The sequence below is a fragment of the Eucyclogobius newberryi genome, unplaced genomic scaffold, assembly GCF_026437365.1.
Source record: "Eucyclogobius newberryi isolate DKJ021-1_F unplaced genomic scaffold, fEucNew1.0.hap1 SCAF_2, whole genome shotgun sequence".
In the NCBI taxonomy this organism is placed as follows: Eukaryota; Metazoa; Chordata; class Actinopteri; order Gobiiformes; family Gobiidae; genus Eucyclogobius; species Eucyclogobius newberryi.
In genome coordinates this window covers 33,358,813-33,422,760 of record NW_027315834.1, presented here as the reverse complement: position 1 = coordinate 33,422,760, position 63,948 = coordinate 33,358,813, and the positions used below count along the sequence as shown (strand labels likewise).

General features: G+C 39.5%; 1 protein-coding gene across 1 annotated transcript; it reads right to left on the bottom strand.

Moving 5' to 3' along the window:
• Positions 1-10,380: 10,380 nt before the first annotated feature.
• On the bottom strand, positions 10,381-46,631 carry sema3aa (sema domain, immunoglobulin domain (Ig), short basic domain, secreted, (semaphorin) 3Aa). The gene is made up of 17 exons (XM_072455079.1): positions 46,072-46,631; positions 28,669-28,829; positions 27,764-27,826; positions 24,937-25,056; positions 23,345-23,435; positions 23,145-23,264; positions 19,023-19,165; positions 18,590-18,704; positions 18,443-18,512; positions 15,974-16,118; positions 15,659-15,878; positions 15,481-15,572; positions 15,339-15,380; positions 14,969-15,126; positions 13,577-13,644; positions 13,337-13,485; positions 10,381-12,756 (listed from the first exon to the last, which is right to left on the bottom strand). Exons 1-17 carry the CDS (start codon positions 46,175-46,177, stop codon positions 12,067-12,069), a joined length of 2,553 nt encoding a protein of 850 aa, XP_072311180.1. The 5' UTR covers positions 46,178-46,631; the 3' UTR covers positions 10,381-12,066.
• Between the last annotated feature and the right edge of the window lie 17,317 nt (positions 46,632-63,948).

The window sequence follows — 63,948 nt, the reverse complement described above, 5'->3', positions numbered from 1 at the left end:
TCAAACTGATGTGCAGCAAAGTGACTGTGAGTTCAGGGGCACATGTGTGCTCATCATCTTTTTAATCTGAGCACAAAAAGATCAACACTAATGTAGCATAATCTATCAAATCAACAGATATTCAACAAACATAATTGTTCAAGGGAAACAACTAATAAACAAATGACCACTATAGGCTAATACAGTATTTGGTCAAATAATCCACATTTAACTGCAATGTTTGATGAATAAAACATTCTAAAATAAGCATGGGAATAATATGATTCAATGTTATGCTACATACATAGCCTAGCATGTCTGCCTTTGCCTTTGTATGAACGTAATGTAAATATATAGGAACTATATTTGTCAGTAAATACCGTTCTAGGGACGGACATTGCAAATTAGCCTTGACTATAAAGGTTGTAGTATGTTACATGTCTAATGTACATACGTGTCCCTATCAATAATAATAATGATAATAATTAAACAAATAAATACAATTATTTATGATAGCTGTCAGTACTTTATTCTGCGCACAGACTTTACCGTACATGATCGATGCTTAACCTGTGTCATGTTCCTGGGATTTCTTGCAATTTATATTTCTTGCATTCTTTTCTCCTCACATCTCTCTTCAGTCTATTTAGTTCCCACTGGTCGATGGAGCGTGGTCTGATTGTCTATGCCATCAGGCAGAAACTATTGTCTCACTCACTGTCAGTCAAACAAACACAGGTGTAAAGTCAAATATGAGTCCGGAGTCGGACCTTTGGTCACTGCCAGTCAAAGTCATTAGTGTAATGGGACAACAGTCACTCATTCTCACCTCGCACCTGCAGTTCTATCACAAGAGGATGGCAGAGGGCTGATACTACTGCAGCATGCTAGTGTGGACTCACTATGGCTTGAACATGTAGCAAAGAATGATCAAAGTAATTCCCTTTCAAGTCTAACTTTGTCACAAGACTCGATATCAAGTCAAAGATGTGAACCAAACCAGGTTCACATGTGTGTTTTGCATCTTAGGCTCTGTAACCTGAGGAAGGTAACCAGAGAAGACACTGAGCGCTGTTCATTAAATTTGGATTGTCAGTAGCCGTGTAGGACAGTTACAAAGGCAAATGCTAAAAGAAATATGACAATTGAGTTCAACATGAAAATTCTAAGTTTAGAAGATAGATTGTCAGGCAGAATATGACAACTTTGAAAAGAGACAGCAAGATGACGTTACAAAAAATTGTACTCAAGGTTATTAGTATTCTTTTTTTCCCTTTGAAAGCTTCCCAGAAACATAAACATACAAAACATAAAACAAAGCAAACAAAACATACCTTTTTTATGAAGTTTGCGTCCGAGTGGAGACTGCTGGTTTCCCTGAGTGCTGAGGTGACTCAAGTCAACAGTGTACTTTGAGAGGCATTTAATTTCTGCTACATTCGGATTGAGCCGCCCTCATCCTGATTAGCAACCTGGCACGCTCCCCATTCCACCATCAACGACAATTTTCTCCTGACCAACGAGACACAGTGAATTAAAACTACCTTTCAAGTCACAGCGAGTCCCTTCACTGCTGCTCTACTCGATCTTACTCTGTGGCATCTATACACTCTGGCTTGCGCACCTAGTAACAAAGACAGCCTCTTGCATGGACATAATACGAGCAAGTAATCCTCTTTTCCTTTGAGGGATAGGCCAATCACGTACTTCTCTACTGTAAGCCCTTTCTCCGTGTACACCGCTGACATTCCCATTGCAAGTTAACTCACTGGCTATCATCATATCAAATGGACACACAGGCAGATCAATTATTAATTCAAACCCTACACCTTGACAAAAGCACACTAAAGACCTTAAAGTTAAACATTATCTACTGGCGACTTTTGTTGTAAACACAGATGGGGCGTGGATTGCTCTGGAGTATAGAAAATAGTTTTTTAAAAGTTGTTAACTCAGCTTGAATATTTTTTTATACCATAATTGTGTTGTACTGTATATAGTTTGCTCTGTTTTATTGGGAAGTCACCAAATATCATGAGATATTAGAACTTTCCAAATATTACATTCTGAATTCAAAGTCTTAAAAAATACTGTCTACACTTCTTTTGATATAGATAGGTGAAAGGGCATAGGAAGGACACTTTAACTGGGAACACAAGCGCTAATAGGATTGACCAGTCTGGAGGCCACTCTGCAAAGCCTCTGCACTGGACAACAACATCATTTGCAGCACCAATGATTGTATTTGCGTTTAAATCTAAATTAATTGCACACATCTCAGTTTGAAAGCGTATTGGGGCTGATGTCCTGTTCACATTGGAAATTCCTGTTTGCATTGCAGCCAAGTCAAATTAACTGTGCTCCAACTTCCAGCTTTATTTGTGAAAAAAAAATTAAATAAAAAAGAAAATAGATCAATGTTGCATAACCAATATCAATCTCAATATTTCATGTCAATATAATAACAGATGCTAATGTATTACGGTAATACCACATACAAACTCAGTATTAGGCAGCAGTAATTGCATCTCATGTTGAAAAATTGTCCATCACCCTTAAGAAAGTCTAAAGATATTATGCCTAGATGAAAAAAGTGCTCTCTACTCCATCTAGTGGTGATCTACAGTTCCTCTTAAGCTCTTTCCCTGCGCCTTACTATCTGCCTTAAAGTGCCAATGAAAGGTTGGACAACTCATTGAACGTAAATGCAGTTCAGATAAATACATTTTGAAAATTGCAAAAAAACAAAATTATCACAGAATTATTTAGGTTTAATAATAATAATAATAATAACTTTTATTTATATAGCGCTTTTCAGTGACCCAAAGACGCTGAACATATATAAAAAAGGGGGGGTATTTACAGACAGGGGGGACAACACGTACAATACACATTAATATACAGATAAAATGAACAAGACAGAAGAAGTAGAGAGAAAAAGATGGGGATGTAACAGGGTGTAGAAGAGTAGGCAATGGGGTAGAGGAGGCTAAGGTTTAAGAAATTGAGAGCAGCATCTTCGACTAATGCGCTTTAGTCCCTCATGGCCTGATTCATTGTTGGTGGGCGGCGTAGAGGGTGGAGTTTTTTCATTGAGCATAAGTGAGAGAAAGATGAAAAATGTTTCTTTTGTGCAATTCAAACGTCACCCACCCACTGTTCATCATTACACCTGTTACCTAGGCAGTGCGTCAGACCCGGCGACGTCACCCCTTTGTTCTTTTGGGGAAGGTCTCTGGTGGGCGAGCACAGATGAGTCACACGCGCTCAAGTTGTGATACCTAATGAGAGTTTCTTTATATATACTTTTAAAAATGAACTGCAAATTCTAAGTCCTTGGCCTTGGGCATCTGACCAAATGCTTCCGCTAATAAAATCCACTTCTTGGCTCATCCCAATGTTGCAGAGGCCCAAGAGTAAAAAGCCTTTGATATATTTAGTCTTTGACTGTTAGTCTGCAGAGAAACTGTAAGTCTCCACAAAGACAGACAAGAAAATAAAATAATAATATTGTACTATTCATTGTTTTATGATAGTTGCATTTTAACGTCGAGACAAGTTCCTATGTTTGTGAACTAATCAATCCCCTGCAATCAGACAGAATGGCCACAAGATGAGGTCAAAGCCATGTCTACTTGTGTGTGTGTGTGTGTGTTTGTGTGTCTGTGTGTGTGTGTGTGTTTATGACTCTCTCTCCTCTCACACGTGCAGCTGTGTAGATCGCCCAGGTTTATGACTCTCAGTTTTGTAGCGCTGTGTTGAGGAGGTGGGCCCACGGCTATAAATCATCCCTTCTTCACAACACATTGGGAAGTTTATGTCCCAGATGGCGTTATACAAAGCAGGCCCAGACAAACCATGTGATTAGAGAGTGAGAAGGAAAGGTAAACAAATCAAGATTCGTTTCTTTGGTGGCAAATATTGGTGCGTGTGATGTGAAAGACGATGTCAACATGGATAGACCAAAATAGACATAACGTAGAAAAGTTGAAATTTGATATCCAATATAGAATTAAAATGAAATTAAAGTAAAAACTGTGTTAAGTTTTCTGGTTAAGGGTCAAAACCAATTCTCCATCAAGACATTGTTGTTTTGCCTGAAATGCTCAACAAAATGGTATAAGCAAGTGAAAATAAATGTATGTGTTGGTAATATAAATGAAAGCGGTTTAGACATTAAAGTGAAACATCCCAGACCCACCATACAACGTACATAATGCACCTTACATTTGAATTAGAAACCAGCATTGTATGAAGAGTAGAAAGAACGTCTCATGACAGTATATATCATATATTATTGGCCATTTTTATTTAATTATTCTAGCCGAGACTCTCTGCAGTTCATAAGAGCCTTTAATCTAGATGCAGACCAATAATCAACAGCAAATGTCGTCTGTGATCAGGGGAGCTGTGTCACAATAGATCCCTCCTCGGTTTCCATGGTTTCAGCAGCAGATGCCACTCACCTTCAGACTCCAACAGCGGCTTCACTGTTGCACTGCGCACAGTACACACAATGTACAATGTCAAACACTTTAAGTATAAACGGTTTATTATATATCAAAATCAGTTAAACTTATCAAAAACACCAGAAAGCAAAGAAGGTCAAAACGAAAATTAAAGGTGCACTATGTAACTTTTTGGAGGGTCCACTTCCTGCTTGTCTCCATGGAGATGTTATTCCTTTGCCAAGAAATTTCCAGTTTAGCTCTACGCCAAGTTACAGATCAGATCTATGGAGAGGCGAGCCCACCCACAGTAAGAATGTATGCTTTCTGCATTTTTAAGAATGCTGTGCTCCATTCAGTACATTTTGTCCTGCCATTGATCTCCTGTTTTCTCTCTTTGCCCACACTTGTTGCCATCACTTGGTATTGCCACGTCAACCACAAAAAGGAATAAACCGCCTACGTCCATCTCTCGCTCAACAATACAGCTATTCTGTCCATAAACTCCATAAACTTCAGTTGCTCAAGAATACCACCACCTACCCATCACATCTCTCATATCCTCGAACAGCTCCTCTGGTTACCACTCCATCTTCATATTAAATATAAACTTTTACTCCGCTCCTCCTCCTCTTCCTTTTCCACAGTCCCATCTGCCAGAATGGGGGCTGCTCTGCCTCGGGAAGCTTTCCCCACAGGACATTCGCTCTACAATCTCAATCATGACATTCAAATCTTGTTTAAAAACCCATCTCTTTCGCCAAGCCTATCCCACATGACGAGTGCTCCACATTTCATTCATATTCTAAAATGTTGTATTGCTTTCATCATTTTTGTGCAGAAGGCAATTGTTGAAGATGTGTCTGATCATGTAGAGTTGTTCTGAGTGCACAGGGAAAAAAGTCTACGTTGTTTTACTATTCATTTAAGTTCATTTAGATCTGTGGCTCTCATCTAAGTTCTTGTTCTTAGTCCTTGTTCCACCTGGTTAATTTAGTCATCTCAGATACATAGTTTTGTTTAGGATTTGGTTTATTTACAGCTATTACAGCAAAGACTTTGACAACAGAACCAAATGTTTGTACTGGACCAGGTATAGACTGTGTGAAAATGTGTGTGGTACAATCATTATATGAAGAAAAAATTTTCAACGCACAAAATCCCAACAACAGTTGCCTCGAAGAGCGACAGTCCCATAGAGAAGCAGAATAAACCATGTTCACAGAAAATTACAAACTGATAAATGTCCCAGAATCCCAGAAAAAAAAAAAACTAAACCTCGGGGAGAACCAAAGTGAACAAGAGATCTGACTCCCTCGGTCGCACAAACTGATGCACTTCAATTTGCAGATAAACTGTGGAGCCAGAACCACTCAGGAGGAGGGACAGTTCATCTAGGCAAATGAAGAGCCATAAAAAAGTACTCCCTTTATTCAATGTTTTAAGATTTTAGTTGTCTCTTGAGACACTTCAAGACAGGGAAGGGATAAAGAAGTCACAGAATACCTTTGCTAGCTTGTCTGCAGTCCCTGAGTACTCTCCCTGGAATGCCATCCTGGGGTTCACTCCTCACGTCATCTGCAGTCAGGATGAGAGGCAGATGTTCTTTGGGAGATGGTGGTGCATGCCCGGTCTTGTTTCAGAGTCTCTCGTTCTTGTGTTTTTAGAAATACAATGTAGGAGTAGTGTACAAATGAACACCAGTATTTGTACTTTGATGTAACTGTGCTTCTGTCTCTCTGGAGATTGTACTTTGACTTTGTAATTAATCATATCATATGCAGATTAGGGTTTGTCCACAAACTTGTCGGCCGGTAAGAATCTCCCTATTTCTCTTGTTAATGTTGTATTTTAGTATATTTCATTTACATAATAACAAGTGTACTTTAAGGCTGGAGTCAGAACAGATCCTTCATGTCCCGGTGAGTAGTTTACAACACATTTTGAATTAATGAAAGGCTCTTTTCTACCTTGAGTCATGAATCATTTCCACAGAGAGGTTTGTCTGTTACGAGGAGCTGTCCACGGGATCAGCCACGCACTGCACTGAAGCACCACCAGAGGGCGCCCTGATCCTAACGTCAGCAGGAATGGACACAGTTATTCTCTCTCTGGTTTGGAACAATTTTTGTACCATTCCAGTTGAGTCTAGTTTAATCCCTCTCCGGCCATGTCCTGAACTCAAACATATGTTTTATATTTTTACTTTTCTTTACATTTTATTTCAGAAAACCAAGTCCAGTTTCCAGATCACTTCCTGCCAGCTTCTGCAAAGTATTGTTCTGCAAAGTTAAAGTACTGTTTCCATTGTTCTCCCTTTTTTAATTACAGTGTAGCGTGCCGTGGGGCATGATACTGCGGAAGGACAGCAAATTCTAGAGGGCCCGCCCACCTGGAGTGCATGTGTGCCATCCACTACACCACCGAGCGGCACAAGATAAGTGATGTTTTTGCTCAAAATGTACGTACACATTTAGAATATCAAAGTCTCTTTTAATGAACGTGTGAACAATATTTCCTGCTCCTGTCTGCTGCAGTCAGAAGGACACAGATCCACTGGGACCAGTGGGTGGAAGGTGCCGTGTTCTGTGACTGGGACCTGTGGATGCTCTGGTCCACATCTGTTTCAATGTTTCACTCAGTGGTTATGTTAGTGGGAGAGACAGACTGAATGTTCCTTGAACTGTGCACTGCCTTTTTTTGCCTTTTGTTCACATTTGAGTATTATTTTTCATTTAAAAACAAATGTATGAATGTTTATGTCCTCTTTTGTGTTAATATTTATTTAGAGTTACCTTTAGTGTCAGTTAGACCATGTTTATCCATACTTTAGTCCTAGTACTTAGGTTGGATTTCTCCTTCACTTTACAACTCCTCCAGGTTTGGTAGTTTTTCTTAGGGACATGGGAGCTTGGGACATTTGTCTAAGGACATGGGAGCTTGGGACAGTTTGTCTAAGGACATGGGAGCTTGGGGAGCTTGGGACATTTGTCTAAGGACATGGGCGCTTGGGACATTCGTCTAAGGACCTGGGACATTTGTCTTAGGACATGGGAGCTTGGGACATTTTTTTAAGGACATGGGAGCTTGGGACATTGCCAAGTCCCTATGAATATTGTTTAATCTGCTTTTTCACTGTTGCCCCTCAAGGCAGCTGCTGTTGTGATTTTGGGCGTTACAAGAATTGAATTGAATTGAATTGAGTTGGTGGGAAAAGTTCTCCTCACTGTCAAAGCTGCCGCCTGATCCTGGGGGTCCTGGGGGTCCGCTCTGACAAGACGTCTTTGTTCTGTTCTCTTCTGTTCCATCTCCTTAAACTGGGATGTGATCATCAAAGTGCACTATGTTTCTTGCTTGTTATTGAGCTGTTGGTATTACAGTCAGATACTAAATTCATCCTGAAAGAAAACCAAATATGTCATGTGTATGCGCTTCGTTGTATTTGAAAATAAATCAATCCAGATGTGAAATAATCAATGCACCAGTGTTTGTGTTTGTTGTTTTTCTCATACATTTAGTCTGATCAAAACAAGAACGACCCATCACAGCAGAAACACACCTTTAACACAACCATGGCACAACACACTCAGCTCACCTCCAAGCACTGCTTTATTATGCTAGAAGTCACTCAAATGTAGCTTTGTTTCGACTGGGGAGAACACTCTGAAGTCTCTGGCTTCCTCCCACTGTCCAGACACGTGCATGCAATAATATATGAATGTTATTGAATGCGTTCCAATTGACCTAACATGCATGTGTTAGGTCCTATTGGCAACTAGATGAGCCCGGTCCAAGGTGCTCTATTTAAAGGCCTAAAGTCACTGGGTTGGGTCGAGGCACCAATGACCCCGAGCGGGACCAAGCAGTAGAAATGTCACATTATTTATCCTCTCTTTCTCACTTTAAATACGTCTTTATTTTACAAAAAATAACACAATAATCATGGAGAAATTATCATATGTGTCAAAATAAATTAGATGGCAATGTGGAAGCACAGTAAATTGTATTGAAAATATTTTAGTTCAATTTAGTTCATTTCATTCAGAGTGTAAACAAAATTATGTATATTTACACTGCTCAAACGTTCATCAAATGTGACCAAAAATACTTAATTGAGTGTGTTATACAAATGTTATTTATAAAATTATACAATGTGAAGCTTAAACCAGGCAACTATATTTGTTTGTTCTGAGTGAACCGTCTCTGCACAAAAATACACTTGTGTGTTAACTTGAAATGTTGCACTTTAAATTGCAATGTTAAACTAAATGTTCTAGTAATATTATATTTGCGTGCATCTTTCATGAAGTCATATTTTAATTTAGCTTTGATTTCTTTAATAATTCAATACTTGTTGCATTACTGCCATGGTTTTATATTTATAAGAAAATCGGCTTTGAAAATTGGCCATCGGCTGACACAACTGTGAAAAAATCATCATCGGCCAAAGGAAAAACCCATATCCCGACCTCTAAAACAGATGAAAAGATTAAATAGAAAACAAAAGGGTTCGAGCTGAAAACATGCACCGAACCCAAAACCTACTACAAAACCTATTGCTATTATCCAGCAGAGGGCAGCCAGACACTACTTTTACTCTTACCACAGCTTATGTCAAAACAAAAGAACACGAGTCATACATTGTTATAAATCTATGGTCCTATATTGGTTATTGTGATATCGGAGCGATTCCAGATATCAGTATTGGTTCGATATTCTAATACAATCAAAATGATGTGTACGGCTCTTTCACAAACAAACACAATCTCCAAAATGCTGCACATGAAATAAAATCAACTTGTTAACACAGTAATTTTATCATAAAATTAAATAAAACAGAGTAAAATTCATACAAAAAACAATCAAATAGACTAATAGCCATGAATATATATTGTTTCTAATATTTGTCACCGATATTTTTTTTCTGCACTGACCAGTCTGTCAGTGCTGGTCAGTGCGTCATTCCCAGTTTGTGCATCAGAGTTTTGCATCATAATCGTGCCACAGTTGATTTTTTATTTCAGATACACATTTTATTATTATTTTCTGAATTGATTTGAGATCTTTACAATACCTATACACACACACACACACACACACACACATAGTCACCATGGCAACCGCAGAAGCAAATGTATTAAGCCTGTGAAACTTGAAGACATTTTAGTACTTGCATCACGTTTGCTGCACACACATAGCCACAGGAACATGATTGTAAATGGAAAGGACAATCAGAAATCATTTGAACGTTAGAACTAAAGGATGTGTGGTGACTTGTGACCATGGTGATTGTTCCAGTGTGGTTAAGTGAGGCCTTGAAGAAGACTTATGATGCTCAATAGTGACATCTTGTGGTTCTGGGTGTAAACTAAAACTACAGGACAAAGACGAAGCCGAGTTATTTATTATTGTGGTGACATCTAGTGGTCAATGTCTGTATTGCAAGTCAAAACAATAGTAGAACATGTAAAATCTGTAATTGTCAGAAGGAATATGATGGGAATATGTTCTAAAAGTCTTAAAACCTCTGAAATCAGTTTATCGTTCAGGTTCATTACAGGAGATGGATACAGAACCCACTGTGAATTATACTCCAAAGTACGCTGACCATCATTGGATGTGAGAATTTTAATTCAATCTTTACATTTGGATGTATTTTGAACTCAAGTACTCTACGTTTATGTCACAATGACTAGTTTTTCCACTCGAAAAGTTTGATTTCGTGAAGCTGGTCACAAACGTGACGAATAATTAGACAAAGAGAATTATAGAAAATTAAATCTGTCACTGTTGCTTGGTCATCGTGAATAACAATATTTTTTCTCACAATAATCATCGTAACACAAAAATCGTTGCATCCCTTGTCCACAGTGAGATAAAATGTAATGTTTTCTTTTATTCCAAATTCTAAATATAATGTGTAGACCGTGTGTGTAGAAATGAGAACAACGTGTTTGTAACAGAGATGTTTATTTAGACAATTGAATGCATGCCAGAAAGTAGTGTTACAGCAGTGGTAACTTTTAGCTCTCCCATTTGTCCAACAGGAGAGGAGGGAAACAGATTGGGAACACTGTCTGCACTCATTTATTGCACTGTTGATTTGTAGTGTGCTAGAAAAGAGGAAGACCAGCAGAGAGCGCTGCTGAATCATGGAGGACCGGTCAACTTTGGCAAAAGAGTTGGAATTATATTATCACTGTTTTGGCAAAAGGACAAAAGTAATTCACACCTTGGTTTAAGGGAACTTCACCTTTCACACAAAACACTAAGAGACACTAAAAAGATGCATTTACTGTTGGTAGCATTCACATGCAGAATAACATGTCTTCTCCTCAGACTAGATTTTACATTTTCTCCACTATTACAGAGATTCACAGCTAATCTTTTTATCAGGTTGGGATTTATTTTACACTCAATGGCAACTTGACGAATGAAAAATGTAGGGAAAGGAAATAAAACAAACTTGTGCTTATTGTTATGGGAGCTAGAAAATGTGTGGCTCTTGTTTCAAGCCGCTTGTGCATTTCTCATACATTATACAGTATCTACAAAAAGGATTCCAGTTTCAGTTTGTTGGTCCATCACACAGTTCATGGCTGTTGATGCCATTGCCTTTTCATTATACTGATGAGCCAAAAATATCAAAAATAAATGTAACCCTTTCACAAAACTATGGGCAATAAATAATAGTAATCAAGTGGCGTTCTTGTGCTGTATGGGTACTGTATATACACAACGATACGTCTGCATTATGTCTGCACACAAATAACAGGGAGTTTGCATTTAGCCATGGACCATATGGAATCTATTTTATACAAATCCCAGAGCAAAACAATGACACAATAAGTTACATGGAATTTGTATAAGAGCACAATCAGAATATGATGTCTTGCCTGACATACAAAGCACTGGTTTTGAAGGAAAAGTAAATATAAAAGAATTTAAGTTATAATTGGCAGGGCGTAAAAAAACCTCTAATGTCAATAAAATACCTAGCTTATTAAACATTGATTGACAATGACATGCACAATGCGTTTCTTTCCTCGTGTCGAGTATAATAAAGCATTGTCCCAACACCGTGGCGGACTTGTGTGATTGATGCTTCATTATGACGGCCACTCATAGCGACCCCTTGTCCACTGGTAAGGGCGCAATTGTTCCTCTGTCGCTTTAAATGTTTCAAGAAAAGGCTCTTTCCCCTTCAGACGAACTCCAAAATAATCCATTCCCTGTATTCATCAGTTCACATGCTCAGGTAAAAGGGCACAATGTACAGGTGCACAAGTGTCTACCGCCTCTTCACAGGACATCCACTGCAGGAACCCGACGCTTTTTGTCTGAAACAGTTCATTTTGTAGCTTATTTACAGTTGCCTCCAGCGGCTGCCTGACCACACCTTAGGCCGCCGTGTCCCCTCCACATTTACAGTCAATCCTAGTTTAATTGTCCTTACTTTACTCTTGTCCACTTCACAGATTATTTAAGTGTGTTCAGCAGCGTTGTAATGTAATGGACCTAAAACTGCTCTAATGGAGAGGTCACTGGATCATACATTGAATACGACAATAGAGAGTCTAGATGCTTAAGATGCATGGGGGCTTGTGCTTATGTCTTTCGCTGTTGTGCTCTGTCCTCCTCAAACACTCCTCGGAGGTCTCTGGAGCTCGTGGGTCCTCCTGTTGCGTCCCTTCTTGTTCTCCTGCATTCGTCTCCACTTCGCCGCGTGCGGATTGGTCACCCTGGCCCCTCCGTCGGCAGCTTGGGAGCCAACGTTTTGACCGCCTTGCGTTTTCTGGTTGTTCCTGGATGCTTGGCTGCTGAGGTTCTGTTGTGGCGGGTTGAGGCTCCGCTGTGTCCCTTCGGCTGTTGACGATGCAGTCTGAAGCCACGCTCTGCTCTGCGGCGGAGCTCCTTGCTGTTTTTGGGCTTTAGGAGTAAGAGATTTTGGCCTTATTAAGGGGTTGGCACCGGCACGGTCGGGTTTGCCATTGGGCGTCTTCCCCTTTTTCTGCCTGCGCTCTTTCTTCCATACTCGGTCGCAAAACTCCTCCACGCTGTTGAGGTCCGGGTGGTCCAGGAGAGACAGGAAATCCCGATACCACATTCTGTGTTTGGCCGACGGACCCACACCGCTGCCGGCGACGGGGAAGCCTGGTAAGATGTCGCCCAGCTTCTGTGTGGGGATGACCTGAAGATTGAGGCGTAGGAGGGGCTGGATGAAGCCGTGCTCGACAGCCTGGCAGTGGTAGGTCCCCACGTCGGACTGGGACAGAGTGCGGATCAGCAGGCCCTGGTCCGTGCGCAGGATTCTGTCATCAAATCTGATCTGAAAGTGTCAAAAGATTTTCCTGAATTAAGTGGTGTCATTTAGTGCAAACTTAGCAAGTGTCTTTACGAGTAATTATGTTTTCATTATATTATCGTTATTAGTAGAAACAGATTGTTGTTGTTGAGATTAAATGAATGAGAATGATTAAATGAACTGTACAGTACTATGGGGCACAGTGGGTTAAGCATTTACACCAAAACCAGAGGGTCATTACAGTAGAACAGCTGCGGTGAACCAAAAATAAAATTCAAACCTTAGTAAAACATGATATAGTGTAGTAGTGCATCCCTACAATTATAATGATTTCAAAATAAGTTATGGTTTATTACGAAATGTTGCCACTCACTCACTTCAATGGAGACAAAAGCGTAAATAAAAGATGCTTACATCATAAGGTCAAATGTCAATCTAAATATCTCCACCCAAAGGTTATGAACCAACAAGCAAATGATATGATAACACAGGTGAATAAAGGTGTAGCCTGTGGCAGAGTAGTTGTACAATTACAGCTAAAGTGACAATAATCCCAGTGGGCACATTAAATAGAAAATAAGAGTTTGTTAATAGAAATACTTGCCTCTAGTTTGCGGTCCTCATTGAGTCTCTGCAGTTGCCAGTAAATCAGAGCCCTTTGAGATTTAGGACTGCACTCCAGAAACATGCTGCTGTTCTCCACTCCAAACACAGTCCTGTCTTCAATAGTGCCTGTCATCCCATCCATGTCATCTGTCCAAAACATAGACACAAATGAGCTAAATACTTTTACTATTCCATTGTTACAGTGTGGTGATTTATGCATGCAATTTAAAGTGGCTACCATGATGTTGAAGGTCCGAACACTGGGACAGAGGGTCACCATTTCTGATGTCTTGTCGTCTGGTACGCCTGAAAAACAATCATGAAAGTTATTTATTTTAGATGTGTGCTGACAAAAAGAAAACACGATTGTTTGATTCTTAAAGTGCCAATACGTGTAAACCACAAGGGGGCAATGTTACACTATGCTCATGTTTCTTTCCATCTTCAAACGTTGCTTTTCAGCGTTTAACATTGGTAGGAATAAAATAAATCAAACTTGGACAGATTTCAAAGCTATAAAATTGCATATGGAAGCACTGTACTGTAAGTGCATTTTCTGACCAGGTATTGCTGTCTTATTGCTCATTGTTTGTGGACTTGGCTATTGTGTTTCAATGATGGGAAGACATTTTGATGTCCTGGCCAGTATTTCTCCCATGGACCTAATTGTCACTGTGAAATAAAAGTGTTTGACAAGTGCAGTAAAAATCAAAGACTGGTGGAGGGTATGTAAGCCAAAGGTGAGGTATGGAAAGGGACGAGCGGTGGGGATAAAACAGAAAGACTAAGGAGAAACAGATGCATTTACTGTGCCATTCATATATCCCCCATACATTCATTTCCTGGTCAGCCATCTAGTTGTTTTAGCTGCCTGAGCGTGTGCAGTGCTGAGTTTCTGGTTTTCATTCAGGGTAAAATATATTATATGTGGTAGATAAAAGAGTGGAGTTGGTCTTGGCCAAAACTACACTCTCTCGCTGTCAGAGTCAAGTACACCAGGGGCCCGGTGTGTGTTGTGGAAAGTAAGTGTGTAAGGGCTGTAGTGGTCAGCACGTCCCCCCGGATATAGCAGAGGGTAATTTGAGGGTGAGCTTGTTCGTACCTCGTCCGTTGCTGTGGGCTGAAGTGGTCAGACAGCTCCTGTTGGCTTTAATTTACTGTGTATCTCAGTGTGCGTCTTTTGTGTGTGGTGTGCTGGCAGCGGAGAGGCTTTCAGATGAGCAGCTTTTTGGCAGGAGCTCGAAAGCAGGTTTCTGAAAGTTGACGTGCATTCTCTGTGTACAGTTCATCTTTGAGCACTGTTAATTACTGTATTTTATGCTGGTGTAACACTGAAGCTTTGCAGCGTGTGTCTGGCATCTGTGTACTTCTTTGGATTCACAGGCTGTTTGAAACTGAGGTCAGAGAATCAAGGTTGTGCACAGTGATGCCCTTGAGCAAAACATTTATAACAGCGCATTAAAGCCAAGAGGAGCTGAATCCAGGTGCACTGATAACTCCCAGGTGTGAGCATATGTGACGTTATAAATACATGGGAGCATGTTGTTGAAAAGAACCATACAACCTTGGCAATCCCCCCCTAGGATAAATAAAGGTTAGAGAAGTGCTTTTGTTTGGTAAGTCCTCGTACCTTTTGGCAGTGGGGAAGTATCTGGAGCACTCGGTACCGTCCCAGGCACAGTACGGGTCTCTGGCCAAGCAACACTCTGCGCAGGCTTTCCCATACACCTCACACCGGTGCAGAGACATCTGTGATACACCCAGCGCTGAGCCAAGGTACAGCTGTTGCTGTGAGAGCCACAGAGAAATAACAAAGACATAAATACTCACTGAATACCGAATAAATGTTTTTCGAGGGAATGTGGTTTTGAGTTGGATTCTCAAAGGGAACCTTGGTACATTTAAATAATTTGAAGTTTGTTGAAGAGCTCATATAATTTTCTCATTATGTTGACATCTGTCCACAGCTATTGGAATTACTGTGTAAAACATGCCCTTACCTGCTTTGTTGACAGCTCCATTGCAGTTATAGTAGTGGGTTCCTGTTAAAAACAAAAACAGATGAGGACTGCGAGAACTTTATGAGTAGATTTTTTACATAGTTGTCAAGGGAAGTCATTTTGAATGAGTCACCAAACCTACCCTAAAAACAGTCATCTCCTCCAGGACAACCTCTTCTAGGTCATGCCACCTTTCCCTGGGGATGGTCACCACCTTCAGCACAGTGCCCCTGTCTATAAGAAATAACATAACTTGTATATAAATAATGCACCTTTAGGATGAGTAAGTGTGGCCACAAGGCGACTGTAGGCTTACACACCTGTGCCAATGAACATGACATCATACTGCCCATCCTCAGCCTCAACCCTGTCCACCACCAGCTGAGAAAACTGGTAGTCCACATCAGTTCGCACCATGATGGGACGTCCCCCTATGGGCTGCACAGGGTTATACATGGCTGGATGACCACGGGCGAAGGTGATGACATCATCTGGCAGATCTTTGGTGGAGTCAAAACCCCCAAAGGTCTTACTGGGACACTAAAATGAAAACAGTGTTACTTATATTGTGCATACATTTGTGACACACCATATGTAAGATGTGTTGTCTAACTTGCAGAGAAGTGCATGCTTACAGTGCCAGGTCGAGGGTAGGGTACTCTTCCTTGGAATGGTACCCACTGGTAGTTTGGGCCATCCCGGTGGGCATAGGGACCCAGAAACACCCTTCTGATGTCAGCCATGTTGTACATACACACTGCTGAGCCTTTAAAGATGTTACTGTGGAGAAAAAAGAATGTTTTACTTTTCATTCCAACCTCAGACTATATTTGGTTTTCTAAGAACAGAACAGAATGAATAAAATGAACCATAACTCTTTTTAAAATGACTCTTGAGAACCCAGTGTTCAAAATTTGAGAAGCACTGTGCAAAATGTAGAAGCTTTCAACAACAAAAGGGGTTGGAGACCATTTGGAGTGCTGAAATCTAGACCGATGACTCCGATAAACAAAGGGGATTTGTGAATAATCGGTCACACAAGACAGGGATTAGGAACTTGTGAAATCTTGAAGAAAGACAACAAAATGACCCTTCGGCAAACAAAGACGCGAGGAGGAAAAGGCTGTGATTACCTAAGTATGGACTGACAGATGGGAACTTCTCTGTGATTGCTCCCAGCCTCCTGAGAACAGACAGGAATGTGGGCACGCCACCAACCAAACAGGACCTGCTCTTGACTGTATTCAAAACACTCTCCAATATTTAACTAGCACTTTGTTTGAGCCAGATGGGTGGATTTAATTTTTAATAGTAGATGAAAGATAGAATGAGTCAAGAAGATCAATCCATTGTGAATAAAACAATATATCTTTCCAATGTGTCTCTTATTTTATGCTCCCCCGAGGTCATCCAGGACAGAAGACAGGAACCAGGAGTTTGGGAATTCTACTGGTACAATATGCATGATAATAATAATACACTGTATATTTACTTAAGAACATATTTGCCTATTAAATTTGCAATGCCTTTATTTTTTGGAGTTGTAGTAAAATGCATTGGCTCCTCTCGTGTCTATACAATCTACAACAAAAGCTGTTATCAGATTCATGCAAAATCAGCATCAATTATTCCCTTACTAAGCATTTTCTTTTAAATTCATGCTGAATAACCACGCTGCTAAAAGTCTGATGTTTATCTAGACTTCACCAATTAATTTTGTTAGTGCAATTCACACACACGCACACACACGGTGGTTGGATTAATTTGCACACTGCTCTCCGGAAGCCACGGGTCCGGTGCAATCTGCGAAGCGCTTTGTCTTGCTAACTGCGATGGGAAGTGGTATTTGACTAATTAGGGATGTGGCTGGCATATATACAATAAAAGGGGCTCACTAAAGCGTGGAAGATGAATGGATTAGCATTTGAAAATGTTAATTACTTACAAAATTCAATTAACTATGGGACCGCTGATATGTGTGGTTGAGGAAAAGGGTGGGCATTTGTTTGTGTGAACATAGTCAGTTGGAAAAATAAATAGACTTAATGCACATACAATGCCACAATCAAACATTGATCGGTGAGTTGAAGCATCCCTGGGCCTCATTAAGCATGGATATTAAAAGCTAGTCTCTCTAATCTCTTTCCCTATTCATCTCTGAAAACCGGCCACTTAGAAAACCAATTAAACCACTCTTTACTTCAATGCCCCATAATTGAATTTACAGCCAGCATGTGTGAGAGACAAGAACTGCTCCAGACGCTTAGTAAATTTTGTCTAGAATCATAAGTCATTATCATCTCATATTACGATGCTACATTGTTGCTTTTCATACTATGATTGTGTATTATTAGCAAGAATCCAGTGAACTCTTGATGGTAAAGCATTGACTAAAAACATTGGCTTGATTGCTATATGAATTAAATAACCTAATTTAATAAAATAAAATAGCCATCATGCTAATGGTTGGGGATCCACACACGTTATAATTGCTTCTTCGGCCCACTGATGATCTTTCCTGAACTATTCAACAACAGATAACAGCAGCATTTTCAGACACCTCTCTGAAACTTTAGTCCAGAGGTGCTTTCCCCTATGTGTTCCCCTCTGTGCATGCTTTTACAAAACCACCACACCCAGCCTGCAGCAAAGCCAGCTCAGCCCTGGGGCAGTGGCCTAAGGAAAGACATTCCTGTTGAGTGAATATCGTGTTTCTCAAGCCCTAATCTGATTTCCCTACAAGACTGTGCTGCCAAGCTTTTCAACGGGGAATGGGACAGGTAGCGAGGAGCAGGGAATCCGCTAAAAGCAATCTCTTATACATGAAAAAGTGGGAACGCTGAGCATTGCGGAGAAATAGAAGCGGCTATGGGACACCTGTAAGTGGATTAGTGAGGGGGGATTGTTGTCTGGAAATACGCTTGGTGGCTCGCATCCTGCCGTGTCATTTCAAAATGGTTTAGATGTTTCAGATGTCTGGGATGAAGGGGGTGTGTTTTTTTAGATAGAGAGGAAATAACTTTGTAGGATGCATTTACTGATCTCTGGGAAACAAATCTACAAAACAGGAGGTTGTCATCCAAAAGATTAGTTTTGGGTTGTACCTGGAAGTGGTGAACACGGCGTAGATAAGTGGGTTCTTTGGGTCCTTGGCACTCATAAGAAACACGTCCTCTGAAATGACAAATAGGGATAGAAGTGAGGGGATTGTCCTAAACATAAAAGCGCAGGACATAAGAACGCAGACTCACGTAGCTCGTCAAAATGCGTGTCGATGCCGTTGACCCCTGGTACAGAGCACATCAGGCGAGCTTTGAGGAATGTGGTCCATTTGTTGACTAGACTTCTGTGGCCGCCCATGTCATTCTGCGACAAGAAATAATGTCATACAGTGGAAAGATTTGGAATACTTTTATGTTTCTTATGCTACGTCTTCTCAAGAAACCATAACATATTTGAATTATTGACATAAACTGTGAACGCTAATTAAACGTCATGACACCTTTTATGTCGCCAATTCTTTTGTTTATCCAAATCAAACTATTTTAAAAGGAATGAAAATGTGCCTGTTCCTTTAGCATCAAATATTTTAATGGATCAGTGAGATAAAATATTTAAATAGGGTCAACATGTGTGACAGTAAAACAAACGTGTAGTTTCATGAACAATATTAATTTGTGTTACCTTACACAGTTGTCCTATCCTTGCGATGGTGGCCTTCCCTGTGTGCTCCCCATCCATGGCATTCTCTTTGAAAAACAGGAAGATTTTGTCGTCTTCTGGGTTGTCACTCTCAGGGATTAGGTGCACACTAATAAATCTGGGATCTGAAACAAAAGAAAATGACATCTCACATAAAATTTATGCCCTGGCTTGCAAATGGAAAAAAAATATAACGAGCTAGCCTACCTAACCTCGGTGTCCCTAAAACAATCCGCTCACCCCTATTTGACACCTCTACAGAGTCAATCCCCCATGATATTCTCCAGTCACGGCTCAGTAGTAACTGCCATTTACTTTACACCCTGTTGTTACAGTATCTGACTTTGCCTCGAACCGCCTCTCCAAATCCAAATCCCACATAACCCCTGTCCCCAGACCACATCCTCGCTAACACACATGGCTCTGATTGTCCCGAGACACACTTGAATAAATTTAACTTTTCTTTAAGGGCAATCAAAGTACAATATAGGGAGCGCTCTATATGGTGGAGGTATTTTCGGTATAGGACATAAGGGCAAAGGATGAGGATGGTTGAAGCCATTGTGGTTGTGATTCAACAATAGAGGTGCTTACTTATATTTACAATACACAACACAACAATCTGACAATCTGGTCATTTAGAGGGATTCTGGGAGATAAAATACTATTACCATTGAAACGAACTGTCAACAAAATGAATACTAAGGCTACCATTTCCCCCAAACCCTAAAATAAACTCATAATGTTGTTATATCTCTGCTCTACTGGATAGAGAAACACCAGTGTATATTAGAATGAATTTAGTCTGTGCATGAATGATTGGCTGCTAATGGCGTAAATTAGCAGCCTCACTTCGGTCAGTCTGCCCTCCCCCCAGGGCAGCTGTGCCTTACCACCACTGAGTGTGGGATGAAAGAATAATGACAACAGTGTCACACATTACAAGTGTATTAATTGAACTGACTAATTTTGCTTCCTGTATTTTGTATGCTGTATGGGCTATTATTCAATTGTGGACCAAACAATTGTTGTGTCTAAAAAAGTAAGGTAATTTAAAGAGTTCCCCCCTAATTATTACAAACATAATACTCACCCCTGTATATCAATAACACAGTGACACCTCTTATTATCATCCATAACTGTATTTTATTGTTATACTCTTGAACCACAAACGCCGAATAATCAATTGTATACTTAATACAAAATAAACTGAAAAAACTGACAATTGTTCATTACTTTTCTACCGCTTGTTTCTGTCAGGGGTCGCGGTAGACTGGAGCTTATCAAATTCATTCACTAGGGACAATTTTACAGTTGCCAAATTATCTAACCCATGTGTTAGGCGTTAGCTGACAATTGTCTTTTAGTAAATGTATTTAATCTGCCGTCTGATAGAAAGTAGAAGAGACGTGAGCTAGTTAAAAAGAGATACAAGCAGTGCCATGTTTCTGCTCTCGCCCATTAGGATATAGAGTGACTGTGAAAGAGGCGAGTGTGGCCAAAGTGGACAGCAGATTTATGCGTGTTGTGTGAGTGTGAGAGCTCGGGTATGAATAATGCGTACCCCACACACACTATGGCCCTCTATTGTGAATACGCCCTTACTACACCATGATGAAGTGTACCGCGCGAGCACTCGCATAAAAACAACATGCTGTCAGCACCCGCAGAGGTCACACTATTCATTATATGTAACAGCTAACACAAACAACATTATTCAGCGGTGGTTTGCTCCGACCTCCATCTTAAGGCAAGACACTGCAGCTAAAATATTTGTTTTAGGCCAGTTTAAGATTTCTCACTACGGTAAATCAAAAATAATGCTCCACTTGTAATCTTTAATTTTTCATTTGTAAGAAGAATATCATTATGTGATCAGTACTGTGCATTTCACTTCCAAGAACATGGCAAAACGTTAAAGCAGGACCCTCCAACAGAAAATTTACATAGTGTACCGATGTTAATTTTCTGTTGGAGGGTTCTGTTTTTTGCTTTGTCTGGGATGTTTCACATTATGACATTAAACTCATCTATCTTGGTGGGTTTTTATTGCTAAAATAAAATAAATACATCCAGATGTGTGTTTGTACAGATCTGACCAGTTATTTAGCCTGCATGGTTGCAGAAGCAAATATGCTCCATGAAGATAAATGAGTGTAATGCCATACTGTGGAACATTACATGTGAATGAAGACATTCCACCAGAAAAGTTCCCTTGCATTTTTATTTAAAAAAAAAAAAAAGATTGATTAAAAGTTTTGAAATGTTATAATTTAATTTGTCAGCAAAAAATTAATTAATCTGTACATTTTTTTAAATCAAAACGTGTGCCCTAATCACAAGAAAAGGGCTCTTGAGAGGTGAGGAAATCCGTACAGAATGTCCCCAAACCCAGGCAGACTAATCTTTTCCTTTTAGAACCCTTCACTTTGACCCCTCTTTTTCCTCCTGTGTAATGAATACCATAACCTTTCTGATAAAGCCTCAATAGAATATCTCCATTCCGGTAGTCCACGCAATTACAATCCCCTCTTTTGTGGAGAATTTTGCTTTGTGTGAACGGATACAACCCCCCTTTGTTTAAACCAGGTGAAAGATTGATTGGGGATTAACAATATAACAATAGTTTCATCTTCAAACTAGCTCTTTCAGCGGATTTCACAGTAATCAGCACTGCTTAACTCTGTACATGTTTTTGATGAGGATGCATGGGGGAAAGGGGTGGCCCAGGAATCCAACCCCGCGGAAAATGCATCTGCGAGTGGATTAGCCGTGTGGGAATGTGGGGAAAAGGATGGCACAACGTGAGGGAAAAGTCTACTCTAAACTGACCTTTTGTGGCTGTCTAAATTCAGGGCAGTGCCGACGGATAGAGAGGAAGACTGAGGAGTCAAAAGCAGAGCTAATCCAACCAGCACAGACAAATCCATCTGCCTTTGTGAATGGGCTGTGATATCTGATGCCTGAACATGAATGGAAATGATGGTCTGAGAGAGGATTTAAGTATGACCAATGCAGGAAAGTGGTATTTTCCACGTAGATCCTTCTTGGACATGTGTATTTCCATAAGTAATGTATTCACATAGTAAGTTATAAATGTTCTTTGAAGATGAAAGTAACATTATTTAATTTCATTTTTTTACAAGAAAGCAAACCATAATAAATATTATACATATATACTGTATACAGAGATGCACAGTTAAAATATACGCAGTTTGGAGAATAAACTAAATGTGCACAGCATATTTTTTTCTGATGATGTTACGGCTTTGCATAGAATATGTATGGCATTAAACCTATTTATTTTCATAGAGACAAGCAGGCGACACCACAAGGCAAAGTTACAGATCAGGGGCCTCATCTACAGTATAACGGATTGTGTAGAAATGTTGCTGAGCAAGTGCATACTCTAGTAGCCACTAGAGACTTACGCCACACAAACTCCAGATTTATAAAATACTCCATACGCTGTCCACCACGCAATTTGTACTTTACAGATCCCACCCGCAGCTGGAATCTGCCTACACGAACCCACGTCATGCCACACTCTCTCCACACCTCCAAAACGCCATAAAAGGGCCATGCAAAGTGACTTATGAATGAGATTTACATAAGCGTGAGTCGATAATCAGTGGGTTTGACCGAGGCACACGGGACAGAGGGAGGGGCAGTCACATCAAAGGCTTATGGTAAATACAAATAAAAGTGATGGCATTGATCCCTCTCAAATTTACTTTTAAAACGACTGCATAAATTGTGTTTTGGTCACCTACAATTAATACTATTTAGGCAGTAGGCTTTTTTTTTTTTACAGATATCAGATGTTTTCACTGTGCTTCAGACTCTTATGTTTGAATTAGATGTTTGACCATTGCCCTGTTCTAACCCTAACCCACATTAATACAACACTGGAATTTCCCCATTACGGGACCATCTCTATGGCGACAGGCAGGTGGCATACTCGCCAATGAAAAGTTACTTATTGCACCTTTAATTCATGATGTGCCTTGGTTGCTATTAATCTGGTGTTTTTCTTGTTGTGACCACACACAAAAGTAAGGCAATTTCCTCCAAAATAAAACAACAAAGAAAGCAATAACCTACCGTTCAGCCATCTTGAATCGTGTTGCTCTGTTCTGATTGGATGTTGTTCTCCTAGAGTACGGAAAATGGCAAAGTCCCTTCCCATAAAGTCTGCAGATGTGCCAGAGTACAGCTCACCATCTGCCAAACAGAATTTAGAAATGATTTGTTATTGTTCTAACCGCATGTTTCCTGGAACTAATCAGGCAGATCAAACTCACCGATCAGCAGAGAGGCGGACAGCATCTTGGGGTCATAGGGGCTTTTCCCGCGGCCATTCTCAAAATGCTGGGTCATTCGAAAGACGTTGTCCTGGTGCAGAAAGGATTAAAGTTCAAAGAGCTGCCATTTGAAGTATATTTCTAACTTCATTTTTGTCTTCATAAAGCCACATAATAATGACAAAAATACTATATATAAATCAGTTAGATTCACTTCCAAAAGTAAGCTTTCTTTGAACAAATAACCTGGACATCATTCGTGCAACTTTCTCTCCTTTGAGCTCATAAAGTCGAATGACGTGTGTAATACAATTAAACAGACAAAGGCCTAGATGATTTGATTTGTTTCCATAGCGTCTTAAATCCAGAATAATAGAAATAAATTCGACTCAAATTGGACTGTTTCATTTTAATCAAGACCTATGTAAGATGAACACATTCATGTGGTGAATTTTATACAGAATAGCTGCATGGTGCTGTCTCGCTCTCCTCTCGTCACTGTCACACTGCAGAGCACACGCTGTTACATTGATTAACCTGCAGACCTTTTATCAACATGACTAATTAAACTTTAAAGCAAACGCAAAAAGAAGACGTTGATGCCAAGACAGATCAATGAGCAGAAAGAACAAATGCTCACCAGTATATTGTTCTAAAAGGCCATGACAGGAAATATCTAGATACTATTGTGAAACAACACAGCATGAGCCAAACATACTCTACAAATGCAAATTAAAAGCTACAAACACTACAAACATGAACATTAAGAAAACATTTCATAAAATCGCGTCTAAAGGCCATGTAATAGCTATGTTTTTTCTTAGTTTTTCCTTGCCGAGAAGGAGGATTCATGTGCATTTGCTTCATTCCTGAGAACCTTAGTTAATCTGCTACTAGCAGATTAACTAAGGTTAAAAACTTAAAAACTCCTGGGAGTTTTTATTTATTTATAGGAGATCTTCTACTGAAAGTGTTTTTCAGACTTCCTATAAGTGATCTGTTCTTCTGTATCTACCTCTGTATCTACCTGAGTTGCACCAATGAAATTTCCCCATGTGGGACAATAAAGGAATATCTTATCTTATCTTATCTTACTATTATTGACCAATGATGAATGTTTGATTTTCTATCTTTGTGCTGGTAAAATCAACTAATTTTGGTTGCCCTGGCATGCAACTGCTGTGAATTTGGGCTTTATAAAAATGTATTTAATTTATTTGAATTATTAAGGTCTTTTAAAATCGATAGTTCCCTGGTATTTATTTCTGTTTGACTATTCGATCTTGCAATAGCAGAGAATCTACAACAAATCATATTTTTCATTATCCGATAAGTACCACAGATGTTACAGAGTCCACCTAATCCTTCTGAAACTGAACAGAGATCTGGATTCAAAAGAAAATTAAACATTATTTCTTTGACCCAATAATAACGTTCCGGAATTTCATAAAAAAAATATGGTTTCTAAAATATTGTCTTCATAAGCTCATTGTGTAAACTGAATTTCACACCGACACATGGCTTGAGCACAGCAGTATATGATTAAACCAGGTAAAGAATAACACATGGACTGAGTGTGAACCGTGTCTCACCTCTGCCCTTTTGCCCATCTCCAGAAAAGAACAAATGGGATGAAAGGCCCCTGTGCCACAGATGTACAAGTGCGTCTGGTTGTACGGCTGTAGCACTCGGATAAAGTTGGAACACTCTTTCTGGAAAATAAATAAAATATTTTAGTAGAATTACATAAGTGCGAACTACAGCTGCCAAACACATTTAAATCCACGTGGAATAACGCCCTCTATTTATCTAGTAATCCATACTGTTGAGTTTACTACACTGGCAAACCATCCAGTTATTTTTCAGACATCTTTGCAAATGTTATGATGTATAATTCTCCAAAGTTCACTGCTGGCCCTCGCACCAAATCAGTTTTAATCCTTGAGAAAATGACGTTGACACTTTTAATATGCGGGTAGCTCTAGATAAAGAAATAGAGACTAATCAAAAGCAGAAAATAATACACATTCATAATTCGGCTGGTATTTCGCTTAAACTGGGACTTTCCACTTGTAATGTCCTCACAATGGAGTCTCTTTTTAAGGAAACCCAACCTGTACGTGCAGCCTATATACTTCACATCTTTAATGTTTCACATGTTAGAACTTACTGACGCTATTTGAGTTGGCGCAGCGGCACATGTTGCTATAGTCCCGGTGGTGTGAGACTGTTTATTAAAGTGCTAATCAACAGGATTGGTTAATGTGGGAGGCTCATTAGCAGCTCAGAGGAACTGATTTGGGCACATGTGTTTAAGAGATTAGGCTGGGGTTTGGCTAATTATAAATACATCATCGCTATCCATCTAACAAATATGTGCACAAGCTTGGGGATTTGGGAGTGCAGAAGACAGCTAAATTATCTTCTTCTTTGTGCCACATGTATCTCCTTAGGCTACAGAAAAACTTCCCACATTTGTTTTGAAGACACAATTACACTCCTCAAGTGACACACAGTAAATGGATAAAGGTCTTGACATTTTCCAGAGCTAAGAGGAATTGACTTTTGGATCTCTGCTGTTTTTCTTCTCCAAAAACTGATGTTGCTGGTTCCTTTCACGCCTAAGCTCATGTGTATTTTTACTCTGTAATTATTTAGAGCTGAAATTTGACAGGGATTATCAAAGTATTCACACCTTTAAATGTGTGGGATATATTTACCACCACTGCCCCGACACAGTGATGCCAATTTGAACCACAAGCCCGTCGCTGGGTTGGCAGTGGAAGATTAAATTAATTGCACTTCGTATTGCGGCTGACCCGAAATTCTGACTAATGATTTTACCCTGTGTGTTTCAAATGTCCAACAGCAGCTCCCGTCCACCCCCCAAAGACCTTCTTACGTCTATTACGGTATATACATTTCATCAACCCCTGTGTAGGGTTTGACCTGGCTGTCTTCAGGTCAGTCCATTGAGTGGGGGGTAAAACTGTGTTGTTTAGTTTACTCAAAGCTGAGGTATTTTCAGCTAAATATATAAGTAAAACATTACTTTTTTTAGGACATATATGAAAATTTAATCAATATTGTGATTAAATAAAGAGAGAAAGTATGGCGCAATTAACCATGGGCTGCAACGATTAATTGACTAATCATTATCTGGAATAAAACTAAAACACATACAAATATACATTTTACAACAAAGATGGTGGCGTTTTTAAATCAAAAAGTAAAAAAAGGGAGCAATTTCTGAGTTATATATTTTAGAGAAATATTTTCAAAGCCTTCAATCACCATATTTCAACGTTTATTTGGTTGCTATTGTATTTAAAGGTCTCAATGTACAATATATAACATATGTACGTTATTATGAAGTAAACAGGAATTTACCGTTTTGAGAAATTCTTCCACCTCTGACAAAAACAAATAACTAGTTCAAATCTAATAACCTCTGCAATAACATCAGACTCTGGAGAATTCACTTCTCTTCTTCGTATGCTCTGCAACATCGTGGGCCATGTTACAGGCTTGTGTTGCCAATTGAGTGATACAGCCATCAGGCATTTTTGGAGAAAGGCAGCTGTTACATTTGTTCTGTGGTCGACTGTAAATTGTGGTTTGGGGGAAATGCACCACTTTGAGAGCACTCTCCAAACGCTCTGGCAATGTCCTAATCAGGGCACTCCGACTCCGCTCTCACTGCCTCATTTTCAAGAGTAAACATTTTCACACATCACGCAAATACCTCATCACTGAGTTTTGTGAGATTTGGCACCCGCTTCGCACTGTGTCATGTGTGGTTGCGACTTAGATGTGAATGTACAACCCAAAATGCTGGGTTAGTGGAATCCTTGGGATATTTGGAAGTATGTAATTCAGGATAATCCCCAGAAATACCCTTCACTCACTGCATTCAGGACCAAACCAGCCGTGAAATTAAAATCAGATATGAACCAAATGGTAACAATGTGATAACACTTTCAGTTCAGAACACAAACAAAGCCTAATGACATGTACAAACTTGACTTTACTGGCAAGGTGTGCCCAGCGTCCATAGAGATGCATTAGTAAAAAACATATAATCTGTTGGTTCACTACTGGTGAATTTATCAGGGTAAGTGGAACTTCTGTGAGGTGTGACGACACAATTCTAATCTCTATTATGGATCCAGTACAACACATGTGTTACAACAATGTGGGTGGATACAGGGAATTCAAACAACGCCCTTTCACATAGTAAATATACACGGACTGGACACACTGTACAAAATCACTCTCCAATGAAAATAAGAATGTATTTTATAATATGAAATGTCACAAACAGCAAAACATAGATTCGTCATGAAAAATTCTGATTGTCATGTGTGATATCTGACAGTTATGAGTCTCTAAATGTGTTCATGGTGAGGGCAGACTTACCCCTAAATCTTTTCCTGCCCACTTGCATTCGTCTCGTTTTGAGGGAGTGGCAGGCCACGCAATCTGTGAGACAAAATCACATCAAGCAGGAGGTGAGGAGAGGCTTTTTAAATCAATGAACAAATACATATTCTAGTCTCCACTTATTACCAAATTTTCTGTTCTCAAAGTCTCAATCAAAGTGAATCTCGGTTTTACAGTTACAATCTCTAGCATATGGTTGCACTTTGTTCTTTGAGGGATAGGATAGGTTGTCAAATAAATAATGGCTTAGTGTTGCCCTAAAGGCAGATCCGTCTGTAGCCCCCGGTGTCAGAATATAAATACACATGGAGCATGACTGTGGTGTGTGAGCTGCAACAGCGAGGAAATGATTATATCCTCTATATCCAGAGAGCGGGAGTCGCCTTTGGCCACACATGTGGACCGGCTCAGGCACTGCATGAATATGTGTCCAACAGCGACTTTGAAAGGGACCATAGTGCAAACATAAGAGCACTGATTCATTGTCTGTAATGGTTTACTAAAGATTTATTCAAGAAATATAAGTTGCACAGTAATTACTTTGAATAATCAGTAGTTTTTTGAACAAAGAAAAAGAAATAAAACAGACACACATGCCAGAGGGAAATATCTTTAGAGACACTGACAAGGCATTCATGAGTCCTGTAGAACTGCTGCCCCTGTGTGCAGCCTGCAGGCTGTCGGTCTGAGAGCGCCCCAATCAGATAAAAGAGCAGCTAACCTAGTCCAGGTGCTGTAATGGAATTATGGACTGCCCTGTCTGGACCAGACAGAGAGAGGGATGAAAAGAGCAGGGGAAGAAAGAGTTATGGTCTCCAGAGACAGCAGACGGAGAGGTGAAGTGATGAGAAAAGTATAGCAGAGTGTAGGGGAATCCTTACCATTCTGTGGTCTCTGTTAATGTTCACAAGGTCAAAAGAGAAGATGTGGTCCTCTGCACCCACCAATAACCTTCCTCGCTCCTCATCAAGTAGAAATGCATCATAGCTCGAACTGTTGGCTTGGCCATTGTAGGTTACAAGATTACTAGACTCCAACATCTCTGCAAAACAAAGGGAAGAAAAAAAATCTTTATAGAAATCTTCATTGCATAGAACAATCAGACATAATAATTAAGTTTTATCCAGAATGGATTAAGAAAAACATAATGTTTTGATGAATCAGTATTGTCTCTGAGAGTGATGCTGAAACAGCACAAAGATAATTTACACCTTGTTTTGTGTCCTGCTCCGCACACTCACATATGTCACTCAAGTATAGCGTGAGACATTCAGAGTGAACACAGCATGTCCCAATCAGAGACACAGTTCAGACTGTTGAGCCGTGTGATTGGTTAAATAATTCATCTGGTGTTGGGCCATGCAGACAGCGTGTGAGTTCATGTGGGTGTAGGTGGCATTTAGCTGTAAAGGCCTTATTATGTAAATTTACTTTTAGATGAGGGTGACGGCACGTGTATCTCACTACATTCTTCCTGTCAGTGTGTTCAAAGGACAAGCTCCACTGAAATCTGTCAAGCAATTATTCTAATTAGGTTCAAGTTTAATTATCATATTATTATTTTTTATTCCAATACTTGTAATGCACCAACGTGAAAGGCAATAATTGTATACAATACTATTTAGGTAAATCACTGCAGCCCTAAATAAAATCCCCTAAATATTTTTCCTGATGAAGTAAACAACGGTGATGAGGTGTAACGCAGGTCTTCAATTAAATGCATAAAAATTGAATCAACGCAAAATCCATCTGTCCCTCAGGGGTTCATTGGAGACAAAAAAACTAAAACATGTGGTTTTTGCTATCACCCCAGGTACAAGCCTTTAATGCATCACTTTTCCTCTCACACAACATCGTTCATCATCATCAGTGTCACCAGCACAGGCCCTCACCAAACCCTGAGACATATCCCACGTCCCGACAACATGTATCGACACTGTACACGGGCTCTGTAGTGGCCTGCCCTCCCAGCGGAGCTCTGATTGACTGACTGCTATAGGAGCCATCTGTGCCCACTCGAAGTGTGTGTGGAAGATCTTGGACATCTGTGTCTACATAAAAGAAGGTATTGAGAGAAGGAAGTAGTGTGTATAGAAAGCAAGAAAGAGGGAAACTGAGAGTGGGAAAGGAGAGGGGAGTGGTTGTCACCCAATAAAGACAGTCACAGCTCATCTGCGTCAGGCCCGTTTCAGGATATGTGTTTAAGAAGAAGGAGAAGGTGGGCGTGGGTCCGATGGAGGTCGTTGGAGGTGCTCGGGGTTTGGGAGCATTGAATCGCAGATGGGCTGAGCGTGCATGCATGGATGTGAGAGAGTGGAGGTATTTATGCTCCTGCTGGTCAGGCCAACACCCTGGCACAAAGGATATAAGCTGCTAAAGGAAGGGCTGAACGACAAAAATAGATGTACTTCATAGAAAAGGCAGAACTACAAACTAGGGCTGGGTGATATTGACAAAAATATTTTTTTTGAAGTATCTTGATAATGATAGTCAGACAATACTTTCCAACAGACATGTGTCATAAAAAACATCTTAAAATGCGTATAATTTGTACAATTTCACATTGTATGTTTTTAATATTGATGCTTTTTAGAGTGACCCAATGTTTTTAACATTGTCCCTGTTAAAGAAACTAATACATTTAAAATAAATACATATCTGTAAAATGTTTTTTTTTTAAGTAGTGAAATATCACCTTATATATTATTTAAGATTTATACAACATAACGATATTTCATTTTAATTTCTCTGTTTTTGCTATAAACGATATACATAATATTAAAATACCTATACCGTAGTAGCATACCTTCAAAACAACATTCACGATATTATCTAAATTCAAATATATTGCCCACATCTACTAAACATGCTTGAACACTTTTTAAATGTTTATTTATCAGCTTTAGTGGTAGTTAAATACTAGTGCATGTCTGCAATTTGAAATCCATGCTATTAGAATGTAAAACACTAAGTCTCAATGAATTCACAGTACACTTCATCACCACCAAAAATCAGGGCTTTTGTTCACAAAAATACATCTTAAGATATATTATATACATTTTCCATTTAGCACCAAATTAATGGGTCACTAAAGTTATCACGATATCACATTTTTTATAACAGAAACATCCTCATTTTATGATTATTCACTACGACCAAAACAGTCAAATCCTTCATTTGCTTTCTTTTACAAGTCTAGTTTTATGAATATTTTGGGAGAATTTATAGACCAGAAATTATTAATTGCTGCCTATGATTCTCACGATGATAACTTATTAGTTCTTACGATTATATTTTGAATTACATAATAACAATTATTGATTAACCCAACAATCGTAAGATCCATAGTGATCACTTGTTTTTGTAGGATGCACGCCACATGAAAAATCACATTTTGAAGAAGCTTGTATACAATAGTACTATACAGCGCTGGTCACACTTTAATTTAACAAGAGCTTTATTAAGAATGCACACACAGAAACCTGAGGACTGAAGCATAAAAAATGCAGACCAATAAAGTCACTTGGCTTCTCTGATTTCTGAAGATATCTTTTCCCGCTTATGCTTGCGCCTTTGGCACAGCCCAACTGTGTCATCTCATGGTAAAATCTAAAATTTAGAGCCGGGAAGTCTGGATCCTTGGAGCTTGGTCACGAAACATTCCTTCTGTTTGGGCCAAAGAACAAAAACACACATGCACATTTCAACACGTGCTGATCTCCGACACCGAGTTCACCAATAAAAATACACACCGAGCGGCTTTATCTCAGCAAGAATCGACTACAATTTGAAGATTTAGAGGAACTGGGGCATGAGTACCTAAGGACCTCCAATCTAAACACTGAGGAAACTAGAGCACTGAATATACGCAGTGGACTGGACTGCACACCCCTGGAGTGACATACATATATTAATATTGACCTATATGTTTACAGCACCTCCATTCTGCCTCAACATGGCCACAACAAACAACAGTTGTAATTCAATCAGTGATTTTGCTTAGACTGCACCATCCAGGGAACATCACCCAACTCAGCAACTTCTACTTTTAAGACACAGAAAACACACACATTAACACACACGTGATGTGTTTCCATGCCTGGAGAATGACTATAACATCAATCATTACTAAGTTTAAGATTTAAGTTGTTTTTGTTGTAACCTAAACTTAAACCTTAAACTTAACTTATTTTAACCCCTATCTGAATCTTGCCTCATATCGCTAAAATGGTTATAATAATAAAGGATTACATTCCCATAAATTGAGAGTGTGTACACAGATATATTAGTTCCCCCAATGTGATACTAAATACTTGCCAATAAAGCATTGTCTGGATGACACTGTAATCTGTGTCTTTTATAGATTCTTTTCCAGCTTGAGCAGTTTTTCACACACACATTTACTTCAGACAGTGCAAACATCCAGGTGGACTATGCAAACACCATTATACAGAGACTGTATGTAAATATGTACATGCACCTGTGTCTATATGTCCAAATTCTTTGTTCAATTCAGTCGATCATTATCATAGTACAGCATTGCACTTGGGAAATACCTACAAACGCAGCTACTACAGGGCAAAAAAAAAAACAGTTCACATTATCACATTGTTGACCTGCACTGGTCCAAGAATCCCAGTCAGAAGTGGGAAAATCACTTGAACACAAGAAAATGGAAATGTTGACCCCAAACAAAATATACATATGTAACCTTCTTTCTAATTATGATCATACATTGATCACAGCAAATAACAACAATTTTAAGATGATCTATTAAAAACATAAAGGGTCGTCAAATATGGAGTATTTTTATTATTGATTGAAAAACAATATTAGAATGTAAATCACTACATGCTAGAGCAGGGGTTCCCAATCTTTTCAGTCCGGGATCCCCAAAATAACCATGAAACTGACTTGGGACCCTAACAACAACGTGAAATAGCTGTCTATATTAATTTCAAGTTTCAAACTATTTAAAATTAGGTTTATTTGTATTTATTTTAGTAGTTTATCATATTATTTGCACCAATTTCACTAAAACTGTTTTCAATTAAACAATAGATTAAATGCGGTGTCATAATTTTAACAGTACATATTGAAATCATCTCATGACCCCCAGCACATGCTTCACGACCATAGGGGGTCCCAACCACTACACTAGAGGGCAGATGAACGAGAAAAGGACATAGTGTACATTGTTAACATTAACAATCAAGATTTGGTCTTGAGAATTGGGCATTGCTAAATAAAATGATCCATGACCACAACTTAATAAATTCATTATTAAGACATTTCACCGTTCACAATAGAGAACAGTGAATGATGAATCACAAATGAGCTGCTAATTGAGAAGAGAAACCAATTATAACTTGGTTAAAAGTTGATTTTGCACAAATTTAAATATTTATGATACTTTACAGTTGCAGGTAATATAAAACAATGCTATATATTTTGTGTCACATGTCCAACAAAAGAATATATTGTAATATTCCCATGGGACCATTTGAAACTCTACCTATCCATTCACATAAATGATAATGTGTCTCTCCATCAAACCTCATTATGCAAAACAACCTGGCTCTTGTCTTTTAAAAGCTCCTGAATTAAACTAGAAGAATCACATTTACATTTCAAGTGCATTTGTCTGTGAAGCACTCTCCAGTCCCCTCCTCCCGCAGACAGCCCGTTTAGACGCCCACATGCAGCTCGAGCAGCGCAGTGATGAGCGCTCATAAAGGGAAGGCGACAGGGCATTACATGATGCTTATCTGACTGTGTACGTTCAGTGGGGAACGTCGCTTTGAGTGACACCAAACATAAAAGGCCCGTCTGATAGAGGAAAACTATGAACTACTTATTCACTTTGTAAAATGTATAGGCTTCAAGATGCATTATATATAGAGTTTATTTGCAAGTAACATTGAGAAAGTATAATCCCATACATCTTTGCAATTCAAACTAAGAAGACACATCGTATACATTTGCTTTTGAAGGTTGACTATACTTGACTTGCGACAGAAATGTAGTATAAAGTCTACTGCAGCTGGCTAACAACACCACAACAGACATGCAACGGATAACAAAAAAAGTGGACCAAACGAACATAAAGTAAGAGCGAGCAATTTATAATTAATTTATGTACGAATGTCAGTCCAAGCCACGTGGACAATACTTATGTCGAAAGCTGGCAATGCATTCATGTTCGATGTGTAAAACCATGCACAATATGCACGTCGAGTATGTCGAAATCAGCATCTGAAACTCCATTGACAGTTTGGGAGGAAAAACTACACGACCTTAAATGCGTGGGTCTGGAGAATGACTTGTGTTTATCTTTCAAACACAAAGTAAGTCACAGAGGACAGTAATATCTGCAGTGGTTTGGGTTTGGCACGTCGCTGGCCCAGACCTCCCCAACTCTCCGTCCAGTTTGCTCTTTATTCTCGGTGTGTGGTGCGGCTCACATTTAGCCGCTCTTATGATGGCCTTTGCCACAAAACACAGGTGTCTGTAAAGAGACGAGACGCTCAGCCAATGGGGATTTGCAGAGGGCTTTACTTAACAAAGTGTTCAAATATTATCCCAAGCTTCAGGGATATCCACACATACCTCCAAAGTTCACCTCCGCACCCTATTTGCCCCGGCTCTTTTCTTTCTCGCTAAGCACAGTAGCAGGTGTGGGCTAGTTTCCACGACAACGGATGGTCCTTATAAAACAACCCGTGTCAATGGATTTCTCATTCAGGTGAAGCTGAGACGGTACCGAGCAAAAGGGTCGTCTGAACATTTGTCAAAAAATATTAATAAAAGTGTCATTTTTAATCATCAACAATAAGCTCTGGGCCTTTTAATCCAGAGGTCTACACCTAATTGGAGTTCAGACTTTGGAGGGGGATACTGGATTATTTGTTGTGTTAAGATGCACTGATTTAAAGTATTTTTTATGTTCATGAACTCAATTTATAAAGGTGATTTTTTTGGGCTTTTGAATATATATATATATATATATATATATATATATATATATATATATATATATATATATATATATATATATATATATACTATTTTCAAAAAAGATTGATCCATATGAGGAAAACAAATTGTGGTTCTTTTTTGCCATATATCACCCATGACTAGTTTATACATTTGTTTTATTTCATGGCAACAAAAACAAAAAACGTAGACAAAATGGGTGTTTCTAGAAGTTACATATTGTCTCTTATTAAGAAGGCTATTATTGTTTTACATTTGTAATAACGACCACCTTCTTGAACTCGCAGAAATTGTAGTAAAATGTTAATAAATGTCATAGTTTTTAATGCGTAAGTACATTACAATTACACATTCACTTCTAAATGCATTCTTCAAACAGATTTATGGCCTATGTCATTTTGATTTGTTTTGATTTCTTTAACCATCAATGCAAAAGCTAGCACAACGTTCCAATAGCCGCAGTTCTTCTTTTTATAGAGTATTGTATTTTATGACAATTCCTATTCCGTCTCTTACATTTCCCCGGCCGAATAACGCAGCTCTGTTCCAAACCACATAAATCTTTGTATATGACTACGCTTTAAGGAAGTGATGAATTTGACCACGCCGCCCCATTTGTCTTATTTAAGCCGACTGCTCGATTTCCCTGTCACCACAAAGGCATTCCTGTTCCCTCCAGAGACCCAAAGCCAGTAAAGTGAAGAAGGACATCAAGTATAAGGGCCGCATGTACTGAGAGAGTTGACACAAGAAAAAAAAAAAAAAAAAAGAGGCCGGAGGATAGAGACAGGCAGAGAGATTAAACATAATGACTAAATGAATAAAAGCAAAGAACCCAAATCCAGTGTTTGAAAATCCCATGCAGCTAAAGCTCGGTTGGATATGGAACCGTTTCATTAGTGAGCGTCTCCGCCTGTCATTGGCCGACTGGACCGCGCAGACCACAGACGGCCCGGGGCTCGGCCGTGCCCGCCACAGCAAACCCACTCGCACTCCACTAAATACTGCGACTGCTATAACGAGGCTGCTCCGGCTCTTTGTTTCACATTTCGTTTAGGAGAAACCCACAGCGACTTGGCCGAGCTCACAAATGCACACTGACATTCGAACGGAAATAATGGGCTGGTCTCTTAAGTTGGATGAAACACGATTGAGATAAACGACAATAAAGGACAACTGGATTACAAAAGTGTCAGCTTGCATAGAAGAAGAAGCTAATTAAACACATAATAAACACAGAAAAAAATAAAAAATCGAATTAAAAAAAATGCTGCTTAGTGCAGCATAATAAGAATAAGCATAATTTCTGTACGATGAAAACAAAAAAAATGTGTAAGTTGTAATTCGGGACGTCACAGTATTACATTTTTTGCATATGATTATTGACATTATTGAAGTATTTCATTCACTTTCATTCACTTTATCTAATATTTTAATACTCATTGTGTGACCAGAACTTCCTGAATGATAAAGTGAAGTAAAAGTTACTTAAACAGACAGATTAAAAAAACATTTTTTATTTTATATATACATTTATTTTGGTGAGATTGAAAAGAAATGACTTATGTTTCTTGTAAAATTGTCACTATTGTCATGTTTTAGTTCTCTTACAATTGTTACCTAAAATTGTCACAAATGAACCTAATAATAACATCCCTTGTACATTTTAGGCTTGAGTGAAACATATATATTTGTCTCTATTATAATGTAGTTTCTATTGAAATGTCTCTGCAGTTTCAATATATTTGTGGACATTCTCATACACAAAAATATAGGTTTAAAAACTAGATCTCTGCAGAAAACAAAACTAGAATGTGATCGCAGCAAAGAAACCGGTTCACTTTGTGCTGTTTGCAAATGAAAAGTGACTTATCTCAATATGAAAGCAGAATAATAATGGATTATTCTGTGCACAAAGGCAGGAATCCAAACGGTGTTCTTTGCTCCGTAGCAGTGGGAGATGTGCTGTTGTGGAGTGAAGTTTGATGAATGAACTTTGAAAGGAAGCAGGCTGTGGTTAGCGTGGTCATGTCTGGAGCCGCTGCCTGTTAGTGTGGCCTGTCAGCTGAGACGTGGAGCCGAATGTCACCGCTGCCATTTTATTGGGAATTAATGAGGCAAAGCTACACATCTGAAAGTGTCGCTGGCAAACTGTGACAGTGCACACGTCTAATGAACAAAACCATTTCCACCATAATGTGAGGCTTTTGTGACACACTGGGAAGAGGCAGTAGAATATTTGTGATGTAAATGCAAAACAAAGCCAAACTAAATTGAGTGCAGATAGAAGATTCCCATGGAAATTACAAGGAAAAATCTAATAAAACTATAATTATGTTGAAAAATGGGAGGAAAATTAGAGTATCAAATGTTTTTGGCATGTTTAAATTTCAGGTTCAAGAAGACATATTATGTTAAACGTTTATGAGCTTTTCCCTCATCATTAGGGTTCTCAAAGTACATTTTTCACTGAGAAATTAAATTTGAGTGATCCTGTATTGTCCCACATTTAAGGCTTGAGTGCTCAAAACTTCCTGTTTCCATCTACCTGCTATTAGGGATGTCAAGATGATTTGGTTTATCATTAGTTGTGATTATTCCGGTTACATTATAATTGTAAGAACCAAAAAATAATAATCATGACAATAATAGAAGCAAAATGTAGTCTTTTTTACTTCAATCTAGTCCAAAAAATACACCTGCAGGCACCGGTAAACTACTTTTTAATTAGACTGTTTTTGTCTCATTAACTTGATTTTTTTCATTCAGAATGTTGACTTTCATAAAACTGCTGACAAACTTGAAAAATAATGTGCTGTTAGACAATGCTGAGAAGAAAATTAAAGATTTCCCTGTTGTCTTGTGGTGGTGGTCTCAGTAATAATTGTTAAATGGTGGTGTTGGTTTAAACAATAACTGTAACACAAAAAAACACCTACCCTGTTTCCGCCCACAGCTCTGTACTTTATCGCAAAGATTTGCAATATTTTGACACTGGGTCATCACATTTAAGATTCAAAATGGTATTCTAGCCGCCATTAGCCGGCGTTAAAAATAAATAAAAATATGTATATGAATTTTTGTTGCAGTCTACATTGACAAGAATCGATGGTCCCCTTTCTGCATTAAGCCATTTTATATCAATATTGTAATTTACAATGTAAATATAAAATGATGCTCCATGCCAGGGTTTAAGTAAAAATAAATATAGTATGTATTATTTAAAATCAAAATGAATTGTAAAGTGTGCTGAAAAAAACCCTCTGATTTAATGTTAATATTTTTTGTGGTAATTGTTTATAACTGACTGGGCTAATTAAAAATATGTATGATTATAATCATAATTGTGATACATTGCAGCATATCACAGATATTCAGTTTGTGATACAGTCCTACTTTCCCTTAAACAAACACAGACCAAATGAAAGGAAAGAACGATTTTACCAAAGCCAAAACAAGTTCCTAGCCTGTGAATTTTGTTCACTGACAATGGCAATAAATCTTTTCTGATTCTGATTCTGATATTGCCAGCTACAAAGACTGTTAAGCACTTCAAAGACAAGTCATTATAAGTAACCTTAAAGTGTCATTTAAAGTCGTTAGTGGCGGTGAGATTAACACCTCTGCACATCTTTGCAATTATGCCAAGTAATTCTGATTATGCGCTTAACTTTCCCTTTTTCCCTGCCTGTGCTTTCGTCCGTGTGTGTTTTGTGGGTGCTTTTTTCCTCAGAGATGTCCCCCTCATTTGTAACTCGACTCTGTGCTGATTGAGTGGTGCACCCCGTGTCCATGTGACTGACAAGCTTCAGCAGGTGGCAGGACCCATTCATACCCACAGCGGAGCAGTCTGCAGCCGGCTGTAACCCAAGCTCATACTCCCCAAAACACAGATGCAAAGGAGCGGCATATTTGTCCCGCATGGGCGCAATATCCACACAGGCTAAAATGTATGTGAATGGAGCCAAGATACTTCTTTTGTATGTTCATTAACTTCTCTTTTGCACACTTTTTTGCTGCTGTCCCTTAAGAAGACATGTGCTTTTTTTCTACCAATCTAGCATTTAGTATTAAACTATAACATGCATAGATCATCATTTCGAAAATATACACAAATCAATCAAAATACAAATAACGAATGATGAGGGATAAACATTTTAAAACCAATTTTTCCCCTCTTATTGAAAGTACTATAATATTTTTCCCCTCTTATTGAAAGTACTATAATAGATTTTTCCCCTCTTATTGAAAGTACTATAATATTTTTCCCCTCTTATTGAAAGTACTATACTAGATTTTTCCCCTCTTATTGAAAGTACTATAATATTTTCCCCTCTTATTGAAAGTACTATAATATTTTCCCCTCTTATTGAAAGTACTATAATAGATTTTTCCCCTCTTATTGAAAGTACTATAATATTTTCCCCTCTTATTGAAAGTACTATAATAGATTATTCCCCTCTTATTGAAAGTACTATAATATTTTCCCCTCTTATTGAAAGTACTATAATAGATTATTCCCCTCTTATTGAAAGTACTATAATATTTTCCCCTCTTATTGAAAGTACTATAATATTTTCCCCTCTTATTGAAAGTACTATAATAGATTTTTCCCCTCTTATTGAAAGTACTATAATATTTTCCCCTCTTATTGAAAGTACTATAATAGATTTTTCCCCTCTTATTGAAAGTACTATAATATTTTCCCCTCTTATTGAAAGTACTATAATATTTTCCCCTCTTATTGAAAGTACTACAATAGATTTTTCCCCTCTTATTGAAAGTACTTTAATAGAAGGGAAAATACTATAATCTTCAGAGGTTTAAAAACAATGTGTTTAGATGAGTGATTAGAATATGTTTAAAATGAAATATGTTTACAAATTTAGTTCTAAAAAGTCAGTATTTGAATAAAGTCTTCTATTGGATAAATATGTGGGTGATGTTTGGTGTATTTATACTGTAGAATGTAAATGTGTTTTAAGGGTTAAGACTAAAAACACTGGCTTTTACTCTCCTCTGACACCAAACTATGTACTTAACCAAGAATTTTAACAGCTCTGGAGATCAGTCGTGACTCGTGTTATTATCTGACTAAAAAAGAAAGAAGTGGTGCGCACTCTGATCGCTTTGCCACACAGAAGTTTTCCGCACATTTAGAGCGACGAGCGAAGTGAGAGGTGCGTGCTAATCCTTTCACTTTTTGCCCCGCTCTGAGAGAGACAGACGTGCCTCATATTTAGAACACATGTGTGAATGTATGTGGGAAAGGTTTTCTGCATGATATGGAAATCAGCTGCATTCAGTGTCAGCTTTATATTCTATCATCACATCATTATTATTTAAATCAGATATATACGATTAAATGGTAGACTGCATTGTGAGAAATAACTTTATAGCGAATAAATAAGAGACTCAGTGACTGTCTGGACATTGACTTAAGGAAGTTTTCTCAGACTGGACCTTTGAGAACGTCTATGTTGCACAGTTTTTACAGCAGTTTATTAAAGTTCAAACATTCTTGCACTGATATTTCTTTTAGATACTACTACAGAACATCGCCTAGAACTATTGCATTAGCTGAATAAAACGCCATGCTCTATAACATCGTTTATAGATGTATTTTCTGAGGTAAAACAAATATAATGCCAGGCCAAGGCAGATCCCTGTGTGTGTCCACCTCGGAGTCGCTGGCCAAAAAGATATGTATCTGAGCTGCAATCAAAGAGACAAGAAAAGCAACCAGCAAAATCGCAAATACACACAAACTATGGGAGCCTTCTTTAGCCGTACTTACAGTGTGCGGTATTGAGGTTTCCTAAAAAGCAACCGCGCCGCAGACGAAAGGCGAACGAGGGGCCAGAAATAAAGGCCCGACGTGAGAGGGAGAAAGTGATGGAGGGAGAGAGCTATAGCACGCTGCAAGAACAACTTCTAATTATCTACATCCGCTCAGTCAGCCACGGCCCACACCACAGTCACATACAACAAAAGGCAGAAGGAGCTGAAACCAGAAATACTCAGGTTTACTCACAAAATGAAGGATGTAAAGTGAACGTTTCAGACAGCCACAAACTTGGCATACTTCAACTGGGAAAGTCAGAATACTACCAAATGTAATTCCTGTAGTGCAAGAAATTTTGTGCAATGTGTGAGCTGTTGATTTTTGCTTCATTTCGTCCATGGATTTCAGAGTGATCGCAATTTGCACCGTTGTCATTGCAATTAACAATTCAAAACAAAACAATGTATCTTTTGAAAGGCTGAAAGGTCCTCAAAATGTTGATTCCCACTAATGTTAGGAGTTAGCAGGTTTTCCTAAAGATAAAGGCTTGATAACAAAGACATTGCACTTTATTTCATTTAAAACATTGAATAAATAAATAAACTTGTTGTACTTGTAATGTAGAAGGTTTAGACTCTAGATTTTATTTTGACAGTTAATGCAGATTCAAAACATTGATAATTATCGTCCCAACAGTATCACAATTATTCCAGTAGTGTTTGCATGTTTTCTTCTTACTGTACAATTCCACAGTATAGTTTTGCATGTTTTCTTCTGAATGTCCTGTAGTAATCTTTCCCTCATTCTCAAAGTCACTCCGACAGGCCTCTTATTACGGCACTACAGCCAGTCTGCGTTTTGTGCGGTTCTACATCGAGTGTCTATTTTGAAAGGTTGCAAGCCTGTTCCAGATTCCCAAGTCTCAGTCTTTCATTCCATCCACTTAACCGTCTGGCAAAAGGGGGGCTGTGAAGGCATTAAAAGGTCATACGACAGGCTACGTAATTAACAGGGCCTATACTAATTATCATGTTCTTTAATGAGCACTTTGGACTTTCACTGTGGCTGTCTCTGGCAACCTTTTAAGAGATCACAAGAGGGTCACTGCTGTGGTTTATTGGCCGTCTCCAGTATAGTGGCTTTTACTCGACAGTTTGTTGCGGGTGCATCAATTGACCTTTAGGGGTCAGTGTTCCTTCTGATTGTTTCTTACAGTACAATGGGAAAGGGATGTGATGGAGTGAGGATATGGAGTAATCAATGAGTGTAGGCATTACATATTCTGTGGCAATCAGAAGTTAAAACACATACACATATGCAGACATCTTAAAGACCACTAAATATTGTGTATTACTGTTATTTTCTTCTGTTAATACATTTGACTATAAGGCTGCGCGATATGGTAAGAAAAATCTAATTGTGATCTTATCCCTGTTACAAACTTGTATTTTGGTGATATGGTCATGTCATGATACACAATTTCTCCATTTAATGCAGGATTCTGCCCTTTACACGTCCATGTCTCATATTGATTAGGCTCTGTAAAGCTCAGAGTGAATGACTGAATGAGCTATATTTAACCAATCGTAGTGAAGAATAAACTCCCAGAAGGAGCCGATGATAGATTTTTTATACATAATGGCATATGGAAATATATGGCTGGGCATTGCCTAATTAAAAAATAAGTTTATTAAATGGGATGTTTTCCTTATGTTGAATAACAAAAATGCATTGGAATTTCATGCACAATGGTCTTAATAGCAGGACAAAATTGTCACTTTGTCAGCTCAACATATTCAGCCTTAATGCGATAGCCAGAAGGTATTTCAGTGTATTACTTGGCAATTCATAATAAACTTTGACATTTAACATGTGTTCATCACTCACAATATATTGCTGTATCAATATAAATTTGAGAACGCCCTGCTGAACCGTCACAACATTCAGAGGAAAACTAAAGATAAACTTAAGCATATTCCTCCATGAATCTGAGGTTCATACGATATCCAAGAATGCCACATCGTTCCTGAGCAAGATTATTTGACACTCATATTTAAGCTTGTACATCTCCTTATGTTACTTATGATGAGAAAAGTAAAAGATATTCCAGTACTGAAGGAGAAAATCATTAACTTGTGTGATCATGGCTGTGTCCTGTATGGTCACATCCTTCTGAATGTCTAACTGAGTCCACTGGGAAATCATTGACCGTGCAGTTGCTCAGAGTCGCTCCCTGGAGAGGTCATTGTATCTACCTGCTGCCATTCCTCAGCCGCCTCACTTCTAAAACTGCTCACTCTGCACTCATGGACCTGTCTCCTGCATAAAAGTTGGAAATCACTCATTTTTGTCTGACGAGAGACATGTCCCTCGAGGCGTGTCATCAGCTCCCACTTAAGAGGGATTTCATGGGACTGGGCCCAATGCTCAACAGCAAATGCCAAACCATGCCTTAGCTGACAGATTACACATTGATAAAACACAGTGTAAAAAATACACAGAGATGTTGTACTTAGTGTCCAAGGCAAATATCGTCTTTCTTACAAAAATATGGCCCACATTTCTGCAGCATAATGTAATACGGTGAAAAAGAGAGAATACTTCTGGAATGTGAAGTTACTAGATTAAAGTCTGGATCTCATTGGATGGGCTGTAGTGTCCTTGGGCAAGACACTTCACCCACTTTGCCTAATATGTATATGTTGTGTGTGAGTGAGTGATTGGTGGTTGGAGGGGCTGATGGTGCAGATTGGCAGCTACACTTTTGTCAGTCTATCCCAAGGCAACTCTTTTTTTTTGCTAAACACCATTGATCACCACCAACCCAAACAATCCAAGCGCCTGTCAAGAATGAAGAGAATGAGTGAGTGCTTTGTGTGTGTTTTTGAACAAAAAAATCTTGTATAAATCAATTTTGCTGCTCAAGGTTAGTGGAAAACTTACGATTTAGAGGCGCAGCAAACGTTCTCCTCCACATTCTCTCTGTGTCCAGCTTAAGGGCCTGGCTGACTGTTTTGCTCAGCGCTTGCTTGACTATCCTCCCCAAGAGGATTCCTCCCATGTTGTTTATTTGACTTAATTACTGTGCCGGCTTTACACTGCGAGAGGGAGATGAATGACACTTCACTTAACAACTAAAGCCTCAGTTTTCCTCCTGTGTCGTCTACTGTAAGTCTGCCAGCATTTCCTTCATTAAATCTGATCGCCTCGCCGGCTTCTGTGGCTCTCACCCTGCCTCCTACATCCTTCCCTCCTTACCTCCTCAACTGCGTGGGCGTTAACTGTGAATTGTCCTCTGACAGGCATCGAAAAGAGCCATCAAACACCTGCGAGCCCCGCGAACACACAGGCACATGCAGACACTGCTGAAAAGTGACACAAAGACACGGACACACCAGAGAGAGCGCACAACCCAACAGCAGTTAACACTGGCAGAATCAAATGTGCTCCCAGACAATGCAAATGCAAAGTCTGCAGGCTCAAAACGCAGCTAAATGGCTCAACCAGGTGTTGCAGTGTGGAGACGAGCCAGGGCTGACAGATTTCTAAATTGGTATTGGTATTCTTCAAGAAGATGTCTGACAAATGTTTTTTTTTTTTTCAAACTGAAATTGAGGGAGAAACAGCTTCAAGTCAAAAACACTAGTTCAAGGCAAGGGAAGTCTATTTGTAGAGCAGAATGTGTACACAAGGTAATTCAAAGTGCTTCACACAGCATACATGAAAAGTCAGCATACATCTAGTGCTGGTTTCAAGCCCAAACAAATTGAAAGAGTCAAAGTATTTATATAAACTAAAATAACTGACATTTTCCTTTGTTCAAATGCAACTTTTGCGAATGATAACTTCTCTTCAATGGGCTCTCCTGTGAATAGAACCATCACTAGCACCACAATGTAGTTAATAGCATACTTCTAGTGTTGTATTGTTGTCATCGCGATGTTAACTTGTCATATTGAACGGTGCAGAGGATCAGAAAAACCATCCTCACATTCTTTAAACAGATGGTGGTTTAAAGACTAGCTGACATTTTCCCATCATGCCTTGAGGCTCAGTTTTGTGTGGACTGACATGATGGAGCTCTGGGGATTTATGACTTTATGCAGGTAAGTTTTGGCTGTGATGTTTTCCAGATTCGAGTTGATCTTGTGGTTAACGTGTGTCATCAACTATTAAATTCATTGCCACCCTGCCCTCCTTGAAATGCAAAAAATGTAAAGACTGTTTTGCGGACAATTCACTTTTGAATGTGAAAAGAGTGAAAAAATACCAAAATTATAACTTGAGTTCCATATAAAGAATAAGGCATGTCATATAGAAAGCCTCTAAACATAAGTTATACCAAGTGAGACGGCTAAAGTTAGACAAGCAATTAGAGTGACAAACATCAAAACTGACTCTCTTCAGGAGCAAAAGACCATTTTCCCTCAATGTGGGTTGAATTTATCTGAACAACCAAAGCTTTGAGTGACAGTAAAAAGACACAGGAAGAGTCCATGTTCTCAGCTGTTAGAGCATGGCACATAAAATTTATTTTTCACCGAAACTCAGAACTGACAGACCACACGCCGAGCCATGTACTTTTCGATTTTGTTTTAGGACATCAACCCACAATGACCGCCTTTCACTGACATTAAATGGAAAAAAAAGCCTACTACTAAAAAATGCCAAAAATGTTATGGGTTATTTCTAGCCAAAAGATGAAAAGTCTGCTATTACAAAGAGCCTGATTTAGCATAGGGTGTGAGAGAGACAACCAGACAGAGAGAGGACGGGTGAGGAAGGGAGGGAGGAGAGGAAGAACCGGCGCTCCGCAGTCTCCTCTCAAAATAACATACAAGCTGTGAGAATAACATGTTTACTGTGTACGTCAAAAACATACACATATAAAAACGACCCAATAAGTACGTGGCTCCCTTTCTGTCTCCAGTTTGCAAAAATGATTTATCACCACGGATTTAAATCAATAGTTTTGCACTGAAGAATAAACTACCCTGAAAGGCTAGATGTCGTAATTAGAAGCATGGAAACAACCTATTAAGAATGAAGCTTTCAGGCGTAACACCCATTTTAAGAGTTTTGGGACAGAAGCCGTTAAAAAAAAGACTGTACTGTTAAAGCTGGACTGTACTGTACCAGCAGAAGGGACAACACATGTGAAAATGCTCCAACAAGGTCCAATATATATATACAGTACAAGCCCCTTGCTTCAGCATATGGAACCAATCTGAGTAAAACGCATAGTGCACTTGTGATGCATACAGGTCAGTAAGAAGCAGCAAGTTAATGGGAGAGAGAGAGAAAATATATATCTAGAGTGGAGTGACAAACAATGAGCCCGGCAAAGGCATTCAGAGAAATAGAGGAAAACGGCTACTCAACGTGGGACAGAATGAATGAGGAGAGAAAAGAGCACCCACGGGCAAAGAGTCAAACTACTGGCCCAGCTGGTGTGGGGATAAAAGCGCAATTCTGAATGTCCCGGAGTCAGCAGTAGACTTACCCTTAAATGACAGCTTTAGCCTGGGTACAGTGTGCTTGGGCTCCAGTGCTCTCAGCGGCTGCACCGCGCCGCACAGCAACACCACCATCCCCAACAGGTAATCCATGGTGCGGGTGGAGTCCTGCCGGCTGGCCCTCCCGAGACCAGGGGGCACTTACGCTCCAACCAGTGCCCCAAAATGAGCGTCTTCCCCTCGGGTTAGTCCCTCACAACGCCAGCCCTCAAAGTGAAGGCTCCTCCAGGTAAGAACAAAATCCTTTGGTTCCCCAGCTCTGAGCGTGAAACAAGGGGGACTGAGTACAGTGGAGCGGATCACATGGCTCCCGGGGGTGTGGGGGTCCGGTTAGGATACTTGTCTCTTTGGGATTGTCCCGCTCCAGGTAGGCAGGTAGGAACTCTTCTGGGATAATGCTGAAACGGCAAAAGAGACAACCTGACTAATATCAATTGCTTTATCCACCACTATCCTTGCTTGCTGTTATCTGTGTGTCTTCTGGCTGCTTGTCTCAGAGCAGACATTCACAGCGAGCCTCTAATCCGTGTGTGTGGCTTCAACAGACTGCCTGAGAGAGGGAGAGAAAGAGAGAGAGAGAGCGTGAGTCCAGCACGGCGAGGGGAGGGGATGGAGGAAGAGCAGCTGACAGAGAGGAGTGGGAGGGATGAGGAGCCAGTTTAGCGCAGAGGAAGCATCAGACAGCACATTTGTACAGTTGGACATGTTTTACTTTTTTATATCTTTAAAAGTAGTATGAAACTAAACAAAAACAAAAAAAATCACCTTTCATGCATCAATTTATGAATCCCTGGAGACACTTAGCAAGACAATCTATCTTGTGATGAAAAGCAACTAAGCAACAGCGGAAAAACATAATAATAAGTTGCTTGAGCTTAACTTAAAACCCCAATGTTCACCTCAAAATGAAGCAACAAAGAGCGACTCATTTTTATGCCTCATAAAACAATTCACTCATTTAATTTATATTTTATGAACTGGTATAAAGTATACGTTCACTACACTATATTTATTCTATGTTACTTGTATTTATATTTAAAAGGCTGAAGGCTTTGTTTAACAGGACAGTTGGAGGGAGAGAGAGGGTTGAGACAATCAGCAAACAGTTAAGGCTGGGAAATAAACCGGTGACACCGACTACATATGTGCAATGCCTTAAACCACCGCACCACCAGCATGCACTTTTTTCTGTTTATTGTTTGTTGTTGACCCATGCCGTTTCTCAACTGTCAAAGACAAAGACAAGCAAACTTAGAATATTCTACCTCTTGTCTCTGTACATCTACGTTGTGCTTGGTGGGTGTAACATTATTTAGTCTCTTAAAAGTAGATTCGATTTATTTTAAGGCAAATTGTAAATGATTTAATCTTTAGACAAATAAACAAAAGGAGCAAATGGTCTTAGAGGTCTTTGGTGGGAATGACAGAAACATAAGGACAAAAACCTCTTTATGGTCATTTCAACTTTATGTCTCGTATTAATTCAGCATGATAAAGGGGCAGATTAAGAGATCCCTATGGTTCAATTATCCAACGAATCTCTGCACATTTCATTTGATAAACATGAGCTAAGGGGGTATTTTTTTCCCATTGAGAATTAATTGGCCAGTTAGGGAAACACATGCTGCTTGTTAACCTGTGAAGCCTAGATGCTGGTAGAGTCATTCACACTACGGGTCGACAACACCACACACTGCCCCCTCTTCCACCCTCCCCCCTCTCACCCCCTCGCTCCCTCACCCCCCAAAGGCCATGCAGGTGTGTGGGCACCTCCTGTTTCCTCTCTCTGGGTGACACAAGAGTGGAGAGGTGATAAAAGCTTTGATAAACAGGGGTGCTGATGTGTCAACTCACACACCTAAAGAGCCTTGAAGAAAACAAGCCCAGAATGAGGCTGATATAGAGTGTGGGAGAGTGTGATATAAGGGCGTACTCACTGATAGTGTCGCAATAACAAACGCACTTCGGGTTTGACAATGTTTTCTTACAGTTTAGGATGAGTAAGGACAGAATTGTGAAAGTAAAGTGCTCACCTTTCTCAGGGAAATATACTAGTTGCTGGAAAAATAACTGTGGTTGCCAAGTGTCCCACTATTATGCTCTGAATGTGGGACTGTCAGACAGTTCAGAAATGTTGGTTTATGATTAGCAGTGTACTGCAGATTGCGTTGGCATTGGCATCCCACTCGACTTCAGAACTCTGTACCTAGGCCTCAAAACTTCTGCCATGGACACAATAAATGGATACCTTTGGAACACACTTTTAGCAGCAGGGAAAAATGGACTGGACCATGATAATAAATGGCATTACAAACTGGAAAAATTGGAAAAGATAATAGACAATGTGTGCTGTAACGTCACTGGATGTCTTTTGTTATCTTTGCTTCTTTTGTTTTCTATGTCTTGCTCTGTTTTTTTTTTTTTAAATGCAAAAAGAAAATAAATAAAAAATCTAACTTTCAACTTACTGGGAAAATTAAGTTGAGTTTATGGGAAAGTATCATATATTTAAAACTGTTAGTTATATGTTGTAGTTTGCACTACCTTTAAGTTCTTTGATACTATCATTATCTACGTTTAACAAAGGCTGGCATGTTTGTGTCCACAGCGTCCATTGAGCGCCCTCTCCCATGGCCCTGTATCTCATCACCTCTTTAGTTTAAACAAGCTTTTTATTTGTTTACCCAAAACACAACTCTGTGTGGACAGTCCTTCTCATCGACTTCTGTCTTTTTGCACTGTCCTCATCAGCTCCATTTATCTGCATTAGTCAAACTAATGGCAGTGCTGCTACCTGCATTGATCTTCACGGCTGGAGTGAGATGTGCCGCAACACGCCCGCTCATGGCTTGACCTTTGGGGGGGAGCAGAAACCTATCTTTGCTGATCTATTTGCGACACTCTCAGGCAGAGCGGCAGCGCAGGGCCATAAGTAATGACGACTTAATAAATGGTGACATGCTGTTGGTGCTGGAATGAGATGCCCATTGACAACAAGCTTCAAGAGGCTTTCAGCGCCTGTTGGTAAAAATAGAAGTGAACACGAGACACCATAGTTTTGAGGACGCGGTGGATCTGTGTGTGTGGTCAGTGTCAGTGATATGCATCTTCATCCACTGTTAATGTCCTGCGTATGTCCTCTGTGTGGGAGAAAAAATATTACTGCAACCTGATCCCACATGTCTGTTTTACTCAGAACATCGGAAATGTCCCACCTCATGCTTTGCGTGCACCAGATTACGACTTTAGTCCTTTTGTAACCCACGCCCACAGACCTCCTTACTCATATCCTAGTCGTATACTCTAAGTGCATCACTGCTGCTGGCACAGTAGAACTAATGGATACGGCGATAACTGGAGATACAGGTTCAAGGTCTGAACAGCCATTGCTTCCTCTAACCTACATGACTTCCTCTTCCTCCTCACTGTTCCCAAGCCGCCCACTCTGTTACAGGGGGTCACACAGCACGCCTGGCTCAGCATATGACCAATCCTGCAGGAAAAGGTGTAGCACTGTCAGGAAAGGTGGCAGGAAGGACAGTAGCCAAAACCCATGAAAGAACTTAAATTGTGAAAATGAAAGTTGTGTTACACGAGAAAGAGTGATGAGTACTATTAAAAAGTACATCATTGCACAAGGTTACTCAAAGTCAGAGTAGGTATAGCCTGAGATATCCAAGACAACACACTTTTACAGATCTTTGGCCCTTTGTGTCAAAACAAACATGGTGGTTTATGTGGACACAGTGTTTGAGCGCAGCGTTGTGGGTTCGGGTCCGGTCCAGGTCTGGGTCTGACAATTTGCTATGAGAATATTCGAGAGGATGTGTCTTCTACGTTTGAAAGACATGCATTACAAATAAGATTGACATTTCCCAAAATTGGACAGTTGTCTGATGCTCTCTATGATCTGGTCACAGTCCCTGTATTCAAATAAAAAGTAGAAGGAACTGCCTTGCAAGGCAAGAGTGGGTAGGCATGGGAAACAACTGGGCTAGAGGATCTGTGTTGGCAATCATTATCTCTACTGAAAACCACACAGTAAACTGTTTTATCGTATAGGGTGTCTGTACATACAAAACTGGGGAAATTGAGAAAACTTTTGCTAAGTTGACAAAAAAAAAAATTATACCTGTTTTCACTCTTATCCAGTTTATTTTTGAAAGTTTGTTAAATACATTCTAAATCACTCAATGCTTCTGAGTTGGAAATGGGCACTTTCTTCTCATTTCCTCATCGCGTCCCTAAAGGTCATGGGTCACCCCCCAGGTGTACAATGGGGTCATGCCGCCCTAAAGTGGGCATAGCACAGCTTGTTTAATCACTCTGAGCAACATCCGGTGGTGAAATATTCATACAGTCATGTGCGCAGTTTCCATGTCCAGTCAGGGAAATAACAGGAATGGAAGGATAAATAAACAAGAGCAGAATAATTCTGCAACAGAGAAGAAAACTGTAACATGTGTTGCAACGAGGGACGAATGAATGAGATATGTATGACAAATAGAATTCCCATTGTTTCTGAAGAGATTGCGGTAAACTTTACAGTCCACTTTGCCGATATCCTTGATGGTTCAGGGCAGATGAAGTTTACAGGAAATGTGCATTTTACCTCAAATGTACAACTGATTCATAAAATGTAATCACTTCCTAGGAAAAGAGTCTCTGACGTAGGTGTGGAGGAGGGAGCGGATGGGCCTGTTTGCTCTGACAGCTGGAGTGCACTTGTTGGGCAACAACAGAGCCATGTGCAATGCGCATGTAATCACTTTTTCTGTTGTAAATTATAGTAACTACTAGTGCAATGTTGCACTACCAAATGTTTCTTACTCGAAGATGAAAGAGTCTTGAGTTGTTTAAGTTCAAAGAAAGCCCGTCATACAACACTGCTGATGCAGAAAGTCTTTAATCAAGCCTTTAGAGAACTTCCAACTTCTCAAGGATTCTTTAAATGTATGTTGTTTATGTTAATGCAGAGCACACATTCTGTCAATAGGGCTTACAGGGACTAAATCCAGGTTTGAGCAAAGACAATTTTGAAGTAACTCTCGAAGTAAACTTTTAAGCCTCCAAAAAATCTAAACAATTTGTTTTTGTAACTTTTCCTTTTTTTAATTAGTCGTGGGATCTTAACATAAATAAACTAGATTCTTAGATAATAAAATAAGATCCTTATGCTAGCTAAAAAATTAAACTCAGTGTTGCCCTGTGGATAAGCCACAACAAAGGTATGCCAGACTTAAAGTGCAGCCGACCACAGTGTCATGAGTTCGAATCCCAACTACGACAATTTACCATATGTCCTTCTCTCTCATTCCCCGTTTCACCCTCATCTGTCCTGTCCAATAAAGCCCAAGGGCCAAAAATCCTCTAAAAAACAAACAAACCCTAAACTCTGTATTGAGTATTAAGCATTTTTGTTAGAATTAATTTATACATCGAAACATTAGCTAGAAAGTTGAAAGAAACAAACATATTTTTGAATGCGTAATAGTGAGAACTGTAGAGAACTTGTATGCATCTTTGAAAGCTTTCAAGTATCACATGCACAAAATAGCTGAAGCTTCAAACACACATTTAAGGTTAAGACTTATGTTGCCATCTTGTTTCATAACTATCAAGTTGGTCTCAACATGAGTCCCAACCAACATCTCCAACCACAAACAGCTTGTATATTCTTGTCTGCGTCACACGAGCCGTGGACACCCAGTGAGACGCCCAGCTACTATGAAACTGCAGAGTATAGTACTGTGGTAAGAATATACCAGCTCCCATAAACTACAGTATATTCCCTTAATCTTGTGGGAAAGACATTCTTATTAAAGCAAAGTGAAACTGTATATACATATACTACATCCTGTATGTATATTAAATATTGACATGCTTGTGAAGCATAAAAACTACCCAGCGCCGCTCGTGTTACTGCCCAGCAGAAGAGTCACATTTGATATGGCTCATATTCACTTCCAAGAATATGTGTGTTGAATAAGGAAGAGGCAGAGACATGGAAACACAGATTACTGTGTTTCAACTTTTATGGCTTTGCTTCACAGGGCCAACTCAAATGGGATGTTATTTCCTTTGGTCATACTATAGTGCGTATTGTAGGCGAGAGGTGAGAAACTATTTCTAAATATAGCACCCATTTTTTTTCAAAGAACAGGTGGATTAAAAATAATTATAAGTAAATAAGTATAAGTGATGGGCCAGTTAGTTAAGATTGCATTTCCTCAATAAATTACAATAAAAATAAAATAAAAAGATACATCCATGCAGAATTTCCTCTTTGAATTTCAACTTCCTGTTATTTGCAACATTTTGAGGACTTTTTCCCACTTATTTCTCCTTCTGAAACCCATGGTTTGTGAGTGCAATGTGGCAAGTGTGGGACCTCAACAACACAGTTATTCTGTGCAGCTGTGTGAACAGGATAACACTTCCACAATAACAAAAACCTTTGGTGCTTTAAACATCACCATAACTCAACAAATCTGCAAGGGTGTTTTACAAAGAACACACTTCACTTTAATCCACCAGTACACACTTCTCTCACACAATATGGTAACGTAAGTACATGCTAAATCTCTACATTCTGCAGTGTTATATGAGAATGAAATGCTCAGTGGTAAAAGTCCTTCAGGTTGGTCTCTTCTGACTTTTTATGGACTCCTTTATAGTGTAACCCTGAGAAGTGCATTGTAAGTCCTCTCCATTCATTACAGTGTGTAGAGAAAGTGTGCTGGTATTCTGCAGGTTTTACAGTGTTCATATAGAGGCCAGTGTGAATACAAACCATCTGTGTAAATAGAGTGCTCCGACAGGCTGCTGGGCTGAGCGATCTACCCCACCTGTACATAAAGCATAATACATCACCACACAGCTCCCAGGCTTCTGAAGTGGTTGAAGTGGTTACTACCAGTCACACCCTACAATCCGACTCCACCTGAAAGAGGCCCAAATCACTCTCAACCTGACCGGGAATAATTGGAGGACAGGCTGCATGATAATGAATGATATATCCTGTCATCTTCCCTCATTCCAGTGCAATCACCCACTCTCAAATTGATGCTCACATTGGCCGTGCTGCGGGTCCCTTGTAAATCAAGTATAATTGACAGTCTAAAGTGATGAAATGCAAAGAGGTGCAACTAAGTGACTCCATCACGGCAGCTCGACTAAAACCTCTGAGGTGACCAATTATCTTTCAGCCTTGACTGTCAAAGGAAGTCGTATAACCTGCATTTTATCAAACTTTTCTTGACGTGTTGCTATTAAAAGACCAAACTCATGTAACAGGGTGTGATAAGGGTGTTAAGGTCTTTTTTAAAGGCTCTATGTAACTTTTTCGGTGGAAGGTTTTCTACCTGCTTGTCTCCATGGAGAAGCTATTGCTATGCCTGGAATTTTCCACAGTATGGCATTAAACATATCTATTTTGCATTGATTGTCTCCATGGAAATAGAAAAGTTTAATGCAGTGGTCCCCAAACTTTTTGACTCGAGGGCCACATTGGGTTCTAAAATTTGGCCGAGGGGCCGGGCCAGGAAAATATGGTGTGTTTGTGTGAACTAATGAATTACTATAAATTACACGCAAGATTTGACCTGTAACTTGTAACAAAGCAACAAATGCAAGGCTCAATGTACAAATTGTTTTCCAAATGCATTAAAAAATGATTAATTATCTACTGTCTTTAACTGTCCACAAGAGTCTTCTACTGTCCACAAGAGTCTTCTACTGTCCACAAGAGTCTTCTACTGTCCACAAGAGTCTTCTTCAGTGTCAAACACTTGCACTTCCTGCTTGATTGGCCCCGGTGGCCGTTTGTGGTACATTTTATTTTCTGCGCGCCATAGATTTTCTTGTGCGCGCACTAAGTGCGCGCAGTGCACTGTGTGCGAGCAGTGCGCAGCTGCGCAGGCGCAGCTTAGAGGGAACAGTGCCATCTCTTGGGGAAATGTGGGCATTACAGGCAAAAGGTAAAATGAACGGCCAGCCACAGTATCGTGAGTTTGAATCCCGACTCCGACATTTGCTGCATGTCCTCCTTTCTCTCTCATAATTCCCCTTCCTTTTGTTCTCATCCTACAGCAAAATGTATATATATATATACATATATATATATATATATATTTTTTTTTTTAATATAACTTGTACAAGCTTGGCGGGTCGGATTGAAAGGCCCAACGGGTCGGATGTGGCCCATGGGCCGTAGTTTGGGGACCACTGGTTTAATGCTACACTCAGGGACATAGATAAACCAATAAGATGAGACATTGAGACATTGAGGTGGCAGACATCCACCAGAACATTTGCATAGTACTTTTAACTTTGATGAATCTTAATCTACTTTACATTTCAATCTCAAATATAAACTGAATGATTTTGTTTTCATGCGAGGAACTTTTTAAATATATTCCATAATTTACAATCAGAAACCCTGATAATAAATGTTTTACTGAGTCAGACTCTTTAAGTGGTAAAGGATGGCTTCTTGAACCTTTGTCCCAATAACTGCGGCAGACCAAAGCCGTTCTGCTCACTGTCACTCCACTCCAACTAAACCACAGGGTAGATGGATCCACAGCACTGTCCACAGGGTGATTAGGTTTCATTATGGCAAATGAAACACCCCATTACACTTTACTGTCTTATAATAAATCTCTTTAAATAAGCCCCACTATTCAGAAGCTTTTTCCAACTTATAAAGGGAATGGTGGTTGTGACTTGTTTGACCCGGGAAGGAGTACAGAAAGATTTTACTGGACACGAACACAAGCTACTCATAGCAGAGGACCAAATACAAACACAAGTAAATGTTGTGTAGACTTTATTAGGTTCATGTTAAGTCCAGATTTAGACCAAGTTTAGTATTTAAAAGACAATAGAATTCTGTGAAGAGTAAAGACGTTTTGCTACACATCCAAGTAGCTTCAGTTCCTCTGACAGGAAACTGGTGAGTCACTATGTTGTACTTTATCTTTATGAAAGGTGGAGATGACTAAACTAAAGCTAACACAAGCTAGTTTACAGTAAAGAAGATTTAACCTAGTTTGATATTATGGCCCCAGAAGAATCCTGAAGTAGGCCTGGTTCTGTGTTCAGTATTGGTTTGACTTTTATCCCATTTAAACCCAGGCTGATCTGTAAGTTTGTTCTGAAATTAAGCTTTGATTTGGGCTTGATTTAGTTCCGTAAATCCTGTTAAAGCTGGTCTCAAAAAGCCAAATATTTTCAGACGTGGTTCTTGTGGAAAAACGTGCTGACGCGTTGCAGTAGGTGATGGTGATCTAATGAAAAAGATCTTGCACTCTGCCATTTGTACAAGACAACAAACCCACTCCACCACACAGGACAATCTGTTTGGACACATCCCCAGAAATTCCATTTTCAGGGTTGGTCCAGAAAATGAAAGAGGGATGGGTGTACAGCGGGCAAGGGCGGGGACAAAATATGACGTAGATGTTGTGGCCCCCAACTGACGACGTCTGGCACAAGATCAGACTGAATTCGAGGCTCCTTTTATCGCAACAGTCACTTTGGACATTTTTGACAACTGCAGCAAAAAAATGCAGCTTGAAAAAAAAAATGATGTCTGGTCCTGCTGGTGAGAACTGGGGCCATTTACACATAGACACACATGAAATGATGCTGTCCTGGCACACGGAGACACCAGACCAGCTTGCATTTCAATGAGGAGAGCCAAAAGATACTGTACAATGGCAGGGGGTGCTGGCTTTGTGCGATGACTGTTGATGGATATAAATAAAAGATTACAATATAGATATGGATGGATCAAGTGTCTCAAACAGCAGGATTACAAGCAGTTTGGCAAGAAATCGCACATATGAAGTTTACCTAACGTAGTGCCAAGATTTTGTTCCCGCTTCACACTTCAGTGGCGGCTGTAAGAGCAAGGTCATCTACAGGTTGACACAAAGGAACAGTCTTCTTTTTTGTGTGAACCCTGCTCAACATGAGTCTATTAATATTGTTTGAATAATAATTACAGAACCTACAATAGGCTATGTGAAAAAGCAGGGACGAATAATTTAATAGTTTCTAATCTAGGTTTAATATTGCAACAAAATCTGAATAGCCTTGAGTATTAGATCAATCCACCGGTATATTATATTTAGAATTTAACATCAAACCTGTTTTTAATCAAGTCTATGCCATTGTAAATATCCTGCGTGAGTTCAACAGTGAATTAAAAACATAAAAGATGATGCATTTAAGAAATGTTATCCAATTTTTGACATGCATTTGTTAGACCTCGGCTCTCAACACACACCCTAGAAGCCTTTTGATTCAGCTTTTAATAAAACTATTTTTGTCATATAAAAACAATGCTGCCTCTGTTTGCCTTGGTCCTATCACAAGTTTCCATGCTGGTGGCAGTAGAAGTAGATGTGGTACAGAAAACGGCTATCACTTCCTGTTTTTCTAATGCCAGAGGGGTGTGACAATAGCAACACATCTCTACTGGTGTTTTTCTTCAGGGCGGATTCCCTCTCGGTGATGGATGGGGCAGTGCCCGTCTCCCTCCCTGTGAAGTTATCTCTCTGGATTAGCCCTGAGATCAGCACGGTTGTTTTTGGTGTATTCTCTTCTAATCTCATGTGCTTCTGTCACACTGCGATGAAAGACAGCATGTTGGTATTGGCTTAATACAGGGACTGACTCAGAGGGACAGGTGCGCCACAGTAAAGGAGGTCACACAACTGCTGTCTATTTGCGCTCCATTATGTACATTAGAAAGGCAAATGACACCAATAATGTACAGTATACAGTACATAAAGAAAGAAAGAAATTTAAAACTATTACTTGGCTGAAAGGGATTATCACTAGTAAATGCCTCATTGAGCCTCCAGCAGAAATACCAACTTGTTTCAACTTGCAAGGCATAATTTTAGAGTGAGCATGACAAATTAAAGAATGACGCTTTTTTCAATCTAATCCTTTAAGGATAAAGGTATTAACCGGGCCACTGAGTTCTATCTAGCAGTTTTTTCCAAGACAGAAACGTCAACCTCTCATGTAAAAGTACAGTGAATGCTGTCTCTTCTTCTTCTATGTGGATTACATTGTAACAACATCTGTCAGCAAAATATGTAGACAAACCTTCCCTCACAAAACATGACTTGCCCAATGACAAATCCCTTCTTATTTACAGTACCAACGTAACAGTATACGGAAACCTTACTGCAGGTTATGGTGTATCTGTAATTTGACCTCATTGAGTCGGGGACACACTTTTTTTTGTACATGTATACAAACTTGCTGCAATGCGTCATTAAGAGCACTTGTTTAGTGTTTTATTTTGCTTGTGAAATAATGTTACAAGTAGTTTTCAAACTTTTGCATGCGGCAGGATAAAGGAGCCAGCACTGCCAGACAACATAAAGTAATCACGCCTCTTCATACAGACTAATTAAAGGGGCGGTGTACCTGCTGTTCTGGTAAATATTGCTCTGATAGTGGTTGGTGGTCCAGTGTTGGGGGCTTTACTGGGATTGGCTCCTCTGAGGAGCAGTGCTGAAGAAGGGGATTACCTCAATCCTCTCCCTGCTTCACCCCATCCAAATCGACACTTCAGACTCAAACAAAAGCTGAGTGACTCTGGGCCTCAGGCCCCTAGCGCACTGCTAATCCCATTCCAGCTGGACAACAATCCGTCTGGTCAGTGGCCCCTGTGGGGCTGTAAGTCCAGAGTAAGAAGCTTGGGGAGAAGTCAGACAGCTCGTCAGAATGAGGACTTAATTAGCCATGCAAAGTCAAGCAGCCTAATTGAAAAGATTCAACGTGAGGAGCACAAGAGGGGAAGAAGACGTTTTCTGCATTTTTCTCTGTTTAAAGTGTCCAATTGCCAAGCGCAGAGACATGCCAGTGATGAGGTGCCCCTGCTGCCCCTGGGCTGGCAGCACAAAAAGGAGAATGCTTTTAAGGTTAATTGGGCTGGACACAGTGCCAAGACAAAGCATGGGGAAGCTTGTCTTTAAGTGTTTTGTTGTATTTGAGTTTAATGTTTCAAGACAGACTTAATCGGCTGGGTCAGGAGTGGAGTTTTGTCAGGGATTGTATAATCAGAATCAGAATCATTGTCATTAAACACGGTTTGCAAACATAGGAACTTGTCTCGGTGTTAAGGTGCAACATAAAACAATCAATAATGAAATAATAATAATAGCAACATTAAGAGTTTACTCATAAAATAGGTAAAAATAAACTTGGTCTCAGTATGAACACAGATAGTTACACAAAAACTGCACAAATGGTTGGAAGTAGTGCAGAAAGTGAACAGTGTGTGAATAGGATTGGTCGAATAATTGTAAAAGTGGCAGGTGTTATGTGTTCATGAGTCCAACGGCAGAAGGAAAGACACTGTTCTTGTGGCTGGAGGTTCTGGACCGTAGCTCTTCATGGGTGTAAGAACACACTGACACACGATTTACGCACAAAAACAGATAAAACAAAACTGGGCATCCATCTGCAGCGCCATCTTGGATTTAGTATAATCTAGTATAACTGGGTAGTGATTATAGACAATAGAATCTTGTCAATACCATTCGTCCTAAATTCTTAAAATCTTAAGACGTACCTTTAGTTCAGTTTGAGAGCATGCCAATAATATATTCTTGAGGAGAAATCTCTGTGTTTGTGTACTCAGCCTGAGCCCATGTCAAAGCTCCATCAGCACTCACAGAGAGACACAGCACACAGCTCAGAGAAATAAAACAGAAACTCTGCTGACCTCTTGCTCCATCAACACTGAGTTTAACATGCCATCGCCGCTCCACCATAATGTGTTTGGAAATGTTACACTCGCTCCCCTTCTTCCTCTGTAAAGTAATGCATTTTGATGCTCGACCTCCATCCCTCAGCTCCACGATGTGTTTGAAAACTGTGCCTTACCCCAAACACTGTGTGTTTAAAAGATGCCACACTTTACTTCTGCGGCGCCTAAACAAGTTTACTCTTTTTTTTATAATTTGTTTGACAATGCCAGCCACGCTGACGCCACTTGTGTTCCAACATACTGCTCTTTTAATTTAAGTGAATTAGGCTGAACGATCGTAAAAATATTACCTGCAAAGAAAACAGATCGAAGCCTCACAAATGTAGAAGCTTTGTTTTTATCACCTCTTGTCTGAGGATGTGTTCATGGATATTTTTTGTAATCAAGATATGATGTTGTGAATCACTGCATCACAGCTGAGATTTGCTTATGTGTTGACTAAATCAACTTTTTTTTGCTATTAACTTGTACTTATGGTCTTTTAATATCACTCCTAGATTTACAATTGGAATATGTACATATTATTTCTGCCACAAAACTGATACATAAATGAGATTATTCAGTGAGTACAAATGTGTACGTGCCTTTGCTTGTATTGAGTGTGCCTGTAGAATACAGCCATGTAAAATAAAGTTCTGATGGCAAAATGACGGAATATGTCTGATAATTTATTAAATTGAACAGCAATCATGTTCATGAGAGTATTTATTTAGGGTTTGGGATATGGATAACCAGTCAGTAAAATGTATCATAGGATGGTTGTGAACATTTAGATACAGAAGGCATTTTGCTCCCCAAGCCTGTGCACAGCGTTTGGAGTGAGCTGCATCTGATGGGAACCTGTGGAAAACTTAACAGGTTAACAAGCACATGATCCATTCACAAAAGGAGCTGAAATTTTACTCAATGTACTCCAATGTACTTTATTTTGACTGCTTTAGTTACAAATTTGGCAGCACTTGATAAATTACTTAATTTGCATTTCCTCTTCATCAAATGTTGAGCTTGTTGGTAAAAATGCCCTATTTTGTAAATTCATTCACACATCTGAGCATCCTTTTTAGCCCCATAGTGAGATCTAAAGCATTTTTGCTTCACTGTTAGCTGTTTTGCGCTTGATAAATGAGGCCCTTAGTGACATCTGGCTGCAGGGGCAGAGTTTGAATAGGTTAGACCAATCAAACTGTTCCTTTTACTTCCAGACCCCACCCCTCTCATTCCCCTCTTCAGTCCTTCAACTGCCCAGTTAGCAACTGAAATGTTGCCGTAGTGGAGTTGAGGTGTTTAGTTCCAGTTTAAATAGGGTGGAAATCTTTTTACGATCAAAGGCGTTTGCAGAGTAAAATCAATTTGTAAAATATGTAAGCGCTTTAATATTAATGGGGGTATGTGCCTCAAGCAATCACATCATGAACTTCCCAAACATGGCCAAAACCTCTATGAAGAGCAAATATTTTATTCAGTTGCTTTAACCCAGTCTTTCATTTAAAAAAAAAAAAAAAAAAAGGTCACATGCTTCTTTGGATCACTTTTACAAAGTTTTTTTACAAATTCCCCTGCTTAATGTGCATCCATTATATTCCTTTGTGCTTCCTCAAAGCATTGTGCATACGAATGACACAATTTTACATCATGAGTTCAGTTGGCACAAATCATGTTTTAATTATTAAATGAGTGGATGTTAGCTTAAATAATCTGATGTATACATGAAATGGACTGTAAAACTGTACAACAATAAAACAGGCATAGCTGGATTCTGATAGAACAATAATGATGGCAATACAATAAGCGCAACAACAAAAACACACAGTCTTTAAAACAAAGAGGGTCATACTAGTCATAAAATTACTAGTCAGTGGCTTTTGAAAATAATTATAATAGATCCAATTCACATGTACAAACAATCTTTGGTAATGTTTGTTATTATCACGGTAATCTCAGGTCAGCTTAATATCAGATCTAATGCTTCTGGAATCAGCTGAAATAATAGTGGCCGTGTTTCAAGCAATTAACCTTTCCCACTGTGTAAATGGCTTGGGGGGAAGAAGCAGGGACTCAGTGGGGGAATGAGTGAATGTCTGACTGTGAGCTTCATCCAGGAAAAATACATGGCACGTTTCAGAGAGGCCCCATCTGAGCTATCTGAGGTCTGGAGGTGTGCAGAGGGAGCTGCTGTGGTCCTGGAGTGTCTCTATGGGGGAAGGGGAGTGATGGGTGGAAGCGTCTGGTGGTGGAGGGAGAGGGAGGTAAAACATTAATAAAAAGCAAATCAGTCAGGCTTGACATAAACACCCCTTTGTTCTTTAATGTGATGGCAGCAGCCACACAGTGGGAAACATGATCCATGGGACCCCCCCTCTTATAACACTCCATCCCTCCTATAGCTTCAGCAGGGCTGCATACACTCACGTTTCTAGGGCTCTTTGCCAACTGCATTTTTTGTCACTCATATAGGCAGATACTTCAAGGCTTACAAGAGAAATACCAGACCCCCCACACCCCATTCTTAAAAGAATTGACGTAATTACCATTAAATTGAATGTGAAAAAATTAAAATAACAACAAAACAACAACGGCTGCAGCAACAACAACAATTTATCAATTTTTCAGCTCCAAACCTTAAACACAATTTGACTCAAAAATATTTGTTCTTATAAATTACATCTTCTGATTTTGATTTATAACACTATAGAGCGGCACAGTGTTTAAATGGTTAGCACTCTTGCCTCACAGAAGGAAGGTTCAGAGTTTAACTTCCCATCTTGGTGGGGCCTATCTGTGTGCAGTTGCAGTATTAGGAGACCTGCTTTCATAACTCTGTGTCCTCCAGGTACTCTGGTTTCCCCTTTCCACAACCCAAAACATGCACAATCGGGAAAAAAATTCCTACAGCGGGGCTATTCAATTATATTTTCCATGGGCCCAGAGATGGCTATTGTCTGGGGGCCGGACTACAAAACTGTGCCACAATATTACTATTTATATCAAGTACCCACTAACAACTTGCAATGTACCATTCAAAAGTAAATAAAAAATAAAACAATATCGCTCTGTCACATAAAAAGAGGACTAACGCAGGACTAAGCAAAGACCATCCCAGTGTCAATTAATAATCAGACTTGAACTGGAGCCGATCATAGCAGCAGATCTTTATCTAGACGTAGTCCTGAACCAAGACTAAACATACTGTAGGTCACATCAGGCTTAAACCACGTCTTGAAGTAGACCACAGAATCTGAACAGGACTTTAAAGGTTTTAAATATAAATGGCATCTGATTCAATTGATGTTAAAAGCATAGTACAGTAGGGTACTGAATAACAGAGCTAACATAGTGCACTAAGGACAAACTCAGCTTTCCAATATGGTCCAATACTATAATAGTATTGGACCATATTGGAAAGCTGCTTGGTGCTAATTGTGACATCACTGCTGGTGTTCACAGTAGGCCAGAGATGACAAGTTTGCCAAGTTTTATTGCATCGTGACCCATGGCCCATGACCCATTTTATAATGATGGGCTGGACCATATTGCTTAGGTGGCTGGATTTGGCCCGCAGGCCGCCAATTGAATAGCCCTGTCCTACAGTCTTGACCAAGATCAAAATCTGGCATCGAAGGATGGGTCAAATTGCCCAATGGAGACAATAAAGCATACCTTAATCATAACAATGCTACAAAAATACAATATTATGTATTCCATTGTAGCAGTTTCAGCCATTGGAACAAGGCAAAATTATATGATGGTAATACAAATGGTAAAAAAAACTATGGTGATTTCATCAATAATTCTAGTTAATAAAACTGTGCTTTTGAGGTCTCACAAACCAAGGATTGAGTTCTGCTATATCACTCCTTCACTCCTATAGTTTAACTCCAAGTCTAATACCTTGATAATGGGGCACTGTGTCTGATTCGTGTCTGCAGGAAGAGTACCACAAAATGACCTCCCTATGTATCGAGGGCCATACCGCAAAGCCGCACATCAATCACAGACAGAATAAGGTCTATTGTACCAGAAGTAAGTGATCCGACTTAGAAAAGAGGGATGATAAGAAGTGAGAGCCTGAAAGTACAACTATTGCCTAGAGTTAGAAAGCTTGAAAGAAATTTAGGTCAAGCCCTTTCTGTCTTTACAATCTTAGAGGAATCTCTAGAGTGGCAGATTATATATTAACCTCAAGTGTGTAAAATAAACTTGTGTCAAAGATGTTTAAAAGGGTTTTCAATTGGCTCACTTGTCTTTGTCTTTTGGGGATAGGTTGAGGTGTTGAAACCGGTCGTATTTTAATCTCTGACCCATTCAAGTTTTTAGAAAGATCTACGAGGTATTTATATTATGTTTAAACTTTAAACACATATGGGCAATTCAGGGATAAGCCAAAGTGAAGAAGTAATTACTTGCACTAATAGAGTCCAATGTATTCGTTAATAAACCCTTACCAACTGCACACAATGAGATGAAAATGTATAATAATTATAATTTTCCCTTATTGACTGAATGTGTGCGTGAATAGATATGAACTCTCTATTGTCCAAGGTGTACGCCCGCTAACACCAATAGCTTCAGTCAGCCACAGCCCCTGACATGAATACAAGATGAATGAATGTTATATGTTTCAAGCTGTTTGAAATAGTTTCTTTTAGGGTTATCTTGCCTTTGTCTTTTGAGAGAAACTGGGTGATGAAACCTGGCAAGAAACTATTTACTACAATGCTTGACTGATGTAATGACATAAGTCACAGTGCAACAGTGGCAGTCGATGACCCCAACAGCACAGGTAAACGGGTCACGAGCTTCCTTTGCTGGTGAGGTCTCTAATGGCAAGAAGGTCGGCGAGTTGTGTTTGTCCTCCCGGATGCAGGGACAATAGAGCTGGGTGCTGATGGACATAAGGAGGCAGGTAGACAGGTAATTAGATGGATGTGGAGACACATGGCCGAATGTTATCAGCAAAGAACAACAGGGAAGCTCACGATACGCCATGGAGCTGCGTGACCTAGTCTCTTTGTAGCATCTGCAGAGATTTTTTCACATTTAAAAGTTGTGTCCTACATTCAAAGCA

Bases quoted from the DNA above. Each gene is read 5' to 3' on its own strand.
- sema3aa (XM_072455079.1), bottom strand. From the start codon at position 46,177: ATGGATTACCTGTTGGGGATGGTGGTGTTGCTGTGCGGCGCGGTGCAG. The intron at 18,705-19,022 runs GTAACACAAATT...TTCTTGTCGCAG, and splicing joins GGATAGGACAACTGTGTAAG to AATGACATGGGCGGCCACAG. The intron at 15,879-15,973 runs GTAAGCATGCAC...TTTTCATTTTAG, and splicing joins CCTACCCTCGACCTGGCACT to TGTCCCAGTAAGACCTTTGG.